This window comes from Protopterus annectens, chromosome 5.part0 (assembly GCF_019279795.1).
Source record: "Protopterus annectens isolate FY-2018-M chromosome 5.part0, PAN1.0, whole genome shotgun sequence".
NCBI classification, from domain to species: domain Eukaryota; kingdom Metazoa; phylum Chordata; order Ceratodontiformes; family Protopteridae; genus Protopterus; species Protopterus annectens.
In genome coordinates this window covers 539,483,992-539,556,080 of record NC_056735.1, presented here as the reverse complement: position 1 = coordinate 539,556,080, position 72,089 = coordinate 539,483,992, and positions in this window count along the sequence as shown.

Genomic DNA, 72,089 nt, shown 5'->3' with positions numbered 1-72,089 from the left:
TTTTGAGGGGGAAGAGGATTTGCTAGTAGGTATTTCATGATAGGATGTAGGAGGGAGTGGAGGGGTGACGTTTGAGCTGAATTTATCAGCCAGTAATTTTGCTATGTCACTCTGCTCAGTGAAAATTGCACCATTGATCACAAGTTTGATACACTGATGTGTGCTGCATTTGGAGCTTTCGGACATAGCCGTAAGAAGGCCTTGTAGTTGTCTTTAGCCTGTGAGGCTATCTTGACCTTGTAATTGGCCTTGTTGGACTTAATTACTCCTATTAATTTTCTGTTTAGTGTGCTCCTCCTGATTTTAGCCATGACTGTTTTACTTTTGTTATATACTTTATTAAGGTTAGAATTCCAGGAGTGTGGTTTGTTTTTATAGTATTATTCTGTGCTTACTTCTAGTAGGTAAAGTAGCCTCTATACAGTCATTTGCATGGTTTTACAGGGTTTCTGTGAACAATTCTGAATAGGTTGTTGTGAACTCAGAGTTAGATGGGGCACTGAATTTTGATAAATGATCACTTAATAGTGTGCAGTTTGCTTTGGAATAGTTCCTAACTTTTATTGGGTTTGCTGGGGTTATCAAGTTGATGTTTATGTTGAAGGAGACAGCTTTGTGGTCCAACCTCACCAGTGAGGATGTGACACTAGGGGAGGGTTCAGTGCTTTCTCATATTGGTGAGTACCAGGTCTGGTGTGTTTGAACCTCTGGTGGATGTGCAAATGATCTGTTCAAGGGTATTTGCGTTAATAAATTCCTGGAGTCATTATGCCAAGTCCCCCATGAATAGTGTATTGGATTTAATAGTGAGTGTCTTCAGTAGGTCTAGGTATGAGCTATGGTACTCTAAGCAAATAGAGGGTGACCTATAGCTTGTTAGGATATGGTGTGATATGAGATTTTGTCAGTGGTGATCTGCATGTTGATAACCTCCAGGATATTATCCTGTTTAAGCAACACAGATTTTTGATTTTTGCTAATAAAGATTGAGGCTCATCTACTTTTGTTGCTCTCTATGCAGATGAGAGTGTAAATATGTGGAAAGCACTGAAATCTTGCACTGCAAGCGTACTTTCTGTGGATTTAAACCATGTCTTTGTAACTGCACAGATGTTTATATTCTCAAGAGAATCTTTGTTGTTTACTAAATTTGTAGCAAACCATTTGTTACAGTTGAAACCACAGAGTACTAAAGCATGAAAGAGTTTCAGTCCTGAAGGCAAATGCAATTCTAGTATTCATTTCTGAAAGCTTGTAATACATTAAAGACTCAACAGCATCGGATAATCACACCCCCTAACACTTTGTACTCAGGGTGGCTGCTACCTTTACCAAACCAAAGATATGTTACTGCTTATTGTACAGCTTGTTTAGTCTCCACTTGCTGTTGTAATCAGGTGTTATCCTCATGGCCCATTCATTGGTTACTTTCAGTAGTCAAGAATGTAGTTGATGAGAATGTGCATCCACTCATTGGCATCTGTATATGTGTCCTTAAGGTGTCAATGGTAATTAAAGGTGCAGTGTATATTTTATTAGCTTCTGAAAGGGGATTTCAGTTAGGAGTTGCATTTTCTTGCGTACTTAAGAGAATCAAAACATGCTATACAACTGAAACCTTTTGAGAACACTAAATATCTTGATTAGCAGTGCTTTCAAAGTTATCTTATTAATGCATCTAACATCTACCACAGCTTCATGAACAAGCACCTGGTTTTGTGTACTTCATGGCAGGTGGACACAGCAGTGAAGAAGTAGACAGTAAACTAGCCCCAGAACTGGATTATGCATGCACAGCCATTCCTACGAATTCTGGTGTTGATCCCTGATCTGCTACCCCCTCAACTTTTAAGACAAGAAGCAAAAAAGAAAAAAAAACAAAGGTCCTTTCTTTGCTTTCTTAGTTTAAAACATGTAGCAAACCACTTGCTACATTTTATAGCACACAAGATGTACTAAAGCACTTCAGCGCTGACCAAATATGCACTACTGGCATACCAAATTATCTATATCTCCCCATCGTGGCACCTAACACCTTGAGCCTAAGGTGCTTAGCCCCAACACCCCACCCCAGCTATGCCTCTGTATGCATTTCCCAACCTACATACACAATCATGGCTGCACGTTCTACAAATCAGTGTAGGTTGGGTTATGCATGCAGAAGCACAGCTGAGCACTGTCAACAAGCATGGCCAGTCATCTTGAAGATTTCTATGTGTAGGCCACAGATTAGATAAACCATGAATGTAAGGAAGACACCAAAGTAATATGGCACATTGTGGATATATGCACTCTCATTTTAACAATTAGGCTTACAGATTATTTTTCCATATGTGAATAGCTGTATAACAAAACTATAGGCATATGAACATTAACTTGAGAATTATCAAAGGTCTTCTGCTAATATTGACCATGATTTTCACCATCCAACTCCTCAGTCTTAAAAATAACTTCTAAATAATATTCAACTTCATTCTAATTACTAACAATTTCAGGACATTGTCTTTCTCTTGCAGATGATGCTATATTCCATGAATAGTGTGAGTTGTCTTACTTAGGCTAAGCTCCTTACACTTGATTTACCTATGTTGATTGAATACTTGCTTATATCTATATCTCTATCTATCTGTGGTTACCTGGTGAATGATCAAACTTACTTAATGCCAAATGTACCATACCAGCATTAAGAAGTTGAAAACTACATAAGACCAAATAACCTACAAACGATTAACCCTAAAATACACACGTTCACACACAAACATTCAAAATGCATCCCCTCACCTATCCTGACCCTAACTTTAACACACACACAGACACACACACACACACACACACACACACACACACACACACACACACACACACACACACACACACACACACACACACACACACACACACACACACACACACACACACACACACACACACACACACACACTCTTATCCCCTTCAAACCCCACTCACCTGTCTCAACCAAATATACCTTGACCTTTTGGCCATTCTGTCACCCATACATTTGAAAAAAAAACACTACCCCATTGCACTCATCGACCAGATGGAAGTTCAACAATAGGCATGTTAGCCATATATAGCTATATATCTATATCTATCTGTCTATCTATTAAGCTGTCTATACCTCTGTCTATACCTATCTGTTTATATATAGACAGACAGATGGAAGTATGCACATCCATACATACAAAAGTAAATCTTGACCTTGAACACATCTAAGGAAGGACTTATGCACATGAACGCATGCACACACACAAACACACACACACACACACACACACACACACACACACACACACACACACACACACACACACACACACACACACACACACACACACACACACACACACACACACACACACACACACATGCACACACAGTATATGTGTCTGTACACATATATATATATATATATATATATATATATATATATATATATATATATATACATACATACATACATATACATACATATATAAATATATATAGATATACACATACATACATACTTGAATCCTGACCTTGAACAGATCAGCTATTGTATAACCCTCTGTGTGATTCCTTGGAACTTCACCTTGTCCAGTTTCTGCAAACTAGAAATAATTATTGCATGTTTATCACAGTATTATTTTTTCTTTTATGAATTCACTTGAGTAACTGAATTTCTTTGCTTTTATGTACTGGCATTATCAAGGTAGTGGCCTCAGATAGCATGCTTTCAAGTCTTGTCTTTGTGAGTGGCCAGTCTTGTAAAAGTCTTATTTGTCAAAGTGGAGTTTTTGTATATTCCATCAAAGTATAACTCATATTAACTAGTGTTAAAATGTCTTCAGTGCATTCTTTACTGTTTGCATCATTCTCTCTAGATGAGCATTGCTGTTGTGCAGTAAACAGAGGGAAACAGTCAGAGGGAAGGAGTCCTGAAGCTTTTTATCTCTGTATAAGATCAGTTAAGGACTGCTGTATTCTGCTACTAAAATATGTACAATTGACATGTTACATGATATAAGAAAATCCAAAAAGAACAAGAAAAAATTAAATATTTTGGGCACATGACTCAACCAAGGGAATGACTCAGTGGAAAAGTTTTTATGAAACCTAGCAACAAGTTGAAGAATGGAGAGTAATGCAAGTACCAAATTGGCGCAAGTTACTGATTTCCTGAAAGGAGGCCTCATGAAGAGTCAAATTTCAAAATAGTTACATGCCAGTAAATAGATTAACAAACTGAGTGAGGCTTTCCATTAGTAGCTATATAGCCAATATTACTCACTGATGTTATGCTGGTTTACTACATAGAGCTGGCAACATGGCTTTGGATGACCATTGCTCTGTTACTGATCTAATTAGATTCTAATGTTTCCTTTTTAAGCAAAGCTCCAAACCTATGCACATACTAAATATGCCACCATAAAATTTATTCTGACAGACACACAAATCTTTCTTCTCCATGACCTAACGTAGTAGTGTCATGACAAAGGTGAAGCTACTATGACAAACCTTATACATTTTTGATGGTTTGATCATTGCTGTGAATAAGAATTTACCCATCAGTGCAGGGTACAGTGATATGGCTAAAGTGTTTGACACTGTATCAAATGACCAGCTCATACATAAACTCTAGGATATGACTAAATGATGATGTAATAACATGAATCCATAATAGGCAATATAGTTGTATGCAACAGGTATGAACAAGATGACTCATTCCCTGGAATTCATTAACAGTCCGTGGAAGAATAGTATATTCTTGCACAGATTGTTCTAAGTAGGAACACAGCAACAGCGCGCCCTACATATTATTGATGGTGTGCTGCTGTATTCCTACAACTACACAAAGCATGTATGAGTGTAGGGGGCATGTATAAGTCCTGCACGGACACTTAAACATGCCTCCTGCACTCAGAAAGTGCCATATGGCACTTTCAAACAAGGAAGTAGCATAATATTACAGCCTGGCTCTAAAATTATGCATTATTTCAGTGTCTGCAACTAAAATGTAAAACTAGCATGTCAGTGTCTGTGGACACTGAAATAAGAAAAAAAAAAAAAGCACAATCCCCAAGAAGTAACCTGCACAGTACATGACTGTCCCAGATCACTGTCCCACATATCTGCAACCTGCTGATAAATATATGCAATAATTTAATATTGCATTCTATTTTTTTTACAATAAAAAAGAAAGTTTAAGCACAGTGCAGCGGGTTTGCATGCCTTGGCACTTTGCTCAGCCCAGCTTAAATACAGTTTGAGAGTCAAATAGAATTCTGAAGGGGAAATCCTCATTACTGATGTAGTTTATTAATTAGAGCACCGGTTTAGCATGTAAGCCTTGCACAGTTCACATCCCAGGTCTGGCTAATGCATTTTGTGTGTGGAAGCTGATGTAAATTAATTTTTATGAATTTTATGAATTGGAATGATATTTGTAAGTCAAATGCCTCATGTATAGTAGAGTAGGGCTTGGAAAATGTCATATGGAAATGTAAAAATATTTATCAATTTTCTTTGAAATAAGTACTGAACAACACAATCACAAAAGCAGCAAAGCAGCAAAATAAAATTAAATACGGCAGTCCAGTCCAATCCAAGAAAAGTAGATGTATTATATTCTAGCACCTCGGCATTCACTGCCTTCAATGGAATGAATTGTCATTCCTGATTCACACTATATATGCCATCAAATACATCTATTAATCAGTTAATTACAGCATCAATTAATTAAATAAGAACTTTCCAATTACAATAAACATTCAAGCCATCAGGATTTAAAGTTCCAAATTTTAAAATAAATAGGGCTTCCTTATGTAGAAGCCTTTCTTTAAATTCCAGATAATCACATTTATCAATTTTCTCTAAAATAGTGCCCTGCAAGCCACTCGGGTTACCCTTATGACATTTTAAAAAATGTTGTGCTACTGGGCTTATATCTCTCACATGTTCTTGCAGGCGAAGTTTGAAAGCCCTATTACTTTCCCCTATATAAAACTTGTTACCACAAACACTTTAATGCATAGACAATACATTCAGTAGTACAGCAAAAATTTGATAATACATTAAATTTCTTCCCATTAATATATTGAAAACTTTGTGTAACATATTGGCAAGAAATACATTTTTCACAAGGGGACAGTCCCTAAAACCTGCAGGGTATCTAATACCCTAAGACATGGGGTTTGGAATTTGCGATGTACTAATCTATCCTTGATACTACACCATTTTCCAAAAGAGAATGTAGGTTTGGTACGCAATTCAACAAATTCTTTAAATTTGAGGAAGTAGCCCCAATTTTGTTTTATAATAAGAACTATTTTATCACTCAGTAGGTCATAAGTCATAACCATTTACATGTTATTTTCTTCTGCAACCTGATTGTTTTCTTGTGTATTCACCCTTCTATTACTATACATCTTATTTGTCTTACTCACTTTACTCAAAGCCTCACTTACAATTTTTTTGTTCATAACACCTCTGAATAAACATATTTAAAGTTTTATTATATTCAACTTCTAAATTAATTTTATTCTTTGAAATAAGTGTTTGCGGCCAGCTAAGTTGACATAAGCGGATGTAAGTGTCGCTTAGCTTCTCTTAGCTCCACACAAACACACGCAAACCCATGCAAACTAGCTTATAACTGCTTAAAACTGCCTTAATCACCCTGTCTCCATCAGCCACTGTTCTGGCCAGCAACAACATAACCATAACTTGCAAGTGTTAAACCCAGAACCCTGCAAACCATAGCCACAGCAATTTACCACTAAGCCATCTGATCTGTGCAACTGTCTGCTGTTTTTTTCAAATATATCATAAAGTACAGACATTCAACACTATGAAAAAGATTCTGTAGAATTAGTTAAGTGTTTTTATATATATATATATATATATATATATATATATATATATATATATATATATACTTTAAAACACCAACAACGAGAACACTGAGACCAGAAGATTGACTACTGAGATGACCGACAGTTTAAAAGCCCAATGCTGAGAACACTAACATGTTAAGGTAAGTTTGCAATAGTGCAAAACCGGACAAACAGTAAAAAACAAGCAAAATAAACAAAGAAAAAGGCAAGCCCAAAGTGTCCGTGAAACCTGAGAGAACCAAGGAAAATTCTTTTATGTGACGCTCGCTCTCATCAATTAAAACTTGAAGAACACCACCAAATAAGGCGAGTTGAATGCCAAAGCCAGTAGATCTTAACGCAAAATTTTATTTAACAGGAAAAAATAGCGTTTTCGCTGTAGTCTATGCTGCAGCTTCCTCAGAGAAGAATTTCAAATAAGGCGCCAAAACCAGACTTTTAAAGTCACACCCTAACATTAATCACAATGCATATGCAGTTAAAGCCGTAATCAAATTGAATAATCATAAATAAAATGTTGGTGTACTATTTAAAATGTAAACAACAAAAAACATCATTTACACATCCTGAATCAGTAAGAATGAACATCCTATTGAAATTATTAGTAAAAACAAGTTAATTAAAAAAAAGGTAATAGAAACAATAAAAATATAAGTGTATATATGTATATATGCAACTTACCAGTAATATAGTTATAATAAATATAAACATAAATATTAAAAATTATCTTCTGTAGCTTCTCATTTTCAGAACACATGATATATTACAATACTCATTCAATCCAGGATAAGAAAATGAGTCTAGTAATAGCTGCCATTCCAGCTCTCTATTTTCTAATAAAAGTGTAACTGGTCCTCCTCTTTCTGGACTTAATACCTGGTCAATAGCCATAAACTGAAAACTGTGCCCTTGATTCCTAATAATATGTTTGGCTAAGGCGTTCTCTTTTTTCATCTTTCTTATAGCATAAACATGCTCATATAATCTGTCTCGTAACCTTTGATCAGATTTACCAATGTAAAATGCTTGACAACAATTACATGTAGCAAGGTAAATTATTGATCTAGATTCACAATTCAGTCTATGGGCTATTTTGTATTTTCTATTACGAATTACAAATGAATTAGCAACTTTAACAAAATGACAGTAGTTGCAAGCCCCGCATTGGTATGAGCCTTTTGCTCTAGTTAACCAGTCTAATGCTTTCGGTGTCTCCAAGAGGGTTTTAAAATTGTTACCTCTCCTGTACGTAATCATCGGTCTCCTTCCCAATTTTTCTAGCAATTGTTCATTATTTGTTATAAAATACCAGTTTTTGAATAGTATACACTGAATTTTCCTAGAGTTAGTATTATATGTTGTGATGAAACTACTCTCAAACCCAGACCCCATTTCCTTAATAGTTGCAAGTGGGTTTGCAGTCATACCAAAACTTTCAACACTTACATCAAGTACTCGGTTACTAACTTAATGAGAATTAGTTTTATGAGGTAAATGGGTAAATACTGGCCATTAGACCTTTTAGTAGTCACTTCATCAAGTAGTTCATTAAATAAAGCAGAAGGATACTCCCTGTTAGTAAACATATTTTTCAAGGTGTCACATTCCTCCAAGAAAAGTTCCTCCCTACTGCACATTCTTGATGCCTGAATTAATTGGCCCTTTATAATGGCCTTCTTTTGTTTGTAAGGGTGGCAACTTTTATAGTGTAAGAATGAGTTGCAGTAAGTTGGCTTCCTATAAATCTTGGAAAAATATTCGCCCCTTATTACATCCTTGCTCAACTTTACGTCAAGGTAATCAATGTCCAGTTTGGAAAATTTTGACGTACATTTTAAGAAGGTGGTTGTATCATTAAGAGAGTTGACAAAACTCGTTGCCGATAAGTCATCACCTTCGAAGAGAATGAAGATGTCATCTAGGTACCTTGTATAAAATTTTACTTGTTCCATTCTGCTAGCATTGTTAAGGATATTATTTTTCTCCCAGTAAGCCATGAATAAATTAGCAACACTAGCACCACATGGAGACCCCATTGCCACCCCCTGTTTCTGCAAGTAGTATTTCCCATTAAATGTAAAGAAATTAGATGATAAAATAAAGTCAAGGAGCTGGGCTACAACATCGACCTCCCTTTTAGAGGCCTCCAAATGAATTAACATTAGTGTGATCCATTCAATAGCTTCAAGATGGGGGATAGACGTGTATAAATCAATAACGTCTATAGTAAGGAAATTAAATGCAGTGCAGTAATCAACTTCGTAAATTTTCCTTAAAAAGGACTAAGAGTCCTTACATATTTGGGTTACTTTCTCCAAATATTTAGATAAAATATTTTCCACCAATTCTGCACATGGATATGTGAAAGAAAGATGGCTGTCAATAAGGGCACGTAAAGGTGGATTGAACATGTCTTTATGGATTTTTGGGATCCCAAAAATCACTGGTGTTTTAGGCATAGTAATGTCTATGTAATTATATGTATCCATGTCAATACTTCCACCTATAAATAAGTCCCTTAAATAGCCTCTATTCCTAGAGTATGAAATATTCATTTCATTCAAAGATGATGTACTATAAGCTGGACCACTGAGCACTGATTCCATCTTATCAACATAGATGTAGTTATCAAAAATAACAAGTCCGCCCCCTTTATCCGGTTTAACCACCCTAACTGAGGCTTTACATAGTTCATCAAGTGCCTGTAATTGATCTTCAGTAGTATTATATTCAGGGTTGTCATTCCTTAAATAAGAAGTTGAAGTCATGTGTCTAAGGTCCAGTTCACATATTTTTTCCAACAAAAGTAATACAGTGTGCAGGGGGGGGATTGTAAGTACTCGCTAATTTTAAACTAGAGTCTTTACCAGTACCGCTGTTGTTCAACATAAAGTTCAAATTTAATTTCCTTACAAAGCATTTTAGGTCTATCAAAGTCTTAACAAGGTTACATTTTGTAGTAGGAACAAACGTATTACCAAATGCCAGTAATTCTAATTCTGAGATGACCGACAGTTTAAAAACCCGATGCTGAGAACACTAACATGTTAAGGTAAGTTTGCGATAGTGACAGACTTTAGGGTTAGGGGCAGGTTAAGTGAGTTTGGGTTAGGGTGCGGTTAAGGTAAGTGTGCGATAGTGACAGACTTTAGGTTAGGGGCAGGTTAAGTGAGTTAGGGCTAGGGCGCAGGTTAGGTGAGTGTGCGATAATGCTGGACCTTAGGGTTAGGGTTTGGGTTAAGGTTAGTGCATAGATAGTTGTGTATGTAAGGTTTAGTGTAGGTTTGTAAGGTTTTTGTTGTGCTTGTGTTGTGTGTGTTTTTCGGAAAAGGTATTTTTTTGTTTTGTTGATTGTTGGGATTGTGGTTTGTTGGACATGTAAAGTTTCATGCTTTTAAACTGTCAGTCATCTCAGTTGGTGATCTTCTGGTCTCGGTGTTCTCATCGTCGGTGTTTTGCATGTCAGTATTTTAAAGTAGACCCATATATATATATATATATATATATATATATATATATATATATATATATATATATAGATATATATATATATATATATATATATATATATATATATAAATGTATGGAGATGCACACATATATATATATATATATATATATATATATATATATATATATATATATATATATATATTGAAAAAGAATAACAATATATGTAGCGATAAACATATTATATATATATATATATATATATATATATATATATATATAAAAATATATATATATATATATATTTATTTATATATAGATAGATATAGATATTTATAGATATAGATATATGTAATGCAGTCGTACTGTAGATCCACACTCGGAACCTCTTACTGCAACAAATCTGTCCAAAGGCTGTAGAAATTGGGGTCAAAGGCCCAAACTAGGGAAATTCCCAAAATATTGTCCTTATCCCCCCTCTCTAGCACCAAGTGTTGTGCCTTGCAACAAAATAATAAGCCATGGAAAAAGCACCAAAAAGCATAAGGAGAACTACAAATTAAGGTTTTTAGTGCAGTTCAGCTTTATTATCTGCTATTCATCACACAGACTTCATCAGAAACTGAACACCATACAAACACTCCACATTTTTAAATACATTTTGACCAATCAGTTGAAGCAACCAATTAAATGTAATTAAATAATACTTCCATAAAAATATTAAAATAAAAAGGTGTGGACATAAACTACATATTTAAATAAACTAATATTTAATTTTAATTCAATAGAATTTTTCTGTTTTTTTAAAAAAACACTTAATATTAACCATGTCATTGAGCCCAGGAGAAATATATGAGGCTACCCTAAGTTGCCACTCTGTTTCCTTTTGCGCAACCAAAGTTCTAAAATTACCATCGCTTAAATCTTCTTGGACAGTTTGTAGAACCGAAAAATTAAATTTTTTCCAGTTCATGAATCCTGTAGAATGCTTATATAAGACATTGTTGAGGTTCTTCTTCTTTATAGCATAATCATGTTCTAGTATTCTTTTCCTTAAAGGTCTTGTAGACATTCCTATGTCAAAACCAGAGCATGAAGAACATAAGGCAATATAAACAATGCGAGAAGTTCCACAATCCCGTCTTCCTGGGACTTTTAAAGTCCTCTCTATGTGTGTCAAAAAGATATACGGACCTTCATGCATATACCTACATGCTCTGCATCCATTACATTTGAACATGCCCACACCTTCTGATACAGAGGTGCTAGGCACCAATCTACTTGACTCGAGCCTTTCTTTGAGACTCAAACTTTTTCTGTAAACAAAAGAGGGACTCTTCCCCAAACACCTTAGCTATATCATTATTTCCTAAGATAATCTTCCAATTATCACAAAGAATCCTACGTATAGCTGAATTATCGACACTCATGTCCAAACAGAACCTCAGAGTGTCTCTTTTAACTTCCTCCAATATAGGTTCTTTTTTAGAAAATCCATGAGTCAAAATGGGAGGAAAATCTACCTCCCTTCTAGAAAAAAAACTCTTCTGCCACCTCATTAAGCAATTCATCTGGATACCCCCTGTCTCTGAGTAATTCTTTTATGAACTCCACCTCATTAACAAATAACCTTTTGCCCACTTATCATACGTGAAGCTCTAATGAGCTGCCCACGTAGAATATTCCTTTTCATAAAACAGGGGTGGGCACTTTTAAAATGCACATAACTGTTACAGAAAGTGTTTTTCCTATAAATACTACTAAAAAACTTCCAATGGATGTTGTACCAAAGAATACTTACATCCAAAAAAGACACGTTTGTTCCCTATTCACCTATAACACATTTTAAAAATTCAGTACTAGTGCTCAAACATTCCACGTACTGTTGCACATCAAAATTGTCTTTTTTAACAATAAAAAATAAATCATCTGCAAACCTCTTGCAAAAAGTATATTTGAAAAAAAAAATGGGATGTTAGGCAATATTTCCATATCCCACCATCCTAAAATAAGGTTTGCATAAGTAGGTCCAACTGTGGCCCCCATCGCAACTCTTCTAAGTTGCTTGTAAAAACCACCATTAAATGTAAAAAATGAATTCTGCAACAATGTGTCTAATAAACATGTATAAACCATAATGTCATGTTTAGTTAATGTGGTATGTTTGCCCAAAAATCAACTAATATAGTCAACACCCTCTTCCTTAGGAATGCAAGTAAAAAGGGAAACAACATCCACTGTTAATAACATTAAAGCATCACAGAAATCACTGGACGAAATAAAAAAGACCTTAATTGGTCCAAAATGCCCCAAGAATAATAAGCCCTGCCCAGTCTTAAACCAATGGCCCTATAAACTACAATCAAAGTAATGCACCATTACACCATGTGAGCTCCATAAAGCAGTGATAATTGTCCAAACATATCAGTTAGTAGAGTCATTCAACAGTAGGGAAAAGATTATGTTGTATCAGTCAAGGTTTCTATATCTATATCATGCATATATGTGGACAAATTGATACATAATATATATATATATATATATATATATATATATATATATATATATATATATATATACATATATATATATATATATATATATATATATATATATATATATATATACACATATATATATATATATATATATATATATATATATATATATATATATATGAATAGGGCGAGAGAGATACATCTAAAATATATCTATATATATTTATTCATACACATACATGTAGAAAGGTAAAGCACCCCTGCCCTACCAGCCTATAACTCATTCCACACCTTTTGGCTGTATAACTTGGACTGAAGCTCCAAAGGTGGTGGTAATTACATATTTATAAAGGATGTGCACACCTTCATAGTAGTAGCAGAACATGATGCATCACAGATACTGCAGGTGTAGCTAACATTGGGTAAGGCAGTGAGTCCAGTTGTATTCTGCTATAGGTCCCCAACCATGTCCCAAGCCTCACAATCTATGATCCTAATCACCCTGGAGAATATTAGTGCCCAACCTAACACTCATGCTGGTTGACTTCAACTACACCATCATTAAGTGGGAAAGCTACTCATGTACCAATGCACTTGTCCAAGTTTTCCTGGAATTCATCAGTTCCAATGGCCTGGAGCAGCTCATTCCCATACCCACTACAGGTAGCAAAATCATTGACCTGGTCATTACTAACATGGGTGACTGTTGGTGTACACCAGTAGTCAACCCCTCCCTTGTTTGACTTGACTACAGAGTAATCACTGTTGGAAATCCACATCCCTCCCACCCCCTGCAAAGGTAACCACTATGCAAAGCCTTTCCAAAGCTATTTTTGGCCTCCTAAAACAAAGGTGGCTAACCACATGGCAGCCATGAAAATGGAGACTAGTTGCATTACTGCTGAATCAAACACCAATGCACTATGAACATATACACAAATGCATGTATTCCACCATACCCAATAGAACCAATACCCTCGCCTCCAAACAAAGGTAGCCAGTCCGGTAGTCTCTGGCCATAAAGACACTCTACAACAGAAGGACAAAACTGATATGAAATAAGGTGAAATCCCAAGACTGGAAAAAAAAAACCTTCGCAGCTTCAACAAAAAGATGAGATTCCTCATGAAATATTCTAAAGCTAGCTGTGAAAACAGAATTGCAGCACACAGTAAAGACATCCACAAGGCCTCCTATAGTTATGTAAAGAATCTCCACGGCAATACCAACATGTGTTTGAGCTTCTGCCCAATGTTAACTCCTATACTGAGGCAACAAATATTGCCAATATACTGGCACACAGAGTCAGTGGCAACTTTATCCCTCTCCCCACCCCAAAAGGACCAATCACAATACCAGTACACTGCTAGGCGCCCAGTAGTACTACTGCTTTGGTTAACACCCCACTGTCCAAGGCCAAGAATACAGCTTCTACTGGACGTGGCAATATCCCTGGCTGTGTTCTGCATGAACTACAGAGTGAACTGGCACCTCACCTCCGTGCCCTGTTCAATCACAGCCTCACCTCAGGATTTTTCCCTACTGACTGGTGCACTGCTACAGTTATCCCTCTCCACACAGGAGAAGTGGCTGCAGACCCTAGGAAGTATTGCCCCATTAGCCTGACAAGGCTGTCATGCAAAGCTATGAAACACATTGTCATGGACCTAAGAAACAGGGATATGGGAATCTCCAGACTCAGGATCCCCCACAGTTTGCTTTTGTGAAGGGTAGATCATGCCTGTTCAATCAACTTGGTTGACTTCTTTGAATCAGTCACCAGATCTATGAATGAAAGCAAGGTGGTTCATACAGCCTACTTCAATCTGGCCAAGCCCTTTGATAACATTCCCCACTCAGGGTTCATGGATAAACTCACTAAGCTATGCAACAACCCCTATAACATTAGGTGGGTTACAAACTGTCTCACAGATAGAACCCACAGTGTGAAAGTAGCTGAGCCCAAGTCAAACTGCTGACTAGTCATGTGGAGTTCCACAGGGTTTGGTCCTGGGTCCTCTCCTGTTTGGCATCATCTTCTCTGAAGTGCATGCCAACATGAAGGGACTCTGGCTGACAATGTTTGCAGACGATTGCAAGTTGGCAGCTATTAACTTCCTAAGTGATGTTGACATCCTGCAGAAAGGCCTCACTGAGACCAATGACTAGTGTCAGAGCCAAGGCCTTAAGCTTAATGTCAATGTGTTGTCATCCTCCTTTCAGATGTCAGGCACTACAGAGATTTTACAGCACCAAAAATCAGACACCAGTCTGAAGGTGCATACCCACAACCAATTCCACCACAATCACAGTCACATACTGGTAGGTCAGGTGAACAGTAGAGTATACAGTAATGTGTGAAGAAATTCATAATAGTTTTCCAGTCACACACTACCTCTACATTTAGTTGTCCAATTCTCAGTGTCGTCTGACTCCTGACTGTGGCACAGGACACTTCTCAGTCTTCTGCTACAAAGGCACACAGCTAATAGACCAGCAGACACTGCAGCAGCATGCACAGTCAGATAAAAAAGAAGCCATACAACTTACATCTACCCCCCCCCCCCCACCATACACAACGAAAATAGCATGTACACATGGCATAGCCAGACAGGCATAGACCTCTCAAATGTACAGTTCACCTCAGAATGTACAGGTTCAGGACTGATATCTATGGTCTATATTATATCACATGCTCAGAAGAGTGAATGACACATATCGACCCCATGTAAGTGAAAGCTTACAATGTCAAAACCTCAGAACAGCGATTTTTTTTCCCAAGGGAAAATATATATATATATATATATATATATATATATATATATATATATATATATTTACATACATATTTCCAAACTCCCATACAAACATATGCTGCCGATAGACCACCCATAACTGGGGCAGCATATACAGTTGGATACAAAAGGACCCATGACACTCACATCGGCAACCCAATCCAAACAATATGTGAACAGTACACTGCTATATAATCATGAGAGGTCATACACAATAGCCAGACATATATCGTGACCTCTTAGCCAAACAACTACAATGAAGATAGTAAACAAAAATACAAACAACCAGTAATTCACACAAGGCCGTTTTACTATGATGTCTTTGCAAAAGCCTTCAAGGAGTAACACATTACAAGTAATACTTGCCTTAATTAGAAGACGCAATTGACGCTTAAGTACATTTAAATTCACAGCCTGCAATTACACTCCTCATTCAAACCCCTAGGGGATAAAGTATCACATTTAAAAACATATATTGGTAATATACATAACAATTGTTCTCTGATGACAGATCAAACTGAGAAACAGATTTTTTCCAAAGCAGTACCTTATAACCCACTACACTTAATTACATGTATATACACAGCATCCAATTACACTACTCATTTAACCCCTAGGGGATAATGCATCACATTTAAGAATTTAAACTGATTCTGCACATAACAAATGTTCTTTCATGACTTCTACCTCCATGGTAAAAGTTATGAAAATGTACATCTATAGATCTGGCTTCTTTCTCATCAGTAATATGTCTCACATGTTCTAACAGCCTTGTTTTAAAACACTTGTTACTCTCCCCCACATAAAATATGTTACAAGGGCATCTAAGAGTATTTTCCATACATGAACCTCTTGAAAATACAGAGTCCCACGTGTTGTCTACCAATTCCCCTCAGCAGGAATGACAGAACAAAATAATGGTGGACCCTATCAACCCCCTACTGTATGGCATCTGTACAATGCCTGACATAATTTGGGGCAGATGCCCAAAAACATGGCCATGCTTGAAACACTGCTGTTATACATTGAGAAAATTGCTGGTGTTGCAGGGTTTGTTGTAACATACCTTTTCTGAGGGATATAATGTCTGAAACACAAATGGATGTTAGCATTTACTTATTGCAATCACCAGAGTATTCTACTGATTTTCCAAGGACATCACCTGTCTAGGGAACAGACCAAGCATAATAGGCAAAGCTCTGGTCATTATGTGGATAGCCCTACAGGTGAGAGCTATGCAGACACAGATCTTTGTCAGACTGAAACCCATGCAGAAGTAGCATGTTCAGGCAAACCCTGTTAAGCAAGCAGTATTCAAAACATATAACAGCAATACTCACATTCTGCCCATACATCTTGAATCTTCTCCACCATGCAGTTGGCTTGTCTCCACAAGTCTTGTTCTAAGAGATATTAGCTCACACACCTCCAGGATGTCTTCCTCACAGGTAAGGGAAAGGGCCAACCCCAACATGGAGTACTCAATTATAGGAGTGTGTTGCCATGACATTGGCTATTGGAATAATTACACAGTTGCTCTGCATGCAGTCATCAACTGGGGAACACCAATTGGTGCTAAGGCCATCACATGGTCATGAGCATTACCTACAAAAGACAAGCTGCCATCTATTCAAACCACCTCTGTCATAGGCAGTCCATCAGTTCAAAGCTGAGGTAGTGTGAGAAAAAAGGACATATCTGTGAAAAATCCAGAAAAAAAGACATGTGAAACAAGTAACATGTAATTGAATGCAGTAGGTGGGTGGTCTGTAATAATGGAAAATAGAGGTTTGAAAGCATATGTCTCAACAAGACTTGCTGTACTGATGTACTGCTGAACAGCACTAATGGACAGAGCATATGTCTCTGTCTGTAGAGACTAGGCCAGCTACTGTGATGTTGGTACATAGCCATATGTTACCTGTGCATATAACAATGATACACAGTTTGTCTTGCAAACATATGACAACTATACAGAGCATGTGCAGAGTAAAGTACTGCTGCAGATGTCTGTGTGTTGAACTGCATGTTATATACTGAGCTCATACTATTCAAATGTCCAGTGTTCTGTACACTGACCATACGTGTGCCTCATATTTGTAGTCATTTACCCATAGAATTGTGTTATGTCTGTCAAATCCTTGCCAAATCTGTGAAGACTGAAATTACAACATCCCCTTCATTGTCCTCTGGCTTTTCCCATTTGGGATTGCCACAGTGTACCATCTGTTGCCATTTCTGCCTGTCCTCTGAGTCTTGCTCTCTCACACCAAACACCTACATGTCCTCGCTCACCACATCCAGAAACCTTACCTGATCCTTTTCTCTCTTCCACTTACCTGGCAACTACATGCTTACCATCCTTTTCCTAATATACTCAGCACCCTTCCTCAGCACATCTCCAAACTGATGTAATGTTGCCTCTCCAACTTTGTCTCATATCCATCCAAAATGGCCTGAGCCTGTCATATACACATTGCTAAACCTGTGCACCCATGTCACACCCAGTACAAATCATAACATATGTAACTCTACCATGTGCAGCTCTGCCTCCAGCATTTTTGTCAGTTCCACTGTCTCCAACCCATGTAACATAGGTGGTCTCACTACCCTCTTGTAGGCCTTACATGTCATGTTTACTGGTACTCATCTATCACATATCACTCCTGATACTCTTCTCCACCCTTTCCATCCTGCCTGCACTTTCTTCTTCGCCTGTCGTCCATAGTCCTCATTACTCTGAAATGTTGATCCCAAAAATTTGCATCACATCTAACTTTGCCAACTCTACCCCATCCATCCTCAACATTCTGCTATCCTCCCTCTCAGTCACACATAGATATTCTGTCCTAGTGCTGCTGACCTTTATTCTTCTTTTCTCTAGAACATATGTCCACCTCTCCAGGGTTTCCAAAAGCTGATTCCTATTCTCAATACAGATCACAATGTCATCTGCAAACAATATAGTCAATGGGGACTCCGTATGATCTTTTCTGTTGACCTGCCCATCACCATTACAGATCAGAAAGGGCTCACAGCTGATCCCCAATGTCATCCCACCTCCACCTTAAACACATCCATCAATCCCAATGCAGACCTCAATGCTGTCACACCACCCTTGTACATATCCTGTACTACTCTTACATATATCTCTTCCACTCATGACTTCATCATACAATACCACAACTCCTGTCTATCCACCCTGTCACATACTTTCTGTAAGTTCAGAGAGACACAGAGCAAATCCTGACCTTCTCTGTATTACACCAGTAACAGTCTCAGAGCAAAGAGCACATCTGTACTGGCTTTTCCACACATGAAACCATACTACTGACCAGTACTCCTCACCTCTCTGCGTAATCTAGCTTCAACTACTCTTACCCATAACTTCATGCTGTGACTGGTCAATGTTATCCCTCTGTAGTTATCACAGCTCTGCACATCAACATCAGTCTTAACACTGTACTCAAGCACTTTCTCTCCACTCCTCATGCAACCTCACACTTCCCAAGATATCAGTACAGTTTAACTAACACGCCACTGCCATTTCCCCTGAACAACCCCATGCTTCCACAGGTGTGTAATGTGGACCAGCAGGCTTGCCAGTATTCATCCTCTCCATAGCTATCCTTACATCCTCCTTGTTAACTCATTAACCCCGACTACCATCTCCTAGCACCTCTGTGCTTACATCTGAGTGCGCTATGAGATGTGTGGAATTTTATGATGTTACCCCCGAGTGCCTTGTACAAGCGCAACTTACTTCCCGGTCCTATTTCAGCCCCATGTCGTGAAAACTAAGTTGAAAAAGTAACTGAACTTTGCCAGTCATCTTCTCAGCTTAACTTTCACATTGCAGGAACCAGATGTTTACATTTAATATTTTTGAGTAAATCGTCTTTTTTTACAGTAAGCCAATTCTGCCTGGATTCCTTGAAGCAAGTGATGGCAACCAATCAGGTTAGTGAAATCCAAGCCACCACTGGCATAACACCTCCACCCCCCCAACCTGTTTCCATTGTTCTTTTAGAATAAATACATGGGGTCCAGCAGCTAATATTCAGCAGGAATATATTTATAAAAGCCATGTTAGACTCAGTTTCATAAAAAAAGTAATTTCCCACACGAAATTCTACTATATTACATTTCATGACAGTCATTGTATACACTGCAGTAGTTTGTTCTGTCATTCGTATACACTACAACAAACTACCTCATTATATTAAGATTATAGCCCTATAAGCCACCAGAATCTAGACACGTTAATCATTTCCTGTAATGTAATAGTTATGTCTGACATAGCTGTCTTAATAGAATATAATTTACCACAGCGTGAAAGGCATGCCTTTGTCCCACTAGAATAAAGCCGCATCATACAAAACAGTCTATAATCCATTTGTCACCAAATCCAAAATTTCACCAAATGAATCTGTCTACGGCCATAACAAATGCAGAACACAGCTCCACCTGTTTTGAAATTATTTTGCTTGTAACTTCCGACACAAATGCGTGAGAAAATGATGCTTTATATATTGAGATGTTCTATTAGATCATAAGTCTTTTCACATGGACTTTCATTAGTTTGCAAGGGGTAGTGGGTAGAGGTGTGAGAACCAGATCTAGCCGTTACGTTAAATGACATTTTACCTAGCAGTAGATCTCACTAGTCAGTTCTATATGGTTTATGCATATGGTGATTGTGGATTTTATTTGTATGCCATTCTGTGACATGGGTGCACTTCTTTCCTGTTTAAATGGCTTACTTGGAATACCGAGTAGTGCAGGTAGAGGCTTGTTTGCAAGTATTTAGCAAATGTACGTTTCTCTTGACTTGAGTTTCCAGTGTTATTGAGCTATTTGTAATGTGTCACTGCATGTGAGTCGATTGCAGCAGTAGGCAGAGAACTGCACTGTTGATCAGTTCTGGCATTTTTCCTTCATATGTATTCTTCAATTTAACTGCTACCATATAGAGTTGCAGTAAATTGTTGAATCTGCTTTAACTGACTGATTATGATGTCCTTTCATTGAAAGCACTTGTGTTTAATGCTGGAAATGTCAAAGATAGGAAAATCAAATGGTTCTGTGCTCCATGCACTGTAGTTGTGTGCAGGTAATTTGAATTTTGAGCTGAGTTGTGTACAGACTGTGATGCTTGTAGTGTGTGAATCATTTATGAACAAGATTGACTTAACATGGCTCCTTGAGGTACCTCAGCAATGAGTTGAAGAAAAGATGAGTAGCCTGATTTCCATTTTACTGACAACTAACCGTTAGTGAGGTAACTGTGAAACCATTGAAGGGTAGAAGGGAACAGTCTAAGGACAGACAGGAATTTCTATGTTTTTTTTAATTGAATACTATGTCAAAAGCTTTTGAGAGGTTCAGAAATAGGAGATGAGTTTGTCACCATTTCTGTATTGTTTGATGGTGGCGGTGAAACTATACTGGGCAGTAGTGCTGCTGTGTTTAGGATGGAATCCATGCTATGTAGGAGAAGGGAAATCATTGTTAAGAATGTAGTGTAGTAACTGGGTTTTGGATACATTTCTCTAGTATTTTGGAAAGTGGACAAAGAAAGGCAGTGGGTCTATGGTTAGAATATTCCGTGGAATTCTTTCCTTCATTGAGTGGTACTAAGCAGGATTTATTTCCAGTATATTGGCATATAAGTCTGTTGGATTGGCATTCTGATTAGGATGGGCATGGGATATGCTTGTGACATAGACTACTAGCTTTAGGTGCTCAGATGTTGGTTTATCTGTAGCTTAGATAGTTTTTTTCTTGATAGTGGACACTGTCATTTAGGATGAAAGTATTGTTATTTGGATGCTGTTCCAAAATATTTGGTTTTGGCAGGTTAACTTAATAGGGAGTTTATGCTTTTTGTCAGGTTAACTTAATAGGCAGGTTTTACGAAGTGTTCATTAAAGTGGGTTGCAGCTATTTCAACTAGATCTGTTAGGTTTGGGTTATGTTGTGTTATTCTCCCAGGATGTAACAGATTAATTTGGGGGTTATTTTCTTGGGCTATTTGATGTAGAATACTTTTGTCACCTTTGACTCTACCTTTGGTGGAATTGTGAAGTTCCTTGATAAGTTCTACATTTTTGGATAGTTTCATTTGCATGCAAGGCTTTCCAAGCCTTGTCTCTTTTTTGTACATTTGATTTTGATTTTATGGTCTTTTTTCCAAGAGGGGTCTTCTTGTTGGGTTTAGCAAGAAATACGTCTTTTTAACACAGGCTAGTAGGGCTGATGTAAAGGTATTTTGATTGAATACAGTTAGGTTACTTATCTCATTGTAGAGGTTCAATTTAGGTGAGTGGATTGGGTTTCTGTGGATGTTGGGAGGTGGTTTATGACTGTCAAACAGAGTTCTAAAAGAGGTAATTTTGCTAAGATCAGTAGGCATGATTCAGTCCATTATGGATGATGTCTTGCTGGGCATCTTGTATATAGTGGGAGTACTGATGAGTTGGGTGAAATTAGGGACATACCAATTCTAGGGAGTTGGGGGAAATTACGTCTGCCAAATAATATTTAGACTGACTAAGATTGCAGATGTGTGTGAATGTTGGTAGATATTTAAAAGAAAATGTCTTTGACAGTGGGGGTGTTGTCACCAGAAGGAATAATGGCTATGATACAGAAAACATGTTTTCTAAGTTTAAGAATCTTAGGCTTGTTAAATTTGAGGATGGTGTTGGGGTACCATGGGATTTCTAGCCTACTTCTGAAGATGATAGCTACATCACCAGCTTGTTTTTATGCTTTTTTTAATATAGTGCAATTATATTGTAGCCTAGAGAGAGAGTCTCCTCACCTTTTATCTGGGCCTTTAGCCAAGTACCAGAGGTGACAAAGATGCCTGAGTGGGCTAAAAATCCAATCACTGATATAAGTAATTTTGTTACAGAAGCTTCTTAGGTTAACAGAGATTATATTTAATTCTGGTTTATTTGTGAAGTTGCAGAGCTTTAAATTTTAAGATTGAGTTTACTTTAGTGAATCCGGGGAATAAATTAATATAGCTGAATTTAAAGTAGTCAATATGGGAGATTATGTACATGCTGACTTACATCAAAGTAGGGTGTATTGGTGGAGATAGTTCATTTTTGTATAGTTGTGTGATGATCTGGGAGGAAGGGCACAAAAAGTGGAGAAATGATCATTAATGAATGGTGTTAATGCCACGGGCGATTTGTTCATTCCCAATAATTTTGTCTAAACAACATATTTCTTGGTGTGTGGTGCTGATGGTCAGGTGGGGATGATCATGTTAAACTTTGCATAAGTTTGGATTATGGTGAAAAAAAATCTTGCTGACTGGAAATTTTGTTTTGTCATTGGTGAAATTCAAGGAATTTCATAGAAAGCAGATTGTTTTCATAATATTTTAGAACTGTAAGCCAATGGGTTATCATGCAGACTCACTACAGTTATGACTAGTAATTGATCATTTTGCTATAACAACTGCATCTACAATTCCTAGAAGACTTCCTCAAAAATATTGCTGACAATGCTCCTGAGAGAAGTTTTGTTAAGTGTGAAATATTTATTTTCTGAAGCTTTTTGGGTGTATTATTAATGGCATTTTTTTATTGCTTGGTAGGGTACAGTTTTGCCAAGACTTCTGGCACAGACTTTTGATCTTGTCTAAAAATGCCATAATTTATGCTCAGTGTTGTGATACAGTTATATATTTCTCTGATTGAACTCTCTAGATATGTATTTTTGATCATGTTGAATGGTGATTGGTTGATGAGCTGTTTTGAAGGAACCTGAAGTGATGGAGTGAAGTATACTATCTTTACTTAGGCTTCTGAGATTCTGATTTCCCAGTTTTGTTTGATGTTTTAGTAGGCTGTAGTATACGTGATATGATAATTATCAATAAAAATATAAAGCTGGAAATTTAGTATTGAGCTCTTTTTATCAGGTATGCAGACTACAACCCTCCCAGTGGTCTATAGTAGGATATTAGGCTTAATGCTTGCACCCAGCCCTCCTTTCTAAGTAGGCTCCATTCTTCTATAGTATAGAACAAGATGCAATTTTCACACACTATACAAATCCAGTTTTGAAGATGACATAATTTGCACCGTGAAGCATTATCAGTTGAATAAGCTATTGTCAAAAACTGTATAGTATTTATTATATTAAGTTCTGTTTTGTATGACTGTGACAAACATATCAGACAGCAATGATAACCTATTAGTACTGTCAAAGTAATAGTAGAACACATGTGTACATTATGTTAGGAAGACAGCAATGAAATTAAAGGAGCACATTGCAAAACAGTTTTGTGATAACTGGATTGCATCTTCTTTTCTTCCTTGGATGCTAATGCTAAATGTAAATTTAGTTAGTGCAGTTTCCATTTCCAGGTAGAGAAAATGATTCTTAGTATTTGTCGCATAAGGTAATGACTCCATTCATGTTATGGCCCTATTAGTATTTATCAGTCAATAATATAAAACAGTTTGTCATGTATGCTTTAAGAAAACTAAAAGAGGTGACGAAACATGCCTCTTTATACTTAACTAAACTTGCATATGAAATTGTATCTGTAGAAAAAAGACATATTTTGTATCTTAGTCAGGGTCAACTAATATATCTGTATATGTATGTGTATATGAGCTGAAATATGAAATACACAATGTTTTGCTCTCACCAGACAATGAAACACACCATGTTATATTTCACTCCATAATTAATATACAAGCTATTAATCAACGGTCCTTTAGATACTGCACACTACTTGAATATTCATGACTTCAGTTAGTAGGATTCACTCTGGCTTTTATGTTTTAAATATTTATAACTATAATGCAGTTGACGAGTATAGATAACTTCGTTTGTCTGAAAGTAATGTCCTTTGAAAGGACAAATTACTGCCTTTTTTCAATATAACTTAATTTAGCCTTCTTACTTGTGCATTTTAATCTATATACAGTGCAAAGTATACACAGGGAAGACTAAACTAATGGATTGCCCAGAAGTCACTGCATAGCTAATGTGGGGGGGGGGAGGATACAAGCTGGTACAGAAATAAAGAGACCCCATCTTCTCTCCACATACTACCTGCAAGGTAACCTCATGCTCTTCCTGCATGGAGATGTCTCATGTCAGGAAGGACAGTCAGTTTCTGGAAGGCATGACTATAAAGACCACGTATTGACACTTGACAGCCTCAAATGCATTCATTTTCTATCCTGTTCTCTTCATGACTTACCAATAGAATACAATAGTTTCCAAGGGACTGCTGGCAAGCAATACTCCTTTACTTGTTTTGTGAAACCATTACAAACAGCTTTCTCTGTCAGTTGCAGTATATCACTTGTCATCTAAAAGGTAATTGCAGACTGTAAAAGCCATGCTTTTTTTAAATATGGGAGGAAAGCCTCTGTCTGTTGGCAGAAAGTAACATCTCCCAAATGCTCAAAAATCTCACTGAGCCCATGGAAAATGGCATAGTAAATGAAATATAGAATGGGCTTCTGCAATGGCAGCCTCAGGCAACTTAGGCAAACAGAACAACAATCCTCTTGACATGTCCAGCTCTGAGTGAGATGGAATGTCTATAGAAAATGTACGCAAACTAGTCAATACTGAAAAAAAATAACCAGCTCTGTCTACCCAAATTAATATAATTTAGGTCTGACTTTTGTTTGTCTTCTGGTGGTTGGCATTGCTCTACCAGATATTTTGGACAATATTTCTGCCTTTTGAACTTCTTTGTTATTGTAACCAAAGGGATGGTAGGTGAGAACATGAATTACTACTTTTGGGATTAATTACTAGAAGGATCAGCCAGGTAAGTTTGACAATTAGTCTCGGCTTATTGCATTTCTGATTATACTCAGTAGTTGCCTGAGTGAGATAAAGGTTATTACTTGCTGACTACTACCAGCATGGAGTTACCTTATATTTTCGGAATTTTTCTTGGCTGTGTCAGTCATATTTGGAATGTAGGTGGGAGGAAGGGCTAAGTGTTATACTATTTTATGAATTACTCAGATCTTCCCCTTACTGATGATAATGAGTCTGTGTTACATAACAACTGAACAAGGTAATATAGTGAATGCCTACTCAACAGGTTATGTGCAGCAATTATCATCTGTGTCTGAACATGCATAACTTTGCAGTAATGAAAGGCAGGTCATTATCACATTAACAATAAGTGCAGTTACAATATAGCACTGAGTCATTATCACTTTTCAGGCAAAACTCTCAGCAGCTGTCATTGTTATTCACTTAAGTAGAAGTCATTATCACAATGGTGAATGCACAAGCCAGATTGTGTTTTTCTCTGCTTGTAGTCATTACAAGCCACCCCTCATTCTTCATCAACTACCATCCCTCCAAACCCCTAATTTTTACTTCCAGTATATATATATATATATATATATATATATTTTTTTTTTATAGCTATGTCTATGCATATATGTGTGTGTGTATGGATATATAGATATATATGCATGTATATAATGTACTTGCACATATATACATATACACGTGCAGATATATATATATATATATATATATATATATATATATATATATATCTTTCTATATATATAGATAGATATAGATATACGTGTGTATACACACACACACACACACACACACACATATATATATATATATATATGTGTGTGTGTGTGTGTGTGTGTGTGTGTGTGTGTGTGTGTGTGTGTGTGTGTGTGTGTGTGTGTGTGTGTGTGTGTGTGTATCTTGCCAGACCGACTACTTCACTTTGACAAGTAAGTGGATATGCCTCTTACTGTACATGAGTTCAGGAGTAGTCCACAGCAGGTTGATTGGGATGGAGAAAGTCCACTGGATCTGAGCCAAAGTAGCTTCTTGTCAAGCAAAGATCTGACTGTGCCACAGCATGGAATGTGATCTTGGTTTAGCTCTCCATGCAGTTTCCCTTCTTTATGGTGTAGTGAATGTATGTAGGTTAGGGCAAAAAGGTTTACATTAGCTCCATCCTTTAACTTCTTATGGCCATTGCTGAAAGGACACACGTAAAGGGAAAAGGCAGAGGTAAGGCAGGGTGCTGGCACTGTTTGCAGTCAGGAGTCATTGTTGCTAGCAGCAGTCTGAGGGGGCAGCCAGCACAGGTATGGGACACTTCAGACACCCATGAGCTGAAGTCCCATGCCTGTCCTAGGCATATTAGTGGAGTGGAGGTCCTTACCCTGCTTTTTCTCTTTACTTGTGCCCTTTCTGTACCCTCTTGTCAGTCATTGTGTGTAATTTGGTGTTTTCAGGGCTGGTGGGTATGTACCTCAGCAGCATCACTCATTGTGTCTCATTTGGTGTTGTCTAGGATGGTAGGTATGTACCTATGCATCATCATCACCAGTTATGTACTGTGTCAAAAGAATAATGCCACTGTGGACAGAAGTGAATATTTGGATGAGCTTCCAATACATCTGTCAAGCATCAGTAGTAACCTGTTTCCATTTCTTTCCTGTGCAAGTGCGTCCACACATCTTCACAAGCAGGAGAATGACAAGTGAGAGTGTAGGTGTGTGGCCAATCCTACATTCACTGGGCTGCCAGCCATGCCTCCAGAAGTGAAAACCTCTACAACTCGAGCTTCCCCACATCTACTGTGAAGGTTTACTGGCTTGCAAGAAGAGGTATGCATTGGAACGGACTTCTGCAGTTGTTGGAAGAGAAGTATTGAATCTACCCTGAGCCTGACATTCTTGTGCTGCACATTAGAGGAAATGATGTCATCACTCATTCACTCAGAAGACTACAGTTTCAAATCAGAACAGTTTTTGAAGACCTGCAGTCTTGGTGGCCATGTTGTCATTTTGTGTGGTCTGACATAATTCCTTCCCAGATATGGAAAACAGCAAACAGTTAACGGGAAGTGCACAAGGCCAGACATTTTCAGAATGGGTTCATACATGGCTTGATGCACAGGGTCAGTGGATCAACAATCTGCCATATCAGCATCACCGCAGAAGATGTTCGCCTTTTCAGAAGCGATGTTATTCATCTAACTGAGGATGGCATTGTGTTGTTCTTGACTGAACTCCACAATGGCATGATAACAGCTATGCGTGATATATTGGTAAAATGCAGCTAGTGAGAATAAGTGGACAACAGCCATGATGAATTAGGACCAGTATGAGAACGAATGGACAACAGCCATGACCAAGTAGGACCAGTATGGTAAGAAACTCTATTGATTGTTATATTTTATGAACACCAGTGTCACTACTGATGACACAGGAAAAGAACTGCTAGGGAACTTGTACACATGCTGAGTAACACTTCATTTCCAGATTGTAAAAGAACTATCTGCATGCTGTCCGCAGGTACAGATAACCATTAGATTATGAACTGTGTTATGTAAATTATGATATTTTTGTTAGTTTGGCAAATAACTGTGGTAGGGAGATGTTGAACATACTGAGAAAGAACTATTTGAGGAGAGTGCCATGTACAGCAGAATATGTCAATAACCATTCTGGACAGATATCACATTATGTTTAGCACTTCGGTTATGAGAATTACAATATTGTTTCATATTTGGTGAACATGTCAGCATGCTAAGTAGTAGCTCAACACTTATTATTACTTGCAAGATGTAAAAAGAACTGTATCTGTATGCCTGCATATGTCCAGATAAAACAGTTTGTTTGGGAACATGGTTATGAGAATTATAAATTTTTCATATTTTGATAAATTACTTTATCAGAGAACATGTCATCAGGGTAAGTAATAGCTCATTTTGAAGGCAGTATTAGTAGTTACAGGATGGAAAAAGAACTGTGTATGTATGCTGGAAAAATTTACGGATATATTTTGTTTAGGACTTCGGATATGGAAATTATGATTTTATTTTCATAATTTGGTAAATAACTTTGCTAGGGAGCATGTAATTGTGTCAAGTTGTACCTCATTTTGAAGACAGTGTTAGTCCTTAAAACACGATAAAAGAACTGTGTCTGTATGCTGTATATATACACAGATATCACAGTTTGTTTAGGACTTAGGTTATGAAAATTATTAATTTTTTTCATATTTTGGTAGATAACTTTGCAAGGTAGCATGTCAGTGTGCTAAGTAATACCTCATTTTGAAGACAGTAGTAATAGTTACAACATGGCAAAAGAAGTCTGTATGCTGTACACATGTACAGATATCAGACTTTGTTTAGGACTAAGGTTATGGATTTTTTTTTCATATTTTGGGAAATAACTTTGCAAGGGAGCATGTCAATGTGCTAAGTAATACCTCACTTTGAAGACAGTATTAATAGTTACCACATGGTGAAAGAACTGTGTCTGTATGCTGTACACATGTACAAATATAACAGTTTGTTTAGGATTTAGGTTATGAAAATTATGATTTATTTCATATTTTGGTAAATAACTTTGCAAGGGAACATGTCAATGTCCCAAGTAATACCTCGTTTTGAAGACAGTATTACTACTAATAACATGGTAAAAGAAATTTGTCTGCAATAGTAATGTACTGATATCACAGTTTGTTTATTCTTGTAGGATTATGATAATATACATTTGCAGTATTTCTTATTATGGGCATATCTTTGCAAGGGAGCACAGTGATGACATAAATGATGCATCATTTTGAAGCTGACATTAAGCCACATAACTTGTACACTGATATGTAGTCTCTGTCTGTTACAGGTGATGAGATAATATGTTTTGTTTATTTATCAATTATGAGAAATATAATATTAATCATATTTCTGTGAATATCTCCATAAAGCAGCATCACATGGTAATGGTTAAGGTATCATTTTCAAGCTGAATTCATGCAAACAAATCAATTACAAATTGTATGGGTCTACATGGTACATTCACCAATATACCGTGATTTGTTTTACCAAACAAGTAAAAAATATGCACAATATCATCATTCCTTGGCAAATATTTCATAATGACTTAGATACGCACTATCAATATTTACACTGTTGAAAACACCAGTGTCTGCTGAACAACTTTCACATTTACATTTTTAGTCTAGCTATTATGGTTAAAGAGTTATGAAAATTTGTTTTCTGTATGATATTACAAATGGATTATCTGAAAATGAGCTCAGGCTGCACTGTTGTTCCTATGGTGGAATAAGCAGTCAGCATTTTCTGAGCTGCTCCGGAGTGAATGACTTAAGCCATTGCACTTCCTGATTCACCATACCCACATCATCCAACCTTCTCTGTCTCATTTTGTCTCATTCTCTTCATTCATCAGCCTCTCAAAGTACATTGTCCATTTCCTCAACACTCTCCTCGCTTGTGAGTACATATACCTCATTACCCTTTATCATCGTTATCTGCTGCACATCTTTACTAGCTCAGTGTATCTGTCCAGCCAATTGGTACAATTCCTGTCATCCCTCCTTAGTGTACAACCTATCATATAACTCTTCATATGCCCATCCTCAGCCTTTGCCACCTCTCTCTTTGCCATACACATCATCTTTTCATACTCCTGTCTACTTCCCTCATCTCTCTGACAATCCCTCTTCTTCTTCCCCAACCTCTGTCTCTGTATACTGTCTAATACTTCCTCAGTCCACCAACAGGTGTCCTTGTACTGCTTCCTCCATCCATATGTCACTGCAAGCATCCATCTAGCTGTCTTCCTTATCAGCTCTGCTGTACTTAACCAGATAATTGTTAGATCATCACTGCCACCCAGTGCCTGTCTCAACTCTTCCCTGAACTCCACCTCACAAGCACACTTTTTCAATTCACACCATTTGACCCTTGGTGCTGCTCCCACACTCCTCCTTATCTCGATCACAACATCATCTCACATACCAACATTTTCTGCTGACTAAATACACTTTCCCCTGTCACTACTTTACAGTGTCCAATCTCCTTCAAACTGGCTCTCCTACATTGGATATATTCCACCTGAGTGCATTTTACTCCACTCTTGTATGTCACCCTATGCTCCTCCCTCATATTATAGTGTGTATTCACCACAGCCATGTCCATCCTTTTTGCAAAATCCACTACCATCTCACCGTCTCCATTCCTTTTAACATTATACATACTCATAAATTCCCCATCCCCTCTGCTCCCTTCATTAACATGCCCATTGACATCTGCTACAATGACCAGTCTGTCACCCTTGGGTACAGTCATCACCATGTCATCCAAATGATGTCACATTTCGATTTCTCATCCATTGCACAGCAAACTTGCATAGCATATGCACTAACAACAGTCATCAGTACACAATCAGCTAACAGCTTCAGAAACATCTTACGTCATCCTCTGAAAACACTCATGGCATACTGTTCCTTCAGCAGAAGCCCTACCTCCTTCCACCTCAAATCCATACTTTGATAGCACAATTGTGACCTGCCTACCATACACCCAGCCATGATCCCCTTCCATGTGGTCTCTTGCACAAACGCAATATATCAACTATCCCCTGGCCATCATATCAGCTAGCCTGGTTCCTATGCCACTCATACTGCCAGCATTAACAATTCCTACCCTCCATACCACCTTCCTAGCCTTTCCCCTCTCTTCTTGCCATATGACTGTTGGACATCCTCCAAGGGATGCCTGTCAGTGTTAAGGCTACTGTGCTATTGAATGACACAAGTATGTTACAGCAATATTGAGACACTGTCACTGATTTTGTCCCATTACACCCACGTATACATGGCATCCTACAGATGTCCTGCTGTAACATGTTGAGAGGGATGACTGCACAGCAAGAGTGTGAATTCAATGTGCCATACTGACATAGAATAGACATGTATGTGAGGTATTAGCTATGCACATGTCAGTATAAGTGGCTGTATGTGTCCACCTCATGAAAACAGACATGGGATTCAAAATGTCAGTTAAAACAGCTGTACATGTTGTACACGTGTGTAATCTTAGTTACTGTGCACCCAAAAGAGTGATATCTCCACAGCTACTGGTTGTTGTATTGCCCTGACACAGCCATGGTTAGTATAGTAAGCATGATTATCATGACTAATTTGAAGAGGTGTCCAACTGTCTTATGACTTTGTGGCAATGCCCACTACAAACAACTGATTGAACACATATATGGCTGCATGGACTCAGTAATACCTTACTTGTCATACCTTCCTCCACCAATGTAGCGTAATCCCCTTTGCTGGACAGCAGCATTACACAAACCACAGACCTGGTCTCTATAGTGGCTGAACAGGGCAACGTAGGGCAGGAACTGACCTGGCATCAAGCCAGCCATTGTCTGAACAGGCATATAGGGACACAGGTGGATTACTGTAAGGCCATCTACGAGTACAAATTGGAGACATCCACCAGGGCCAAACACAAGGCCATCATCCCATATGTCTGCAATCTCAGAGCCAACATAACAACCCAACCTGTAATGGTGGCCAATCAGATCACATACAAACACAACATAGCTACAGGAAACCTGATGCAGATAGGATTAGGGCAAACATACCCACCTAGCTCAGAATCACTATAGGTGAATATATTCTGCACCCACACCTCTCCCATCATCACCAGTGACCAGGTACATATTGCCTACTGAAAGGCAACAAATGTAAGCATCCATGGGATGTCATATCATCTCTGTCTGCATCCAACAATGCATGTGCTCCCAGCTGCATTACACACTGTAGTCACACCAAGCTGTAGCACCATCCACACACCACCTGAATGGAAGATGGCTAATGTAATCCATTTACACAGACCTGAATGAAGAATGTCAAATTATGCAAATAACTTACCCTCACTGCAGACAATATGACTTATCAGGACCAGGAGTGCAATGTAAGCTGATATTGTGCTGATAGATTACAGGGGTATGCTGTGGTTGTGAGTGGTGGCTACTGGTATGGTTGGTAGTGTTGTCTACTGGTATTCAAGGTACATGTGCAGGTACTGGAGATAATGTTGCCAAATGTATAAGGTCTTGTAATGTGTTTCCCTGTTAGTGTCTACCAGTTGCAATGTCACATCACCGGCGGGAGACCTTTTCACCAGCGGAATGCAACCTGATAATGGAAGCCATAATACAGAACCACACAGTCTGTTGGGCAAAAGCCAGCAACATCTGTGGGAGAGGATCACTCTGTGGGATGACCCTCTCCACAGGGTAAATTGGGTGGGCCTGCACACACATACATATGAGCAGGTGCGGCGTCATGCCACCAACCTCATACACCATGCCTGACAAACAGCTTCTGCCATGGCCAGGAACCCCACAACCCCACTGACACCAAATGAGGAGCTTCTTGCCAAACTTGGGCCACCCATCACTGTACAACACCAGTGTACAAAGCTGCACTTGCTGGAGGTGGGTGGCACACACACAATGGACAAGGAGCATGCAGGTAAGGTCCCAGTGGGGATTAGTAGACTACTGTATGAGATATGCTTGTATCTGTACAGTATTTACATGCATGCACCAGGTCTGATTGCAGTTGTGGATGGGGGTTTCTAATGCACAGAAGTGCAAATCTATGGTGAAGGACAGCAAATTGTGTAGTATTGGGTGTTGTACTGTAAATGTGCAGACATGCTGCATCCATCCTTTTCCAAGGGCACACGTGAGTCTGCTGACAATACCTCTCTCCCACAGTGGCATAGGTTATTCTGGTCTGCATATAGCACAGCAGCCTGAAACTGGTGGGTATGGAATTGTTCAGTTGTGCTTTGGCAATACCCCAGGCATGTGGAGGGCATGCAAGTTACCATGCACACAACTATGATTAATAGCCATATTGCTTTATGTGCAAGTTAACTTGTGGTGGGGTTAACTGTATTGCATCACAGTGGTCACCACAGGGGCCTATCTGTCCCATAGCATACCTCACATCCTGTCAATGCAAGATGTCTGAACAGACACCAGCAACATTTTTTGGACAAACAGGCTAAGGTAGGGACATGTGTGAAACATTACTGCTATGCAGTGGATATTAAATGTATACACACACCTGTTAAGATGCCATTTGTTCCTGAAATATACTGATTGAGACCAAAATATGTCAGTCTACACTTTTCCCAACCTGTAATGTGACCCATGATATGAACAATTCACTTGTAAAACCAAGCATCTGGACTCATGTATTGCACCTACAACCCTGGACAAGTGTGAGGGTAGCAGACATTGTATCAGTATTCTGTTTCAGTCAAGTATGATAGCTGATGCTACCATGTGTGTCAGTACACTCACTGTGGCCTACTTGGCAACTATATCACATACACGGGCAGTGTTTAGGCAGACAGAACACTAATAGGTTTGAAAAATCTGGATGTTCCAGACATATCTGTACAGAGGACTGGTATGGCCTGTACAATGGTTTCACATCCTGCATGTGAGGCAGATACCATTACCACACTATATAAAGTAATGGCATCAGGAGGTGGTCACCTCCCATGTATGGTACACACATCAACAAGATATGACCCCCCCCCACACACACACACACACATCAGTATTCAGATTAGAACTTCTACTTATTTATTTATGTCTACTATAGTTACGCAGTTATTAGACGCACCAATCAGCTTACACAATTTCACCTTGTCCAAATGTACTTGTAAGGTGAATGACATCAACAGGACTACTAAATTAGGATGAGTATGGTGTTACACAACTCAAAATGGTATAACCTTCACAGTACACGATTCTGATACAAATGCATACACAAACACTTACCCGTATTGAGGTTAGAACTCCAGCCTATCTAGTTACTTGCATTATGGCATTACACAGTCATCAGACGTGTCATGCAGCTTACACAATCTCACCTTGTCCAAAAGTACTTCTAAGGTGAATGACAACAACAGCAGTAGTAAAGTACGGTGGGGGAAGTGTACTGGATGGAACACAAATCAAAATGGTATAAGACACAGTACCCAATTCACACACACACACACACACACACACACACACACACACACACACACACACACACACACACACACACACACACACACACACACACACACACACACACACACACACCAGTACTGGGATGAGAACTCCTGCCTATCTAGTTATGTCTACTATAGTGTTACACAGTTGTCATTTGCGCCACGGAGCTTACACAATTTCACCTACTCCAAAGGTACTTCTAAGGTAAAGGTAAATTATATCAACAGGACTAAATTGGAGTGAGGGGAAATGTAAAGAGTAGTACGCAAGTAAAAAATGGTATAACCCACACAGTACATGATTCTCTCTCTCTCTGTCTCACACACACACACACACACACACACACACACACACACACACACACACACACACACACACACACACACACACACACAGTTGCCAGTATTGGGATGAAAACTCCTGCCTATCTAGTTATGTCTACTATAGTGTTACACAGTTATTGCACGTGCTACAGAGCTTACTGGGTTTACAACTGGCCAAGGGTGCTGATAACTGCACAGCTGAGGTAAAGTACTACAGGTGGCAGGAAGTCTGCCTTCAGTTTCTACTGTACATCTTCCTAGTTCTTTCTGTCTTGCACATCAAATAGCTTTGTAGCTTTTCACATCGACAGGTTATTGTATCAATAAGTGTATCACACCTGGGAGTCATCAGCAGTACTCGTTCATTACAGAATTAGCCCTAGTACTTACTTCTTATGACCACCCCTCCTGGCATGATCGAAATGTGGTTTCACCCATTAATCTGGTGCACTTGTTCATTCTGAGGCACTGTTGCAACTGCCTCATGTACACAGACAACCCTCTCCTCTAAACTCCAAACACTCAGACCAGAGAGAGTTACCCCTATATCACCAAATGTGGAAATACGCACTTTCCAGCAAAGATTGAACTAGCTGGTCAAGAGAATGAGATCAACACCTGCACCACACCATGTGGACCACATAGCTCACCACAACACCCACTATGACAGCCATTGCATACACTGAAAAGCCACACACCCACCTTCACAGAGGCACTCAATAGACATTTACACAAACAACACAGACCATCAAGAAAGACACATACTCAGACATCAAGACATAGTACATGGCAAAGGACACATATGTCACCTACACAGTGTACCCCTCAACCTAAGCTTCTAAGGCTGACTACCTTGCACAATACAGAGATCATGGGTGACTCAGAACTGCAGTACACATATATCCTACTCACTATGTTGATTATGGAGGAGGTAACAGCCAACTGACTATCACGTGCCAGCACCCAACACATGACACACCCAGTCAGGGCACTCCACAAGTATTACTCTGTCATCAGCCATGTGGGTCCGAATGACTTGAGTCACACCACCCTGGGCTACATGACAAGAGACATGGTTGAACACTTGGATTATGTGATCCAGGCAGGTGTGACAGTAGCCCAGGGCAGTATACTGCCATTACCCAGACTGAAGCTGCAGTACTATCAACAGATAATTGACTGCAATATTGGCTTATGTGTTGTGTGTCATTTTCAGGGGATCCAGCATCTCTCCACTTGGGATAACATGATTGACAGACCTCATTGTCTTGCCAGAGATGTCCTAAATTTGTCAGCCCTGGGTTTCAGGGACAGGGTAAGTATCTTGCCACCCCATACAGTGCCTTATTAGACAGTGTTCCAAATCAAATTACCACCATAACAGCTAGACATGTCTACAATCTGAGGATCATGCTGCTCAACAGTAGACATCTAACTGTCAAGATGCAGTCACTCAAAGCACTCTTCAGATTGGAGGACATTGACAGTTGTGCTGTAACAGAGAGGTGATAATAGCAGCAGATGGCAGCCCTACACTAACAGGCTATGACACATTCCACAGCTGTCAGCGCCAAAGCATAGCCCACACCTCCACAGGTGGTGTTGTCTCCATATCCATAATGGATATGCAGAGCTCCAGACTAGTATCCCAGAATAATGCATCGGAGGTACTTCCTGTAAAACTGACTTTGGGGAATAGTGCAGTCCATACCATAGCCTGCTATCAGTCCCCAGCTATGTCCGTAGACTGTCAATGCACATTCCTCAACACCCTGGCATCTATGAAGGTCCAACCCAAGAATGACCCAGTAGGATACTTCAACTTCCCCTCCATCACCTGGGGAAAGCAGTCAAGCACCAGTATACTGGCCCAACGCTTCATGGAATTAATCAGTTCCAATGGCCTGGACCAGCTCATACTGACCCCCAGTAGAGGATGCAACAACCTTGACCTGTATCGATTACTTACGTATGGGACTGTTGCTTGACCACAGTTGTCAATACCTACCTGGTCAGATCCAAACTTGACATAATCAACATGGAGCCCAACATCACCCCGCCCCACAATGGTAGCCACCATGAAAACCTCTCCAATGCTGACATTGCAGTCATAAAAACAGGGGTGGATGACTTCATTGCACCAATGCCAATGGGAAATAGCTGCATGACTGTCGCATCATACACATATGCACTGCACAAACATGTACATGGATGCATGGTACTAGCCATAGCCAACAAAACACTAACACTGTCCTCCAAACACTGAAAGCCATTGTGATGGTCTCCTGGCATTACTAAAGTGTATAACAGAAGGAGGACACTGCTGCAGAGAATGGTGGTGCTCCAAGACTGGTGAACCCACTTATTAGCCTCAAACACAACTTGGGATCCCTCATGGAATCACCTACAGGCAGCTATGAAGGCAGATTTGCTGCAGACACTGACAACAATCACAAAAGCCTTTGATGGTTATATAAACCTCCACAGCAATAACCACAAGTGCTGTGAGTTACTACACAATGCTGATTCCTATCCTGATACAACAGATATTGGCCACAGTCTTTACAACACAGTCAATGCCAGTTTTACCCCTCTCCCCCCAAGGGGACAAACACAATGGCAGATGAATGCCAGGCACCCAGCATTACTGCAGGCCAGGTTAGACCTGCATTGTCCACAGGCAAGGATAGAGCTTCCATGGGACCCCAACATATCCGTGGTTGTGTTCTACATGACATACAAGGAAACCTGGCACCACATCTATGTGCCCTGGTCAGTCACAGCCTCACCTCAGGCTTTGTCCTTCCAAAATAGCAGACTGCTACAGTCATCCCTCTCCATAAAGGGGTAGCATCTGCAGGCCCTGGGGATTATTGGGCCCTCAGCCTGACAAGCCTGCTATGCACAGCTATGGGTGCATCATCAGAGGCCTGATTGATCAAGATGTGGGTGAACTCCTAATCTGGACCCCACACAGTTTGGCTTTGTGAATGCCAGATCATGGCTGTTCAATCTGATTGATGTCTTTGAGTGAGTCACCAGGGCTGTGTATGACAGTAAGGCACTGCATACAGCCGACCTCAATCTGGCCAAGCTTCTGATACCATTCCTCAGTTAGAGATTATTGGTAAACCCAACAAACTAGGCATTGACTCCTATATCAGTGGGTGGTTTGCAAAGTGGTACACAGAACATAGTGTGACAGTGGCAAACTCCAAGTCAAACTGGCAAGCAGTCACAAATGGGGTCCCACAGGGATCAGTACTGGATAGTGTCCTGTCCAGCATCTACTTCTCAGGAGTCCAGCCAACACAGAAGAACTTTGGCTGACCAAGTTCACAGAGACTGCAAGCTTGGAGCTATAATGAACTCCACAAGTGATGCAGATATCATACAGAAAGGCCTCACTGAGACCAGTGAGTGGTATGGAAACCACAGCCAGAAGCCTAATAACACAAAATGCATCATCATCCCCTTTAGCAAAACACTCATTTTCCAGTAAGTTCCACATCAGTGGGAGCCCAATGAACACTGTAGGCATGATAAGAGATCTGGGGACACAAGTTGACCACAATTTCTCCTTCAAGCACCACATTGCCACTGTGGTCAGGAAGTCCTTCTGTATGACACATTGCATTACCAAGGGTTTAGCTTCCAGGAAGATAGAGGTAATGATCTCTGTCTTCATTTCCCTCATTAGACTACTTCCCAAGTATTATGTCCCATTTGCCATGTACCTCACTAGACACCTGCTACAGCTGGAGAAGCCACAGAAGCACATCACAAAGGGGTTCCTAGGCATTAAACACACATCCTACACAGACAGACTCAGCAGACCCAAGTTATTCTCTGTGTCATATCAACTAACTAGCAGCTATCTGTGCTTGACTTGCAAAGCCATGTCTGACTCAGATGGTTTAGAAATGCTACATATAAATCCATTCACACCACACACTGTAGTGACCTCTACCTCAGTACCACAATCTCCACAACATGCTGTTGGGATAGGTCTCTCACCAAGAGAATGCACATGCTCTGGAATATACTTCCCATACATGTCATGCAGAGCACCTAGCTGACCCTGTTCCAGAGAAATATTGATGAGGGGATGGGTAATAGACAGTTCAACCAAAGGATCACTGCAGTGGTTATACTTGATACAGGCACTGAGACATAAAATAAGGTGGCACAATGGCAGGGACCTTCTATGTGCTAGGCTTGTTAAAGCTCCTGGGTCATTACCTACTACACACTTGTGAACCTACAAAGGAAATGACATCAGCAGGACTGATAAAATAGTGCATTGAGTATTTAACCTATCAAAATACTTACTCCTGCAAACAGACACACATACACACACACACACTTGCCAGATGAGAGAGTAGAACCCCTACCTAATTAGTTATTTGTACCATAGTGTACTGCAGTTACCACATGCACTACAGTGCTTACTGGGCTGAAAATTGGCCAAAGGTGCTGATATGGGGAATGACATTAGCAGGACTGATGAAGTAGGGCAGTAGGTGGGAAACATTTCAAAATACTTCTTCGTACAAACATACATACTCATGCACACATTTGCCGGATATAAGAGTAGAACCCCTGCCAAACTAGTCATTTGTACTATAGTGTTAAGCATTTATCACATGCACTACTGAGCTTACAGGGCTCACAACTGGCTAAGGTTGCTGATAAGGGACAGAAATCATCTGGACTGATAATGTGGAGCATTGTAAAGTGTCATGGGTGGGAAAGACATAAAACTGTATCATCCATAAACAAACACACAACTCCCTTAGTCTTGCACACACAGCTGTCACACAGACACATGCACTCTTGTACATTTGCCAGAACTGATATTAGAACTCCTACCTAACTAGTTATTTGTACTATCATGTTATGCAGTTATTGTATGTGCCACATAGTTTATGAGGCTTAGGCCTGACGGACGGCATGTCTAAGATGACTGATATCTGCAGGACTACTAATGTAGGGAAAGGGAAGATGTACTGGATTTGAATGAACACAAAAGCTTTTTAGTTGAGAACACACCCACACACACACACACACACACACACACACACACACACACACACACACACACACACACACACACACACACACACACACACACACACACACACACACTTTTACATTTGTCAAGACTGAGATTAAAACTCCTACCTAACTTGCTATTTGTACTATCATGTTATTCAGTCATCACACGCACCACAAAGCTTACGGAGATGAGACCTGATGGAAGGAACATCTAAGATGACTGATATCTGCAGGACTGCTAAAGTAGGGAAAGGGGAAGTGTACTGGGCACACACACACACACACACACACACACACACACACACACACACACACACACACACACACACACACACACACTATGTGCGCGTATGTGCACACACTTTCCAGGATTGAGATTAGAACTCCTACCTAACTAGTTGTTTGTACTATAGTGTTAGGCAGTTATTGCTTATGGGGCTGGGTGTAACAAAAGTGACTTCTATGGTGACAGACATCTTCAGGACTGCTAAGGTGGGGCAATGGAAAGTGCACTGGGTAGGGAAGACCTGTTCATTCCTAGATCCTGCTGACATTTCTCTAAGTGTATGAGCATGCCCAGTGTGTTCTTCTATAGTACATGTGGGACTCCATTCCAGGGATTGTTGTACTCCAGTCTGATTTGTTTTGTGCTATGGCCATACCTCTCAACTATTGGTGCAGGATATCTGGAGATAGCCTATCAAACTGTGGGAACAATGTGCCATACAGTGATTATGACAATTTCTCTCAGTAATGTATGCATTGCAAGGGTTACAGGGCTAGTTTTAACAGACATCTGTCATATATGACATTTGACAGTGTCATGTACTGTTTCAGTACCTGGTGACATACCTCCTCAGATCATCACAATGATTTACCAGAGGAATACAGGATGGAAGGTTTATGGGCCAAATGCTATGCATTCTTGCACTATCCAGCCTGTTGAGGTGTGTGCCTAAAAGCAATTGACTGCTGGTGCTGTGGCAATGGTCCAGCACCTTGGTGATATATTACAATGGTTGAATCTCTGTGCTCTTATATTCTGGCCTGGTCTGATTTCCAGTCCACAGTTGGGTAATTTAAATCAGACATGATCAGGGTGACAGGCACACTCCATATAGACCTGTAGGGGGTAGGATATGTGGGGTGTGTGTGTCCTGGACAGATGTGTTTGCCTATAGCTAACAGTAATTTGCATTGGGCTCTCCTCAATGGTTGACTGCAGTTGGAAGGTCTTGTGTGTGTCATACTTTTTGACCCGGCTGGAGGTGTGTGTTTGTCGCACATATATGTATGGCCCACCTCATTTTGCCTGGATGGCCACATGTTGGGGTCAGGATGTTTCATATGATGAGTGATCAGGGACAGGATGCGTTACTCCCCATGGCTGTGACCCAGGGTTCTGTGGGTGCAGACATGTTACCATCTTTCAGGGATAGGCCTGCCTGCAGTGAGTGCATTCCCATGTTAAAACTCCTTGCCCTGCCTGTCGACTGTACAGAGTATCACAGAATGTCCACAATCATGACTCATATATCTTGTTGGTTACCCAGACAAGTGTGGTTTTCCAGCAAAAGTGTTTTGCAAGTCACTCAGGGTTGAAATCAGATATTACTGACAGTTGACATTGCAGTTTCAGACTTCATACCCATCAGATATTCCATGCTACTACAAATCATTCCATCAACTTTATAACATTATTAGAGCAGCATTTCACAGGTGTCCTCCTCTTTGGACCTTCATCACCCCATTATTCATGGCTTTGTCCCAATTTCTGGATACCTGAGGCTGGCAGGTTTGCTCTTAGCAGTTGTCAGCATGGCCTTTCTTTGCATTTTGTGGACTGTGTTATGTTGGTGTTATGGACCCCATGACACTCCCTAAAGGGCACTGTGGGTAAGGCATAGGCATTTGCCTGAGGCATGTAGGCCAGTTGTGACAGATGCAGGCCATCTGTAGCAGTGCATTCTGATGATCATATGTTCCCAGGCTGCCGGCAGGATACATCCCTGGGATGGCATCAGTAAGTTAACTGCTGATGTTACTGACAATTGCTTTCTGTTAGTATTGTGTCATCAGTCTGGGTATCAGCTGGATGCTGCTTAAGTCTAGGAACACCTTACTGCATTTCTATGGGACTATGGGGGGGGGGTGACATGACTTTACACGTTACACATCTGCACAGACTGTGCTGATATTTGCTTAAAATTTTGGTCCCATGTAGCATAGGGGTGTGCCCTATCTTTCATACTACAGGCATAACAATATCAAGCACAGGTCAGATAGTTCTGGCAGAGACATTTGGAGTTTCAGGCTTCTTACCTTTCAAAGCCATACTGCTACTAACAGACCTGCTGTGATATCACTCTGTAAAAGTCTGTGGGTGAGGATTTCTGGATGTCACCATGTGGGGGCCTTTGCCAGGCATTTCTGTATGGTTGTCTGCAGTTGATCTGCTGTGTGGGGTTGGTAGTGGGTATGGGACCCCCACTTTTTCATCCATGCATGTGACCTATGACCCCCCCCAGTTATTTGGCTCACCACATATAATGCAGTGGTATTTGTTGACTAGGGTAGCACTGCATGCTGTGGGTAGGGCAATACTAGGGATACACATCCTGCTGTCCCACAGAGCTGTAAGTTGTCTGCTGCTATCCCAGTTAACCACCCCATTCCCTTACATGATTGATCAATACCAAAGATATGCTATCAGAATATTCCACCCCATTATTTTAATTTGTTACAGAGAATGGCTTATCTTGTGCCTGCAGCTGTTATAAGGGTGGTGCTTAAGAGCTGACTATGTTGGATATATGCAATAAACTGCCTATACATGGTCAGGTATAGGTGGTGTAATGTTTGGCATCCATTTTACTATGTGTGCAAGTCAGACAGAGAGAGAGATCAGTCCCTGGGGGCCTACAGTGTCAGTGTATGTGCTATGCTTTGCCTCTTTGCCAAGGCCAGGGCATAACGGGCATGCCTCCATATGCCAACAGAGGCAGGCTCAGGATGTTCCTCCTCCAAGTCCCTCTGTGCCTGTGGATGCCTTGGCAATGGTGGGGGGCTGTGTGGCCTTTCCCCATTTTGTTCCTGCTGTTTCCATGGGATCATACTGTGGAGCATGGCACATACTATGACCATGTGTGCACATGTGGCTGGAATGTACTGCAAGGTTCCACCAGATATGTCAAGGCAGTGGAACCATGCATCCCAAACACAAGCTCTATAATGATCCTGGTTTATGTGTGTGCCTCATTTTGGCATTCTTGTGTGGGTGTGTGTGTATTTCTGATGGGTGTCATCATCCACGACTCCAATGCATAGCCAGCATCCCCCACTAAATAGCCATACGGGATGTCTCCCCTGGCAAACCACTGATACAGCTGTGAGGAATGTCAGATGTGAGAGTCATGATAACTTCCAGGGCAGCCAGCACACACATTCATGATAATGCCCTGGGCATCGCATATAGCCTGGCAGTTGATGGAGTGGAACCCCTTGTGGTTTATGTAGACATTACCCTGGTCACCAGGTGGTGCTTTGATGTGTATGTGTGTGCAGTCTATGGCACCCAGTTAATCCGGGTAGTCTGCTACATGGTGGAAGAGATGCATATTGCGGATCCTCTCCACATGGGTGGTGGGGAATTTAATGTACTGCTGGGCATGTGCTCACATGGCATCCAGGAACTGGTGAAGTATCCTGGATGCAGATGCCTGTGAGACCCCCATGATATCCCAAGTTGGTCTCCGGAAAGTACCTATAGTTAGTATTTTTAGAGCTACACATACCTTGGTATCCACTGGGATGGCTTCCCCTCTGTTTGTTCTGGATGTGAGGTGAGGCAGGCACAGCTCCACAATTTGATGCAGTATGTGCCTGTCTGCCCTGTAGCGTTCTACTATCTCCATATCATGTAGCTCCTGGTAGGGTACCCTGGGCCTGAACACTCTTTTCCTCCTCATAAGTCTGGGGCAGTTGTCAGCATTGTGCTCTTTGCCACCCTCAGCCTCTTGCACATACTGATGTATGAGAGTGACAGCAGCCACTATCATTTGATGTGTTTAAGAGGGTGACTGTGACAAGGACCATCCAGGCCTGAAACACCCAGCACACAGGCAAATGGCCACAACCACATGAGGGTCAGATGTCAATACATGGCAAGTAATGCACAGCATTGGCCACAGGCAATAGTAACCTAGGTGACTCAATGGTGGATACAATACCCACCTGTGTGGGCAAATGCAGAAACCACAGTCCTGAGCCACAGTGCAGACCATTGTCATGTGGCCTGATACCAAGGTATACCCATCACCTAGCCCTGTACAGCCATCTGGCACAGTTTCCCACCACATGCCGTGCATAAATGCACCCATGCATGTTGGTACTGGCACAGTGTGTGTTTATGTGTGTGTTGCATGATGCGTATGATCACATTCACACTCACTACAACCTCCAGTGGCATACTGTAGCATGCTGGCTGATGCCAGACACCTCCCCATACCTTTTGCCCATAGACCCTCCACATGACCCATGCGGTGCATGTGATACCTGCAAAATAATGTGTTGTGGCAATCTCACTAGTGATGAGCTGTATACCTGGCCCTGCCAAGTGTGCCAATGTGTGTGCGTCCCTGTGAGGGTGTGGCTGTGTTGACGCTGGCACCTGTTCATGCAGACAGGCACGTGTATGTCACCTACAGTATAGCTATAGCTACCATATCCCTGTTGCAGATGTCACTCTCCATCACATATATGTTCTGAGGACTCCACAATAGGTAACCTATGTGGCACATCCAATAACTGCATAGGACTGTGATAGCACTACATAGCCCTCAGGGGTTTGATACCCTGTGCTGGTAGGTGTGTGACACAAACATGCTTAGGTTTTACTCTCCCACCACCCCCTGACTTGTCATTGCCTCTGTCTGCCTCTCTCACTGCCTCACTGGTGGATGTGGAGACCTACACCTGCTTTTCTTAGGCAGCAGCATGTGCATTTTAAGTGATGCTCATGATCAGCTGATGGCCTCAGCAGGAATTGCAGCCCTCCCCTAGCTGATTTATGTGGAACAGTTGTGGTAACATTCCCATAGCCAATTGCATGGAACACACACTCCAATATCTAGGAAAATCATGTTGGTGTTGGCCCTTTTCATTCACTGTGAGCAGGAACTAGAGCTGTTGTTTGGCAAACAACATCTCAGATGGACTGGGGACTTATCTCTAACAACATACACTGTAGAAACAGGGTAACACACAGGAGGGGGATGTGCCTGACCTGACTACAGACTGTAAGTGCTGCTATACAACATTTGGAGTAATGTTGGTTTAACAGTGTGTGTGAATATGGCTGTCCTACATGTTTTAATACCTGCCATGTAAGGTCTATGTTTATGAGAAATCCACATCTGTAGCATCCTCTGCAGACTGGGCAGTGTGTTGTACCTTTGGTGTCATGTGTTACCCACAGAGCATCTATCTGTAAACTGCAGAAGGTAGTATGAGGATTGCAGTTTGTAGATGGTGGAAGCCGTGATAGTTACTGACCCCATATCCCTCATAAGACATATGTTGCAACAAACCCTGTTACAACAGTAAATATATGTGGTTATCACAGCAACATGTCAATATTGGCCCTGTGTATGTGCTTCCAGCCGCAACTCTGTCAACCTTTGTACATATGTCATGGATTAAGAGGTGCATATGTACTGCACACCATCATTAGTGGCATCATATCTGATAACAAACCAGTAAGATATCAGACTGCTACACATGTTATGTACAGTAGGGGTTATATTTGATGATATGACCTGGACATTCTTTGGTTGTTTGTACAGTACTGGGGCCTGTGTACTTATGCTGAATGCCGACAGTGTGTGTATTGCTAATATATATCTTGGCCTGTGTACAGACTGTGGTAGATGTCATTGTCCTAGGTCCCATCCTATCTGATGTTACATGCTGCTCCACTGTATATTACCATATTGGCTTACATGTTTGTAGGGCCATACACACACATCTCCCATATGGCAGAGGGTATCAGACCACACTGTATAGCGGCCCAGATTATGTAGGGTCAGTGTGTGAGTGGCACATAGGAGGATGGTGTTGAAGATATAGTCCATTATACTGTAATATAATGCTAGCTTACCGTATGTGGCTCTGGCAGTGTTCACATTGGTTGTGGTTATGCACTGTCATACAGGTGTATCTTAACCTGTGCTGTGACATGCCTGTAGAGCTTGCTATATATATGCAGGTACATGTGCATTCCCCAATAGGAGATGTAGGTCAGTGTTGATCCAGTCTGCCTGCAGCCTGCACAGTGCTTTGTTATATGCCTAGCAGCTCAGTGTACTTACCCAGTGAGGTGCCATGTCCAAATACTTTCCAGATGTACTGCTGATGGGCCTCCCTTACCAGTCATGTATGTCAGACAGAGTGGTGGGATGCTGTACAGATGTATGTCAATATCTCATAGGTAGTATGTGGCCATAGCACCCCTTTACCAGCAGTTATGTGTCAGGACCTGCAGAGGTGTGTGACTGCACAACCTATGGGGGTGAATGTATAACAGTCGTTATGTGTTATATCCATCTACATGGCTGCTAACATACATATTGTCAGGCTTGGTCCACATGTTCTACACTAAGTGGATCTATGTATACCTCTGGACTGTACAGAGTGTGTATCAGAATGTCCACATATATTGGCCAATATCACTGCTGTAGTCCACAGAAGCATTATGTGCTTGCAGCGGTACTGTACTATGATGTCCTTAGGATGTCTGTCAGTAGCCAATGGAACACATGTGAAAAGCAAATGTGACCTCACACACACCATGTCTGTGAAGACAATCCCTATTACAGTAGCTATAGTCTGCTAATATACCTGCTATACATGCCTGACATCCCCGTGCACTACGAAGGTGGGACTATGGGGTTGAGGTAAGGCTACACCCCATGTTCAAGACATATGGTGAATATATATATGTACATATGATTATCCAGGTATCTATATAGATAATTACACATGTACATATCGGCATATATAGATGGGTGTGTATATGTGCATAGATATGCATATACACACCCAGATATATACATGTACAGAGCAGTATATTTCTACACATATACAGATAGAGATACATATGCACATATACGTATACCACACTGCCATGCCTGCCAGCAGTACACTGCTTTTGTATCCCCCACACATACAGTGGGGCTGGGGCCATATATGTGTGGGCTTCACCTACACAATACATGTGTGTCCATATGCACTCCAGAGGGCAGTGTATGTAACAGTGATATATGGCCCTGTATTAATGAGTCTGGGGGGCGGGATGCACCATACATAACCTAGGCTGTTACAACATGTGTATGTATCATGTGTGAGCTGCCTTAAGGTATCTGGATGTGCAGTACCATACATGTCACCTATCTTGACATTACTTAAAGTGGGTTACTGCAGGCCTACTGCCTCCTGCAATACAGATTGTTCTGTGTGCCTGTGATGGTGTCAGTTATTTCTTGCTATGTAAGAGTTACATCCCATTTGGTCAACTGCTGACTTTACCACCTAGCGATTGTGTACAGAGTGTAGATAGAGGCTGCTGGACTATACACCTGCATCACTTACTGCTGATTGTGTGGTATCCTGTGGCCCAGTCTGTCCTTGCTAAGGTATGATTTGAAGGGCTTGGCCTGGACAGCGACAGTTGTGGACCTTTCCAGACTACTGTATTAGTATAACTGCTTCACAGTTGCATTACTTGATATGGCTGTCAGTGTCTGAACAGCTATATGACATGGCATGTAATTCTGTAATAGTACACATATAAAGGGATTCCATTTCTGCAAACCTGTGTGTGGTTTTTACCCTATGACCTCTCTGTGGGTATATGTTGCAGGTAACAAATGTTATTTGTATGGGTGGGTCATCCAGTGTCCAGTTGTTAGGGTGTTCATTGTAGGCATAGTGGGTGTACCATATTGTGTGCGCCTCCTACATAAGTATCTTACTGTATATATGTCTGCGTGTGTATGTGTAGTCACATGTATATCTATATATATATATATGTATATATCTATAAATATATATGTATATATCTATATATATATATATATATATATATATATATATATATATATATATATATATATATTGCACGAAAAAACAAAGATAATTATCACTAAAATGAACAAACTCTGTGACACAAAAGCATTCAAAACAAATTCAAACTGACTTGAAGAGAAAATACCTGTATTATTTTGCACTTTCATCTTCTTTATTATCAAGACTTCTTCAGAAAGACGTGTCATTATTAAATGCATGAGCTGTTTATTTAGATTATCAACACAGTTCTTAACCAATAATTGTGTGAGACCAGTGGTCCTGCAAGGTGCTGTGTGCATCTTCATTAGACAATAATTTAGTTATCAGAAGGGGAACCTGTAGTGCCATGTGTATACAAGGGTTGTGTGTTTCCCATATACCTGAATTAGACATTTCTATTAGATATTCTGTGCATATCGGGCAACCTTGTGTACCACGTATGCTTTGTGATACCTAAAAATAAAATCATTGGTGTAAACAAAGTCACCCATGAATTCCATTGTTATTACCAGGAAAACAATCGTCCCATTCGGGACAACCCAAAAATTGGATGACTTTCTTTGTGGTAACACCATGTCTACACAGGTAAGCATGGCTATGTTCATATGTTAATGGACTACATCATGTGGAAGACCGAAGATACTTGGGTCGGGTCAATGTACAAGATGAGTTCCGAGGGGAGGAGGACTGGAAGGTGAGCAAAGTGTGGTGGTGTGGTAGCTATGGGCCGGTAACCAGAGAAGGGATGGTGGCTGTGTGTGTGCAGCAGGGGGGTGGAGTGGAACTATGGGTAAAGAAAATATGGGTTGAGGAGAGGATGGGTTGGATGGGCCTGTACTGGTCTATCTGCCTAGTGGGTGGGGGAGAGGGAGATGAAATATAAGAAAATAACAAATAAATGAAAATAAATTTTAATCCCTATTTAAATAAAACAAAGAAAATACAATAAACTTGGTAGTGTATTGCAGGGCGGACATGTTTGGCTGTGGGGGGTATGCCAATTCGTACAAGACGTATATTGTTTGGAGCCTCCCAACCCCATTAACGGTGTATGTGGACATATATGTTTCTGTCAGTCTACCATTGCAATCTACAGAGATATGCCCATATATACCTATATAGGTGTATATATATATATATATATATATATATATATATATATATATATATATATATATATATATATATATATATATATATTTGTTTACATATTTATAACTATGTCCATATATACCTACCGAGATATATAGCTGCATACATATATGTAACTTGCTGTGTATATGTGAACATATAGGTGCTGACATGTATATGTGTAGATGTTGGCATTTGCATGTATACATGTTAATATATATTTATATATATATGCATATATTTCAAAATATTTATATATATATATATATATAGATATGTAGTATCTGTTTAGATATTAATATATTTGCGCACATACAGCTAGATGTTGGTATACATTCTCTGTACTGTTGCATGACTGGGCTGGATGTTATGTTACTGAAATCATCAGATTTTTTGTATGTCTGGCATGGTTTTGTGGTAAATCACTTTGTATATAGTGTGCATGGTCCTGGGTTTGAGCCTTGCAGAGGCTGTTTATTTTGTCTGGGCAGAACACAGGCCATTGGATACAGAGTGATTAAGGCACTTTAAAGCAGTTGTATGCTGATTTGCATGGGTTTGTGTGGAGGCGAGCACTGCTAACTTCGGGTTACAGGTCCCTAAACTCAGTTAGCTTCTCAATTGATTAACGAGTATAGGCATAGCTTACCCATGCACAAACAGGCATAGACCCACTTACTGCTTCTTAAAAGTCCTTACTCCCACTTACCCCCGTGCTAATTTCTTTAAAAGAAAAAAAAGGGGTTGATAGGGAAGTGGTGAAAAAAGGGGCACAGAGAGGAAAAGACAGTAGGGAACATATCCAGGGATATGCAGGAAGGGTGTAGGGAAGGTCCATAGCTGGTTATTTCTTCTACAGCTACAGCTGTGCATATACGCTGACTTTGGAGGTAGATTTGGACACTCACACTCAAACACCTTGGGGGGGGTGAGGACAACAATAATTCTTTGTGATGCCAATTAGATCGGATTACATGTGTCCAGTGGGCATGTGTGTGACATGAACAGCTATGTATGGGGTGAGACTTTTTTGTGGGAACAGATTGCCCTTTTTTTCAGGTGAGAGTGGGATGTTGGGGAGGGTAGTAGGTATATTTGGGGAGGTAGGTTGGGTAGGTTAACAGACAAGACAAACAAGATGAATACAGGGTTGGTATATGACACATGTGGGGGGTAAACATCTTGGATGGGGTGGTGTGTTTGGAAGTTGCAAGCCCATGAGCCCCCTAATGGAAACAGTGGGATTGTGGTCCTCACCCATGGGCAGTCACCACTGCACTTTCATGGCCCCAAAGGTGGCTGTACTGGGGGCTGGGTAGGAGGGGCAGGCTCAGCCTCTAATTACACCCGTGGCCCTCAAGCTGACATAGCTTGTCTTGATCTGCTTGTCGACCTAGTCCTAGTCTCCTTGTCCTTGTGATTGGATGTTTTTTAAAAGGCTACGCTATGAGCACACCTGCTTACCTAATGTTGACATTGCTTAAAGGGGTATACCACTGGGCAGATTGAGTTAGCCAGCCTACACATTAATTACACCAAGCAAGCTGAACTGTGCAATACTTAGCATTGCTTAATATTTAATTAGCATTATAGTTTACTTTTGGCATTGATTTATTATTTGTTACATGTTATATATCTATGTCAGGTATCTGTGATTCATGTGTACATGCACTGTATGGGGTCCTGGGGACTTCAACATTTTATTACAATAACAACTCACATCTGGCCTTATGGCAGTACTCCATTTCACATATTTATGTTATGTAGCAGGTTATATAACATCAACCTGTACATACATACCTTTCCCATGTTCAGTTTGATTTTCCTGTGGTGATGATTTGTTTGTTGAAACCTCAATCCTTTGTACTGCTATGATGGCTTAGTGGTTAACTACTGTGATTGTAGTGTACAGGGTCTTAGGTTTGAGCCTTGCGGAGGCTGTTTATTTTGTTGCTGGGCAGAACACGGGCCATTGGATACAGAGCTGTTAAGGCACTTTACAGCAGTTGTATGTGGGTGTTCGTGGGTTTGCACTGAGGGAAGCACAGCTAACTTCTGGTTACAGATTCTTATACTCAGTTAGCTTCCAATTTGTTCAATCTGTTTAGGCAGTGCTTACCCCCATGCAAACGCACTTAAACATGCTTACTAGTGCTTACATATGCTTACTACTGCTTATTTGTGCTTAAACCTGCTTACTAGTGCCTTATTCATTCTGACACTGATATTTTACATGTGCATTTCCTGCAGTACTCCAGTTCATAAATATGTGTTATTTAGTGGGTATTGCAACAAAAATATTGGGTATAATGTGCTTTGCCATGTAAAATAGACTGTGCTGCAGTAGTACTCTAACCAGGAATGCCTGCTCGTTAAGTGACTGCTCTGCCCACTACACTATTGCTGTGCTGCTACATTTGCATATATCTTCCTTGTTATCCTCTTCAACATTTTAAGCTGCTTTAACCGTAGCTAAGAGATGGGCACACTCATGCACCTAAGGTTAACTGTACTCGGATTTTTAACAATATGAATACATGGGTTTCTTCATTTAATTGGTATGTACTGTTGCTGTTGTACACATGGGGGACTGTTGGTGGGGATATGCGGACACCTATGAGCTGTCTCACTCATTTCTTTCCACTTTCTGCTGTTCTACATTGCAGGGGCATGTTTATTCTGAGAGGTCTGCTCTCAGACACGCCCCTTGCACTCATACATGCTCCATATAAGCCTAGGAGCTTGGGCAGCACGCCTTCTTAATATGCATGGCGCGCTGCCATCCTGCTCCTAAATGGGTGCTTCCATGCAGGACTAAGCTAGTCCTGCATGGAAGTTTAGTAAATCCGGGGGATTGTTTCATCAAGATGCAAGGATGGGCTTTAACATGGGTCCTGCCCTCCATGCAGAAGCCACTCACTGAAATGACTTCTGTCTAATTTTTGATAAACTAGATTCAATAATCTGATATCTAAGGAAAGTACAATTTGATAAAATGCATAGCAATTATCTTTCTCTCTCTCTCTGTATACACATACACACATAATATATATATATATATATATATATATATATATATATATATATATATATATATATATATATATATATATATATATATATATACACACACACACACACACACACACACACACACACACACACACACACACACACACACACACACACACATATATCTGCATCTATGCAGAGGTGCCAGATGATGCTGAAGACTGGGGGGGGGGGGTGGTACAGAGGGGCATGTAGCAAACTGAAAAGGGCATTTTTACTGTTGTCTTCTACTGTTTACTGTGATAAAAGATGCACATACATGAAATGTGTTGAATACAACTGTAGTTGCATTAACAATAATTCCACACAAATTTCATATTAAAATAATAAATGAGACCATTGTCTCTCATCACGCCATTCCAAGTGTGAATGGGACATGTACTTTCAACTGTGTGGCTCACCTTTGAGTATATCATTCACAAGGACAGCCAGTGTGCTAAAAACCTGAATGATTAAATGAAAAGAGAACTGAGGTTTTAACAGGCAACATTAGGTATTTGGACTTTGCAACAATTTGGAGCTTTTCATCCTGGGTGTCGGCTAAAAAAGTGCTTCTGCTCAATCAGACTATCCCAGTCAACAACAAATGTCAAATAAATAAATAATAAATAAAAACTTAAACTACATAGTGGTGAACAATAGAAAGTAATATTTGGGTGGACTCTATGGTTTCAGTATTTTTCTGGCCATAATCCTAGTGTGCACTTTATATTGTGAAAGTGGATGTAGTGAAGACAGGTTGGTCATTTGCAAATTCAGAATACAAAGTGCACAGTGAGCTGTCAGCACTACAGTCAGAAATAAACTATAACCAGAGTCTGTGCTTCTGCTTCCTCTACCATGTCCTAGCATATTGGAGACATTAAATGTTTGTTGCTGAGTTTAATTAAAAGAACATACACACACACACACACACACACACACACACACACACACACCTATATACACAGTCATAGACTTTTTTACTTAAATCTGCATTATGAGTTTTCAGTACAACTAGTACTTCAACTGTAGAAAGTATTACTGAAATAAAATTTGCATGTAAAAATTTTAGGTTGTATGAAAGTACAGTTGAGTAGGTAACTTACTATGACTGTAGATGTTCAAATGATCCCTGCTGTAGTAGCCTAAGCTATATGTTTCATAGTCTGCAAAGCTTCAGGGCATCATCGACACACCCAAATCATAAGCTTGAGCTGAGCTGGCTAAAATGATAGGTTTGGGTGACAAGAGGTTAAGAGATTTCATACCAATTGAGAAAAGGATACTGAGTCCTGAGAAGAAATTGTTAGGAATAAAAAAAAAAAAAAACCCACACAATGGCATAAAAAACACGCCAAAAAAATAAGGGGACTAGAGGGAGGGAGCGGCAACTGCAGTAGTGATCATTCTAACATCTACTGCTATGCTACATTTATTTACACAACTGTACTATGTTCTTCTTACTGAAATAAAAAGCAGAGAAACTAGTGGTCTTAAAACTTCATTGATGAGTTCAGTCACAATAATTTCCAAAAATCATGAAACCCAGGTAATGTTCCAAAGCAATAAGTCTTTATTTGTCACAGACAAGCTATCCTCAGTAACAAAAAATCAGCCATATTTTAACAATGTTAAACATAGTTTTTATTTACTTAGAAGAAATATACATATTGTTTAATAATAAACCAGCCTGTTCATGGCAAACAATATAAACAGGGACAAATCTGTACTAATTCATGCTAATCTGCAGCCTTGTGATCTTATTATGTTGTGCTTAGTTTTTACTGGATGCATAGTATTTCTGTGAAGTAAGTAGTTCACTCATGTTGGTTTCCTGTATCAGTCACTAATTAATTTTGTCACGTTAGACTTTAATAAAACTCATGATACCCAAAGACCTTTGATGACCTTTATTACATAAAACAATACATGAAACTTTATTGAACACAATGACAAATCAATCTGTGTAAATGAAACGTGTTGTAAATGGACAATAAATGCATAACGAATAAGGGCAGTGTACCCGCTCACCCTTGGATAAGCAGCGCCCCCACTTGCTCACTTATCATGGCCCTAACAAGATAGCATTCCAGCTCACCTTCAGCATTACATTACCAATCCAAACCAACAATTCAAACATCTCCACCATCAATTTTTTCCACCTCAAAACCTTCCACCAACTATCCACCAGAGGGGGAACAGAAGAGAAGCAAGCCTGTCCCTCTTCTCCTCCCACCAGCCCAAAAGAGGCTGTTCCCCCTCACCCCATAACCCCACTAAGCCCTCTAAAAATAACTACAAATTTAAATTAAACAATTTCAGTCCAAGTTCATTAAGATGAACCCCATCAGTCTGGTACCACATGCGATCCCTGTTTTCAAACTCAGCATACCTGATAGTACTCATCCCCATCCCCTTCAACTGTTTAGCTAATGTACAATTAATATACCTCCTAGCCCTCTCAATCACAGAAAATATTTTAGCCTCCCTCCAAACTAACCTGGGGATAATTTCAGACCAAAGCAAAGAAACTGAAGGATAAAGCTTTCTTAATGCTAAACAGTCCTCACCAGTGTTATAAACAACCTGCTTTTTTGGAATCTTACCCAAATCATTCCCCCCTAAGTGAATCACCAAAATTCATGGCAATCCCCACTGACTTATCAACATGGTTAATAGCTTTAGTAACTGGCTCCACCTCAGATCTCTAATACCATGCCAGGTAACCTTCAATCTGAAGCATTGCAAGCCCAAATTCATGCCATTACTTGTAACCATAGCCTGCCTAGCTGCCCAGTACACAAATGAGTGACCTAAAATAAAGATTCTGTTGCCTAGGGAGAGGAAAAAAAATGTTAACCAGAATAAATGCATCACCTATCTAATATAAGTCAAAAATGCATTAGATGACCAATGCCCCACCCTCTTAATGACGTCAATCAAATTACTTCCCTTAGCTAAGTCAGATGCCCTATCCATCCTGAAAGAATGAGTAGAAAACATATCCCTCTCCAGACCCATGCTGAGAAGAGCTCTTCTCATAATTAGATTCAATTGCTCACACGTAAATGGTCTACCACCTACTGAGGTAAAAACTAATCCTTGTGTTCTACCCACCTGAGCAGCCCCCCCGCACCCAACACACCCACACATCCCACATGACAACACATTCAGAACTACAAATGTCCCTCCCCCTTCTTGATCCATTGATTTTGATCTTCTAAATGTGCAATATAATATATTGCCCAGCTAAAGCACATCATATCATCTATCCCAATGAAATGAACTCAACTCAGACACCTGAAAAGCACCACAATATATCCATACACTAGCTGCCCCTGAAATTAAAAAAACCATCAACATTTTTTAAAATCCCCCCCAGTCGACCATCTCTCTTCCTTGAAGGGCCTTCCATTTCTACCCCAACCTTTCAAAACTCACCCCACTGTCCAAGACAACCAATGATCCATCAATCACAATGCCAATCACAATATCCAAATTGCTGCAAGAAACCACCCCTTACCGACCATGCTGCCTTACCTTGTTTTCAGCAAAGCTAAATAACACAGCACAACCACACCACCAACCCCAACATCATGTTCTCTTCTTCTGGCTTCCAACTTCAATCTCATCATCAAACAAAACAAAACCGTAAGCTTTCATTGTAGATAGCCCCACTGTACTGACACACCCACCAATCACTCCTCCTCAATCCCAATCGAAAATCTCATCCACACTGGGGTCCTTCTGCTTTGATGCTGATGGAGCCAACTGCGTAACCTGTAAAAACTGAAAATGAGACAGGCTGTCAGGTTTCTCATTCCCTGGAATGCACCCCTGTGTAAAAGAAAAAAGTCAATCAACAAGCAAAAAAACATCAACTAACAAACAAACTAACAATCAATTGGTTAGGCGTCCCTAAAAACCCCCTCAGCAGCACACCTGCAACACCCTCAACAAACAAATTCTCTCCTCAAATGCTCCTCCTGCCCCACTCCCAGGATGCAGCCCAAATAAATATATATAAGAAGAAATATACTTCCATCCTTCAGTCATCAGTCAGAGGTATGAGGCCCAGAGAAAAAACCAACCATTAAAATAAAATACCCCACCCAACCCCCCTCCTGCACTTGTAATAGCATGTAATCCCCCTTACTCCTTGACCTATCCACAAAAATGTGATACCATTAAACTATACAAAATCATCGACCACAATGTACCATCATGTTAAATCATAATTTATTATTTCTTACCTATGGTGCTTACTCTTACTACTCTTCAACGAAATGCCACCACCCTATTAAAGCGTATGTGTGAACTGTGAACACCCTGCTAGCAAAATTCATCAACCCTAATAGCTCCATAACATCTCCCTCCCGAAGCTTGCTCTTGCACCGTACCAACATGATTTTCTCATGTAGCCGCACCACCTTTTCCCCAGTAAGCGAAATAAGCCTTTGCCTGTATCCAGCTTCAAACTCAAGAAGTCTAACACCTTTGCTGGACCCTCCAGTTTATGTTTAGCCAGTGACACCCCCAATTGTTCACACATCTCCAAAAACTCACGCATCACCACCTGTGCGCCCTCTCTCCCATCCCCAACTAGCAAAAGGTCATCTAAGTAATGTACTGCTCTCTGCCCTTTCACCCTCTGTTGCCATATCCAGTGTAAAGCCGTACTAAACTTTTCAAAGGTAGAACAAGCCACTGCACATCCCGCAGGCATGGCTGTATCAAAATAGAAACTGTCCCCCACAACCATGCTCAGTAAGGGCCAATCCTCTTCCTGCACCAGAAAAAGGTGAAAAGCTGACTCAATATCTACCTTAACCAACCAAGGATCCTCAAAACTTCTAATGATCCAGACTGCATCAAGAGAAACATACACCACTCTAACTTCCTTCCCTGGGATAAAATCATTCACTGAATTGCCTTCATGATAAGGTAAATGATGAATTAAAAGAGACTCACCTGGCCTCCTCTTGAGCACCAAACCTAAAGGTGACACCTAAAATTGGGGAAATGATGAACGATCAAATGGGTCCAGCAATCTACCTTCATGACATTTCTTGTCAATCAATGCTGCTAGGACCTATTCCATCCCCTGTATTGACTTCAAATTTTTCCCACCTCACCATCCCCCACCAAAGTAGACTTAATTGAAAAACCCCTTGATAAACCCTCAACCAATTCCCCGGCCACTGCTGGCAGAGGATAGTTCATCAGCCACTCCATCAAAACCTGTACCTTAATAGGTGAATGAGTCACCAGGGCACCCCCTGATACCTCAAAAGGACCCGCCCCTTTGGCTATGAAAATTGCCCCAACTATGTGCCCCTTGTAGACCCATGGGAGGGCCAGTCCAACCTCTCTGCCCTACAATATAAAATGGCTGGCCCCCAAACTGACTTTCACCTCTACCACATTGTGTCGCTGCGTGTATGTCCATGCACTTAGAACAAGTGTTAGAAAACCTGCAACCCACCCACGAGCATCTCCCTGCATTAAATGCCCAACAAACCCACATGGCCCCTTCTACTGGCCTACTCACCCTACTTCCCAATCCAAGACTGTCCATCATGGTCAACAACCAAATATCAGGAAGTCTGAATTCCCAACGCATAGATGTGTCAACCGCCTTCCTTTTATGAAACTTTTGATCATACCAAAGCCATGCATTACCTGGCTGTAACCTTTGTGCCTCCTGTATGGTCATAAAATATGCTAGTAACAGAAGGGCCAAAGAATTGACCCTCTCCAACCACACTGCCATATAATATATAAAGCCCAATACCCAATTTCCCCACGTCCTTTGCTGAAACTTACCCACACACCTACGGGCCAATGCTGACATGGCTGCCCAAAGGTCCTTCCCATTCGCCATCTCGGCCTCCATTAAATACTGTACCCCTTCTGCATCAATCAATTCAAAAATATCTACAAACTCCCCTTTTCAAATCTTCTCCTTCTTCACAAGTGATACATGAGGAATTAACAGAATAGATGCCCCCTCCTGCCCTAACACCTGTGTAGTCAACCAGTCCCCTGCCCATGTCCCAAAATTTGACCCTACCACATCTAAACAAGGGTCCCCATCATCATCTAACATCGAAGGTGTACTCTCAAAACTGATATCACGGCCTGCTAATGCCTGTAGACCTGCCCTAACAGCCGTACCTACATCAATACCCTGCGAGACCCTAAACCCAATATTAACTCTACCTGACATACCCCACTCATCCCCAAACAATCACTCCTTGCTGCTGGCCCATCAGGTCTCCTTCAGCATCCACCAAATCATGACCTGCTGAGGCTGAAGGTGTTGCCAGAGGTGCATAAACCTCTGATGTTTTCTCCTCCACCATTATCATCTGTTCAGATTTCATGGCTTTAGGTGATCTTGGAGTGGTCACTGCCTGCCACCTCTACCTCGCATTTGGACCCTGTGTGGAAGTTGTAGCCACCTCATCTGGAATCTCTTGAAACAACTCCTCCACTTGGGGAATGATGCTCGCCCATTTCTGCCTCATCGAACGTGCCCTTGCCATGGTCTTGGTCACTATCAGAAAACAAATAGAGAATTGTAAGATCACAGTGAGAGTAAAAAAAAAAAAAACGTTATGCAGACTAAATACTACCTAAACGCTCCTATCCAGCAACCACCCACACCCCTAAAATTATCTTGCAGAGCGTGATCCCCAGGACCATGTACCCTAAATCATTACCCTATCATAACCCACTCAAGAACTCTGCATGCCAGCAGAAACCAAGGACAGTGAGAGAAACAACTTGCCAACCTTAGGAATGAACCATAGAGCCCTGTCCTGACAGCAGCCACTTGGCCAATCCAACATGAAGTAGCCTGCTGCTCCAAGTGAACTTTTTTTTCTCCTTGTCCTGGACTAAAGCACTACTGTGCATGCGTGCGATCCCTCTCATAAAGACTGCATCCACTGCTGCTAAGCTGCACACACCACGAACACCACCAGGGATTGAAACCTAACACCCCACAAAACCCCACCGATTGCCACCTACCACGCAGCCCTATCCTTACCCCCCAATGCAGAAAATAACTATTTCTGTAACATTAATATAGTTAGAACGTTTTTTTTTCTGTAATGAAGAAACCGACCCACAGTGCACTGTGAATGTGAAACACCATCAACAGCCTGTGAAAAACCAGGGAAACCACTCTACCACCAATCAGTAGACCCTATACATGGAAAACCAGAACCACAAAGGAAAAAAAAAAAAAAACAGTAACATGAGAAACAGCCGTACAGCCTACCCTAAGCCCCTTAATCACCATGACTCAACCATTGACCACCACCGCAGGGCTTACCAGCATCCAAAGCCAATCACTATTCAACTAACCTACTTTACCTGTTTGATTTTATTTTTTTTATATATTATGATTTTAGTTAAGCCACTAGTGCACTGTGAATGCGCAGCACACAGTAACGGCCTTTGAAACCACTACCAGCAATGGCAATCGGGAAGCCAGTCCTAAACATGGAACGACTCAAACAAACCACATGGGGACTGCGAATGTGCCTACCACACGGAAATAAGACATAACAAAACCATCTCTCTCATATCCCAAAACAAGTGGTAACACTCAAGGCTTGATTTATATTTCTCTCTATACATTTGTGATACTAATTTAAAATGTTTTATTAACTTAAAGCATGTGTTTGGAATGCTCACTTGCCAGGACCATGTTTGCTTACACAATGTCATCCCCCACCACAAGTGCTTTAAAATAGCAAATATAAAAGAGACAGGATGTTTTACCCAAACACTGTAAAAGATAAACACTTTTAAATTATAAGAGACATACATTCTACAGTGTAAACAAATTATTAATTTGCAGAACTTTATTTTTAAACTATATTCTAACCTGAGAGTAATTATTGATTCATTTTAGACCAAGTAATTTGTGGAATTGAAACAGCTGCTGGTTTGTTACCTTGAGGACAGCTATCAACTGTCGTACCGCTATACTATTATCCCTACCATCTGCCAAATTATTCCTTGCCATAAACCAGTAAATGATCTTACCTTGCTGCCCACAGATACCTAAGGCCTACCTTACTCCTCAGGTCATCTAGGGTGTGATCCTTCTTCAACAAGATCACACCAAATGTAACTCCCAATAACTGAGACCCACCAAAAAAGCTTACAAGACCCACCCTACACCTACCTCACTTCCTCCACCAGTCTCCAGCCTGTTTAACTCCTTCTTAACCACTCCCCTCAAACACACTACTGTCTTAACTACAAAATACTTAATCCCAGCTACCTCTCCCCACCACTAAGGATGAACCGTGACAACTTTCATCTGTTCCAACCTTTATTTCCTTTGTCTCTATATTATTAGACATTTGTATTTTTATATTTATAGTGTCTGATTATGTCTTTATACATGTTTACATATGTGTGTATAGTATTTGATTATGCTTATGGTTAGATAGTTATGTGTTTTTTCTTGATTTTAGTTCTTATCACAGACCTGATGAATGCTTTATTGCATTAGTTAGCTGAAAGAAATTTTAGTTAAAAGTCTTTTTACGTATATCTTTTAATGTATATATTCTGCTTTCCTTAATACTGATCCTGGAATGTGGGTTGCAAATAGGTAGTATTTCCTTAACTAGGATTTAGTTTGATCTAATCAGTAGTAGTGCATGGAGGTGGGTACTTGCTGTTCTAAAATGCACTTTTATGGCCCTGTTTATATTGTTTGACATGAAGAATTAAACGATACATATACTTTCCATGCTTACTTCTAAGTATACAAAAGGTGATATGTTTAACATTAATAAAATATTTCTGACTTTTGTTACTGAGGATTGCTTGCCTGTGATGAATAAAGGTTTGTTGCTTCAGAACACTATAATGGTTTCATGAATTTTAGAAGTTATTGTGACTGAGCTCATCAATGAAGTTTTAAGACCGTTAGTTTCTCTGTTTTTTTATGTTTTCTTCAACAACCGTGGTGGTGAGGTTGGAACTAGACTGATTCCTGTGTTTGGTTATTTTTTTTATTTTTTTTTTTTTATAATCTTCATATTGATCACTATTACAGTAGCCTTAGCTGTACGGATAGATTACCATAGTTTAGAACAACTCGGAGATGGAAGAAGAAGGGTTCTGGATTCCCTGGAGAATGGTCCTAGCAAAACTTGACCTAGACCTGGAGAAGGAATCTGGTTTGTAGTTCTTTATAAAAGTATGTACAGAGGACCATGTTGCTGCTTCTTGAATACTTCTAGTATTCAGTCCTTTCCAAAAAGCCATAAATGAAACCAAGGCCCTAGTAGAATATGGTTTGACTCTGCCTGAAATAGTTCTATTGTCGTGGGAGTAACAGACGGTAATAGCCCAAGATATCTGTTTGGAAATAGTCTGGTTTGACACAGATTATCCCTTCTCCTTTGTTTCACAAGAAATGAACAAATGATTGGAAGTTCTGCAATATTTTGTAATGTCAAAATAGTACTCGAACTGTCTGTTGACTTCCAAGGTATGAATTATTCTTTTTCCCACATATTTTGGTTCAGGGAAGACACAGGTAGATGGATAGTTTGGCTTTAAGTAAATTTGGATACCACTTTAAGCATAAAACACAGTCTAGTTCTCAAGGAAAACCTGTCCTTTGGTAAATGAAATAAGGTTGAGCCACCATAAGAGCTTACAACTCAGATACTGTTCTTGCAGAAGTCAGAACAAGCAGTAAAACTGTGTTCCATGTTAAGAACATTGACTCAGCCAGATGTGCTGGTTCAAATGGAACAAATGTTAGCTTTACATGCAGTTTTTCAGTGGAGTTATACTGCTAATGATTTTGCTGCACAGGTACAACAAAATTGTGTGTAAAGAGATAACTTTCATCATTCTAACATATATCTTTCATAAAAAAAATATGTTCTCTGGACAACCTCCTGTATTTATTGGCCTATAAACACATGCATGCACACAGGTACTCAGGTATACTTGCACACATACTCACCCACACTTGCAAACACACACTCACTCATACTTGCATAAACGCATGCAAACATACTCATATACATGCACTTGCAAACAGTTGCACATATACATGCACTTACTCATATATGCACATGCAATTGTGCACACTTGCATGCAGACACAAACACTTGCAGATAACTGGATACAGACACACACACACACACTTTCTCTTACTCTGTAGAAAAGAGTCTGATGTCCCTTTTCTTAATGGGCATGCACAGCATTCTTTACTAAAAATAAATAAATAAATAAATAAATAAACTGATCTAGAAGCTGTGGGCACAGTTTATGATTTTATTTAAAGTGGGAGGTGCTTGCTCCCCCCCCCACCCTATGGGTCTGCTGCCCTTGCCTCTCTAGCTTTACCTCTATATATCAATTATCTTGTAATTAAATGTTCTTTATTGTGGAGCTTTTCGCCCTGGACTTCCGCTGAAAAAGGACCTGTATCCAGTCGGATTTTCCCAGTCAACAAATGTAAATAAAATAAATAAATAAAAACAAACATATACACATATACATATGCAGCTATATAAAGATATACATATATAGATAGTGATATATACTGTACATACATATATGTTACATGACCAAATATGAATCCTCAAATTTGCTGAGTTCCTATTATATTTGCACAACAGATATTGATAGAAACTGACAACTCATTTACAGAAATGTTCAAAATATGTGCACTTGAGCTTGGAAAGTTATGAGAAAAATTCAAAGCCATAACATCTCCATAACTAAATCCAAGAAAAGAAAAAGAAACTATATACCCCTACAGAGTAAGCCCTGTTTTTTTCTAGTATGAAATATAAAAGTAAAAAAAAAAGAAATAACAAGTAAAAACAATCCATTTTTTCTTCACATCAGAAGAATTTCAGAATAGTTTTAAACAGTGGCTGAGCAAGTTTAAGTAACCTTTAAGGCATTAAATGGTTCACAGAGAGAGAAGGGCTTGTATGTTGAAATAATAATAAAAGAAATAAAAAGAGTTATATAAATGGACCTCAAGCTATTACGTTCCCTCATCTGCTTTGAGGAATCTTGTTTTCAGCTATATTGCATTTTTTTTCAGTCCAACCTGCATTCTGAGATAATCTGGACAAGGAGCAAGTTGCCTCACTGTATTTTCTGCATTCATTATTTGCTACAAGGTTGTCAATGGGTTCAGTGGACTAAATCTTAGCACTCAAGGTGATTATCGTGTTATATTTTCTTATACTGGCAGGTTGGATTTATTTCATTTTTGTATTCTTTTGTGGCAATGCCATTTTTTCTTACTACACAAAGCTTATTTTTCATATATCATAACTACTTTGTCTTAAAAAAGGTACAAAGTATACTTCTGTATATTAACCTTCTGGGTGCAAGTTCACAAACACTTTCTGGAGACAAAACTGTTTCTTATTCTCTACAAAAAAAGTTTGTAGCATCTTACACCACTGCAAACCAATTTATATGTGGTTAACACTTTCTATTATATCATGATATACATTGATTATGTATGTAATATATGACAAATGTGTTACTAAATTCACCATTGCCACTAATTTAATATGTGACAATGAGGAACAATAGTTTCAATTTATGCATCACATTCCACTGAATAGCATAGAAGTTATGGTTTATCTTAAGAATGTACAGTAATTCTGTATTGCTTCTGTAAGCCAACATCTGATGCCGCAGAATAAGCTTTAGACTGAGTAGTTGCAGATTAATGGTATTATCACTGACTTCCCAGGACTTTGTCAATCACAGAGTTGTGTCCAATGGCTTCCAGTGTAATCTCACAGGCAACAGTAGAAAACATGGCTAATAGCAGTTCTGTGATCACTGTACATAAACACACACACACACACACACACACACACACACACACACACACACACACACACACACACACACACACACACACACACACATGCACACGCATGCACACACACATGCACACATACGAACACACACACACACACAAACACACACACACACACACACACACACACACACACACACACACACACACACACACACACACACACACACACACACACACACACACACACACACACACACTGCTTTTCATGAAGGAATAATGGTATCCTTGAAGATCCAACACCTCTTGCCTGTTTTTATTGTAACACTGCCACTAGAGAAGAACACGCTAACCTAATGTTATTATTACTATGGTAGGAACAGCATAAGCAGTAAACAATTAAAATATGGGAACAGATGAGTTTACACTTTCATTTTGCACATACCTATAAGCTAAAAAAAAATGCAAAAACATTTATGTTTCAGTATTACATGTATGGCTTGAAATATGTAAAAATAAGCAATATTTTTGCAAAATCAAATATGCAATCAGTAATAAATATGGACAAAAAAGTAAAAAACACACTTGCTTAAACTGATTGATGGCATACAATAAACTTCTACAGGCTATGTTGACCAATAATACACACTTAATTTGCCATCCTGCAAACACAGTAAGCAACAATATACACTTAATTTTATACTTACCTTTTTTGTTGGAAGTCAACATAGTAACTGTGCAGTCTGCTAGGAGATACATCATCCTGTTCTCTACCAAGGAAACAAATATACACATGAATGTTTCAGAATCAGAGCAGAAGTAGCTAACTGTATAAGTCCTTCTCTGCTTTTGGAGACCTGTGTTCTATAATTTCAGCTTGGTTTAGATTTAGATGATACTTTTAACTCTCTCTTTTTCCACAGACTTACACTGCCAGAGGGTGGGAGATTAAAGTCCAAAAAACCAGTGTTCAAATAAAGTAATGCAATTTTTTATCCTGAATGTACTGCAAATATATGCATATTTGACAAGTCAGGTTTAGTTTCAAAACTGTTTTTATTATTTTAACAAGAACAATGAGTCAACCGTTATTTACATTCATAACTGTAACAAATTATATACACAGTACACAACAAAATAATTATATACAATTACATGCAATAAGGAAATTGTTCAATAATTCTTCATTAACGATTGTAATTTTTCCCAAGCAATTAGTTTATGTGTTACATTTTTTATATTCAACTTTATGGTAGATATTTCTTTATCACATATAGATTTGGCTAAATAATTAAACTCATTCTTAAATGAGAATGAAGATTCAGATTTTCAGTTCTTTGTTACAATTTTCCTTGTAACTGCTAGAATTGACCATAACATATGCATTTGAGTTTTCGGTATAACTTCTGGTGCATTAAAAAAATGAGAGTCAGATGTGTAACAATTATCATTCCATAAGGCTTTATAGAAATTTCTAAGATCATTCCAAAATGAGGATACCATTTCACAAGTGACAATCATATTGAGCAAATCGGCATCTACTCTTTTACATCTCCAACATTTTGCGTCATTCCTTTTATATATTTTTGCAATTCTGTGAGGTATCAAGAAACACCTGTATAGGAACTTCCATGTATAGATTATCCAGTAGGGAGAAGCTGTTGTTTTTCCTGATGACTTTAAATAAAGTTTTTTGTTACTGATACTGAATTCTTCCCTATTTATTTTAGTAGAATAGTTCCAATAAGAGGCATCTATAAAGGTAAAATCAGATCTAATGATTTTGTATATCATGGATATAAATGATGTGTCTTTTAAGGAATTATTTATAACATTATTCATTATATTTGGTATTTTAGGTGTATTTTCATTGTGCATTTCTAATGATAATATAGTTTTGTTATAAAAAAAATTCCCTGCAGGATTGGATATCTAACCAATTACTATGTTGTATGTCAAATCAAGTAATTAAGGAGTCAGCTGAATATAAATTTGTTTATAGACAGAAAATTGGTTCCAAAATAACAAACATATTTTAAAGGCTAGCATTTTGTTAATATCAAAGGAAAGTAAACACTCACTAGTGTAGGCAACTGGAAAAATAGAAATTATTAGATTTTTGGTTAAATGATTGGAATGTATAAGTCTTTTAAATTTTAGCAATATCTGATTAATGAGAGTGCAGGATTTTAATTTCTGCTTATCTCCCCGCATAAATATTTTATTGACCATATAAAATATTCCTATATATTTGAGTAAGTGGTTCAAGTAATGCTCTGTTGTTATTTAATAAGTTAGTTTCATGTATTATCTTCCAGTATGATGTGTATGAAGTATTGGACCGTAACAATATTGCATTATTGACAGCTTTAATATACAAATGAATGTTAGGGTACCCAGTAACTCCTTCTTCCCAACATGTTATATGACTTTGTAAGGATATCCTTGGTTTCTTAGGGTACCAAAGGAATTTTAATAAAATATCATTATTTTTTAATACATTTTTTTAAGTGGAGGGATAATTAAAGACTGACTTATAAAAAGGATTTTAGGTAGTAATATAATTTTAGTTAGTGTTACTCTGTCTTCAAAGGTAAATAATAGTTTGATCCAGCTATCAGTTAAGCTGGTGATTGTATGAATTAGGTATTGATAATTGACTGAGATTGTTTCTATAAGATTACATTTAAAATATAAACCTAAATATTTAATATTTGTAGTGTCCCAGTTAAAATGTTTGTAAGTTGTCAATTTAGTGTTGACTTTCTTGTTTATTAGAAGTGTTTGAGTTTTGCTATGATTGAATTTTAGATCTGATAAATTTTCAAATAGGTGTATAGCACTAGCTAGATGGTCTGTTGAGGTTTCAATATCCCCACTAGTTAGTAATAGATCATCAGCAAATAATTGAATCTTGGGTGATAGTTTATTATCAAGTTTATAACCTTTGATGTTACATTGTTTGTGATATAATTTGCAAAAGATTCTATGGCCATTACAAAAATTAAAGGTGAAAATGGGCAGTCTTGTTTAGTTCCTTTCATAACTTTCAAGGTGAAGATAAAAAAGTTCCAATCTTTACAAAGGAAATAGAATCTTCATATACCTTTATAATTAACTTCAAAAAATCTAGGGAAAAGTTATATTATTGCAATACTCTAAATAGATATGGCTAGCTAAGAGAGTCAAATGCTTTGTCAATATCAAGACTTATTATGGCCAGTTCATTTTTCTTTTTGTTTGCTATATCTATTAAAGAGAAGAGTCTTACTAGATTATCTTGAACTTTTCTATTTATTATAAAACCTGTCTGGTAATTATCTATCAATTCAGTAATGCTAATGTTTAGTTTGTTTGCAAGAATAGCCATGAAAATCTTATAATCTATGTTTAGAAGAGAGATAGGTCTATAGGAAGAGCAAGAAGTGGGTTCTTTGTATGTCTATAGGAAGAGCAAGAAGTGGGTTCTTTGTTAGACTTTAGTGTAGGAGAAATGAGAGTAGGGAATGGTTGATATGTTCTTTACTTCATGGAATGTATTTAGCAAGATTTTTAATATGTTGTCTAGAAGGATTTTGTAGATTTCAGGAATCAGGCCATCTAACCCTGGCACTTTATTAGATTTTAGATTTTTTACTTGATCTTTTAATTCCTTAAAGGTAAAGGCTTTATCAATTTTTGCAATATTTTCATGGGATAATTTCTTTGAGATGTTCTCTTTTAAAAAAAAAATCTAGGATTTTATTATCATTTGTAAGTGGTTTACTACTGTTTATATTTTCATAGTGTTTAATACAGCAAAGTAGTATATTTGTCATGTCAGATACTCTTATTTTCTCCTTGTTTTCTATATGTATAATTTCTTTTATATGATTTTCTCATTTAGATATCTTGATCTTATTGCTATTTTATGTAAGCTTTTGGGGTTAACAGAATATGAATATAACTTTATTTTCTCTAAATTTATAGATATTTTTGTTGTAGGATTTCTTGATATTCTTTAGTTAATGTATTTATGTTGTTTAATACTTTTTTATCACTTGTTATAAAATTTTGTTTTAGGTTGTCAATTTCTTTTTGTATTTCAATTGGCATTTTATCCCATTATTTCCTTTTTAATAGGTACCAGCTCTTATTTTTTCCATAAATGATAACCTTGAAGGTGTCCCATAAAATCATGTCTGATACCTCTACATTATTGTTTATTTCTATAAAATTATTTATTTCTGTTAGAATCCAATTTTGAAAGCCTTTTATTTTTGTAATAAACCCTGGAATTCTTTACAAAATGTTCAGGACCTCTGTATGAAGAGTTGTATTTAAAATAATAGTGTTATGGTTAGATAGGGTGCAGGATATTATTGATACATTATCTATCCTCCAGATTCAGCAAGCCCTGTATGGTGTGCAGGACTAGTGCAGGAGTTCCAGTAGGCAATATGTCTGCCGTGTGATCTAGGAATAAGCTGTAGGGACGTGCACGAGCGCTTCTGCACTAGTCCTGCATGGACTCAGCTCCTGTATGCAAATTACCCCATTTGCAGGTAAAAGCCATGCATATGAGCTGAATTTGCAATCCAGGAAGCTGGAAGCTGGCCATGCAGGACTAGTGCAATCTGCAGAAATGTACTCGGTTAGTAACCAAGTACATTTCTGCAAACTACAAAATGGAGCCATGACAGCTCCAAATAAAGGATGTTTATTATGTAGAAAGCATGCCAATGGCCAAATATATCGCCATTGGCATTGAAAATAGTTGCAAAAAATTTAAAAAATTAACTTTAAATTTTTTTTAGCCGATCTCAGCTGTTTAAGCGCAGGGCAGTGGCGTGCAAACGAGATCAGACGGAAAAAATAAAATAAAATAAGCATTCTAACCAAAATCACTATTTTGCCATTATACTCAATGGTAGGCAGAAGACACCATGGCCAGTGAATAGTGGTTGCTAAGGGGTGAGGCTCAGTGTTGGACCTGTAACTATGCATCAGCAGGCAATCCTATGCAAATGAGGGAAATGATACTGAATCCCAGATTTCCCATGCATGCTAGTCTGCATCCAACAGTGTAAGAGCAGGAATAGCTTGGTGCAAGCCTAGGAGTTAGCTCACATCATAAGTGGGTGTGTCAGGCATACTGTAAGCAGATTGGAGTCCTGTGGCTCAGGTTTGCCCTTAGCTTAGCAGGCTGCCTAGCACTCTTTACATTACCTAAGTGGGTGTGTACGCTGCACACCAGGTTTTAAAGGAAAAAAAAGTAAACCAGGAAATAGAAACTCTGTACACATTTGAGCACTGTGTTTGCACGGCGTGCCCCGCGGCTTAAACAGGAAGGCAATGGGAAGGAAAAACAGCAGTAGAAAGGTAATCTAGGAGAACTAGCATAGCTGGTAGGTGAAATGTATCAGAATCAGCCAATTACACAGCCAGCAGACCAGCCCAGCCCAGAACTCTACTATAAACTATGCAAACACATTTCCCCTCTGTTTTTCCCACATACTCTACACCACCAGTGTATACAAGCAGGAGAACTTTAACAAACAAAAACAACAAAATAACTGGGGCTGAAATAGATGTCATACATCAATATGTGGAAGAGGCTGAGGGTGGTGAAGATGAGAATGCTGTTGACTAACCCACAGTGAGGAGACAAAGAAGAGTGTACAGACCCAGGGTAACCTACCAGGGGCTACATGAGCTGGAGATAGTGCAGCAATATAGGGTGGACACGGACCTCCTACAGCAAATTGTTGAGCTGTACCAGCGATGCCTCACACACAGAAATAACAAAGGGGAACCCATCCCAGTAGATACCAAGGTATGTGTAGGCCTAAGAATACTAGCAACAGGTACCTTCCAAAGGCCACCTGGGGATATCATGGGATCTCACAGGCATCAGCATCCAGGGTACTCCACCAGTTCCGGGATGCCATGTCAGCACATGCTGGTAAGCACGTATATTTCCCCAACACCTGTGAGGCATTGGCCTGCAATATGCATCTCTTCCACCAAAAGGCAGGATACCCTGAGGTAGTGGGTGCAATAGACTGCATGCACATATGCATCAAAGCACCACCTGGTGAATGAGGTATGGACTACATGAACCGCAAGGGCTCCCCCTCCATCAACTGCCAGGTCATGTGCAATTCTCGGGGCATAATAATGAATGTGTGTGCTGGCTGCTCTGGAAGCTATCATGACACCCACATCTGGCATCTGATGCAGCTGTACCAGAGATTTGCTAGTGGACACATCCCTTACGGTCACCTAGTGGGGGATGCTGGTTATGCAGTAGATCCGTGGCTGATGACACCCATCAGAAATGCATACACACCCGAACAAGAACTCCATAATGAGGCACACACAGACCAGAGTTGTAATAGAGTGTGTTTGGGATACTCGAGTCATGGTTATGGTACTTCCCAGCTACATGTACTCAAATTGTCATCATATGTGCCATGCTATACAATATGATCCTGTGGAATCAGCTGCAGCAGAAACAGCATGGGGGCAGGACCACACAGCCCCCCACCATAGCCAAGGCCTGCACAGGCACAGAGTGTCTCGGAGGAGGAACAACCTGAGCCTGCCCCAGTAGGCAGAAAGAGGTGTGCCCAGTATGCCCTGGCCCTGGCAAAGAGGCAATGCATAGCACATACACTGACACAGGAGGGACCCAGGGAATGACACCACTCTCTGACTTGCACATACAATAAAAGGGATGCTAAACACAACACTACCTGTGCTCAACCATGTATAGGGAGTGTACTATGTGCATCTGAAATAGGCAGCCCTCCAGCACCATCCTCAGTACTGGCACACCCACAAGGTAAGGCACTTGCTAAATGGAGTAGTATGTGTTGTTATATCTATGTTATGGATGTGAGCATGCAAGGGAATTGGGTGGCTGAATGGGATGGCAGCAGATAGTAGACTCCTATAGTGGCACCATGAGATCTGTAACAAACACTGTGTCACCATAGTAGCCAGTACTACATATGGCAACAAAACCCACTGCAGGAAATGTGCTGGGCCACATGTCCATCCATATGACACACACATGCCAGTCAGGGAGGTTCACATACACAACAACAGTCTCAGCCAGCAGGACGGGTGTAGACAAGCACAAACAAAGGCCATGTTAAGGTCTCTGAATGATGGCTATGGGTAACCCCCTCCCAGGTCTACACAGATAGACTACAGCAGGTCAGGCAGTGGGATGTTAGTTCTAAAGGGTAGGATGTCAGAAGCTGATATATAGGTCAATCAAACCAAAGAGCTTTAGTACACTGATATGTCTCTTGTCAGCATGATACATTAGAATACAGAATGAAATGGAGTACCTGACATACCAGTACAGTTACAGCAAATGTGTACAAGTGTCAGGTGTGCCCCCCCAAATCCTATGTAGAAATGTAGAAACAATCAGGTGTGCCTCCCCAAATCCTGTATAGAAATAGTCAGGTGTGCCCCCCAATCCTATGTAGAAATGTAGAAACAGTCAGGTGTTCTCCACCCCCAATCCTATGTAGAAATGTAGTAACCGTCTGGTGTGCCCCCTCCAATCTGATGTAGACACATTGTAACAGTCAGGTGGGCCCCCAATTCTAAGTAAAATGTAGTAAAAGTCAGGTGTGTCCCCCCAATCCTATGTAGAAATGTAGAAACAGTCAGGTGTGCCCCCTCCCTAAGCCTGTGTAGAAATGTAGAAACAGTCAGGTGTGCCCCCAATCCTGTGTAGAAATGTAGAAACAGTCAAGTGTTCCTCCTCCATTCCTATGTAGAAATGTAGAAACAGTCAGGTGTGACCCCCAGTCCTATGTAGAAATGTAGTAACAGTCAGGCGTGCCTCCCCCAGTCTGAGCTAGACATGTAGTAACATGTATGTGTAGGTATAATACCACTGGAGCACTGATGACCTGAGGTGGCCAAGGTAGCAGGATAGAGTGTAGCATTTGTACAATATGCAGGTATGTGTGTGTTAGATTGGTGTGTGTTTCATATTGT